The 72089-nt window shown below is 41.5% G+C and overlaps 1 long non-coding RNA gene across 1 annotated transcript; it reads left to right on the top strand.

Moving 5' to 3' along the window:
• The first annotated feature begins 38602 nt into the window (after window positions 1–38602).
• Window positions 38603–64137, top strand: LOC134297181 (uncharacterized). Its single transcript, XR_010003941.1, has 3 exons — window positions 38603–39818; window positions 51599–51736; window positions 63318–64137. It is a non-coding gene; the product is annotated as an uncharacterized LOC134297181 (long non-coding RNA).
• The last annotated feature ends 7952 nt before the right edge of the window (window positions 64138–72089 follow it).

The following is a 72089-nucleotide window of genomic DNA, read 5'->3' as shown; positions in this document are numbered from 1 at the left end:
GTGGTCAAAGGAACAGAACATAGTCACAGTAGTCGTAAGCAGGTCCGGAGTCAGGGCAGGAGAGGAACGTCAGGGTCGGTGTCACGACCCAGGCTGCAGAGCACCAATAACCATACACAGAGGCCAGAATCTATCTAATATCTTTATTGAAGGAATATATAAAGTTAATAAAAACAAGTGTAGAAAATAGTCCAGAATTAGACCTTTCAGGAAAGGTCAGAATTAGTCCAAAAAAGCAATGTCAAATAAGAAATATTAAGGTCCAAAGTTGTAATCCAATAACCGAAACACTCACTTTGCCAAGCAAAGTGAGGGGAGATGACAAGGTCCTTTAGTCCATGAAACTTGAGCGTGGCTAGGAAATAACTTGATACTTGAAGCAAGGCTTAAAACGTGGAACAAGGTAACTAGGAACAAGAACAAGGTCCGTGGAATAACTTGGTAAAATCCGTGGAACAAGGCAAGGATTGGTCCTGGGAAACAAGGCAAGGTCCGTAGATAAACAAAGGCTGGGAAGCAAGGCGAAGGCTGAATAGCAAGGCAAGGCTCGAGCAGGAGCGAGGCTTGAATCGGAGCGCGCTGTCCAGACACGACTCGCTCCGTAGGCTGACGAATTGACTCCGCGAAGTTACTACGCGGGCAAAACACCTAAATAGAGTCTAACTTTCCCGCCGAAGCAGTTCTCTGGGAAACAGAACCGAAAGCTAAACTCTGAGACCAGATGTGAGACTCCCCAAAGATTCTCACGAGAAGCAGTCTTAATTGGCCACATTCTTAGCTGCAATCCTCGCACTCCTGCGCGAAGCTGATTCCAAACTTCTCTGTTGTTTACAAAACTCCCGGCGCAAGAACACGGGAGAAGTAGACTCTGGGCTTGTTTGACATACTTCTGGGAGACAACTTTCCTGCAGGTGCAAGGTTCCCAGATCTGCCTGGGAAAGATCTGGCTGAGAGGAATCCAGTTCAGACTGGGAAGGTAAAAAACCCAAGTTTTCATCTTCATCAGAAATTACAATGTCCTGAGCAGGACTACAAGGCCCATGGGTCATCACACTATCCCCCTCCTCAAGGCCCCTCCCAAACTGGGGCCCTCTCCCCGAGGCGCGAGGTCGCGGTTTGGTGGGATAGGTCTGATGAAAGCGACGGGTTAGATCAGGAGCATGGACTGTGGAGGCGTCTTCCCAAGAGCGTTCCTCAGGGCCAAAACCCACCCAGTCAATGAGATATTGTAGGCGGCGGCGGTGAAAGCGAGAATCCAAAATGTCCTCAACCTCGAACTCCTCCTCCCCATCCATCAAAACAGGAGGGGGGGCCGGTTGGTCTGTATCAGGTCGCACACCATCCGCCGGAAGGAGCAGGGAACGGTGAAACACTGGGTGAATGCGCATTGAACGCGGAAGTTGGAGTTTGAAAGTCACGGGGTTTAATTGCGCCACCACTGGATAGGGGCCAATGAAACGGGCATCTAACTTCCGGCAAGGGCGGTGGGAGGGCAAAAAGCGAGTGGACAGGAAAACCCGATCTCCTACCTTGATTTCGGGGCCCGGCTGGCGATGTTTGTCAGCGTGGCGTTTATAGTCCTCCTTGGCTTGGTCCAGTTGCTGGAGCAAAAGTTGTTGCACCGCTGTGAGTTCCTGCAGCCAATCCTCTGCTGCGGGAACTTCTGAAGTTTCAATGACAGGGAGGAAGAAACGTGGATGGAAGCCGTAGTTTGCAAAGAACGGCGTTTCTTTTGTAGAAGCTTGAACTCCATTGTTGTAGGCAAACTCAGACAGTGGTAACAGAGAAGCCCAATTGTCCTGTTGATAGTTTACATAACAGCGAAGATACTGCTCCAAAGTGGCATTGGTGCGCTCCGTTTGCCCATCTGTTTGGGGATGATGAGCTGAAGATAAGCGAGAGTCTATGCCCAATAGTTTTTGTAGTGCCTTCCAAAAACGAGAGGTGAATTGAGATCCACGGTCTGTGACTAAACTCTTGGGCAATCCATGTAGTCTGAAAACATGTTGAAGAAATAGATCCGCAGTTTCTTTGGCCGTGGGGAGGCCTTCGCAGGGAATGAAATGGGCTAACTTGGTGAAAAGGTCCACCACCACTAGGATCGTGGTGAATCCACAGGAAGGTGGTAGGTCAGTGATGAAATCCGCGGAAATTATTTCCCATGGGCGAGATGGGGTAGGAAGGGGGTGTAAAAGCCCTGAGGGCTTCTCCCTTCGTATCTTGGAGCGCTGGCATACAGGGCAGGTGTTGACATATTTTTCCACATCCTTGCGGATCTTGGGCCACCAAAAATCCCTTAGGATCAAATGCATAGTTTTAAATAGTCCGAAGTGTCCTGCTGGTTTGCAGTCATGACACAGACGAAGCGCTTTTTCCCTGCCCGGTCCGGGTGGGATATAAACATGATTTCTATAGCAGAGCAGCCCATCTTTAAGCGAAAAGGGGAAATGCAGACCTTGGCGAAGTTGGTCCTGCGCCCAGGCATCTGCTTGCTGACTAGCCCTGATTTCTTGAGCACAGATGGGTCCTGGAGTAGGGGAAGTTGAACCAATGGGAATGGATTTGGTGTTCCCCACCGTGAGCGTGGCAAAGTTCTCGGGTTGTAGCAGTTGGGATTCAAAGGTCTCCTTGCGTCCTGCAGCGTATTCCGGTTTACGTGACAGGGCGTCTGCTTGCTTGGTTTGGGCTGGGGTCACATAATGGATCTGGAAGTTGAAACGTTCAAAGAATAAAGCCCAACGTTGCTGCCTCTGATTTAGTTTGCGGGCAGTTCTTAGATGTTCTAGATTACGATGATCAGTGTGGACTTCAATGGGAAATTTGGCCCCTTCTAGCCAATGTCTCCAAGTTTCAAAGGCTGCTTTAATGGCCAGTAGTTCTTTTTCCCAAATGGTGTAATTTCTCTCTGGTGTGGTTAGTTGACGAGAGTAAAAGGCACAGGGATGGAGGTGATCTCCCACCGGTTGTAAGAGTACAGCCCCAATTGCCACATCAGAGGCGTCCGCTTGCACAACAAAAGGGGTTCCAGGATTTGGGTGCTGTAGAATTGGCTGGGAGGTGAATAGTTTCTTTAGTTGCTGGAACCCTTTCTCTGCTTGATCAGTCCAGCGGAAAGGCTGCTTTCCACGGATGCAGCTAGTGATGGGGTCGGACCAGCGGGCAAAATCTGGAATGAACTTGCGGTAATAGTTCGCGAACCCCAAGAAACGCTGCACCTCTTTCTTGTTAGTTGGCGCCCGCCATTCCAATACTGCTGAAACCTTGGCTGGATCCATGGAAAGCCCTAGAGGCGAGATGCGGTAACCAAGGAAATCTACCTCTTGTAGATCAAAGGCGCATTTTTCCAGCTTGGCATAAAGTCCATGATCCCGCAATCGTTGTAACACCATTTTGACGTGGTTCTCATGTTCTGATTGTGATCTAGAAAACACCAAAAAATCGTCCAGGTAGATTATCAAGAACCTGTCTAGATAGTCCTGAAAAATGTCATTGACAAAATGCTGGAACGTTGCGGGAGCTCCGCATAAACCGAAATTCATAACTCGGGACTCGAATAATCCGAATTTGGTCTGGAAGGCGGTCTTCCACTCGTCCCCTTCCCTGATGCGAACTAAGTTGTAAGCCCCCCGAAGATCCAGCTTGGTGTAAACCTTGGCTCCTCGAAGCCGATCCAGTAGATCCGAGATTAAGGGCAGGGGATAGCTGTTCCGCTTGGTGATATTGTTCAATGCTCTGTAGTCCACCACCAAGCGTAGTTCCCCTGACTTCTTCTTCACAAACATCACTGGGGAGGCGGCTGGGGATTGAGAGGGTCTGATGAATCCCTTGCGAAGGTTTGTCTCTAGGAATTCCCTGAGAGCTTCTTGCTCTGGTTCAGTCAGGGAGTAGAGATGCCCTCGCGGAATCGGGGCCCCCTCCACCAAGTCAATGGCACAGTCATAAGGTCTATGTGGGGGTAATTTTTCGGCTTCTTTCTCATTGAATACATCCCAATACTCGGAGTACTTCTTTGGCAAGGTGATGATGGGCTCGGTGTCTGTGGCATGGCATACCTTGGCTACGAGGCAATGGTTTTGGCAGTACGGTGAAGCAAACTGCAGTTCTCTGTTGGACCAGGAGATGTTAGGGTCGTGGAGAGTCAGCCATGGAATTCCCAAAATCACAGGAAAATGGGGAACCTCGGTAACAAAGAAGGAAATCTCTTCCATATGTTCCCTTATCCACATCCTGGTGGGTTCCGACCACTGACTTACGGGGCCCGTCTTGAGGGGACGGCCGTCTATGGCTTGCACCACACGGGCATTCTTGAAATCATGATATTGTAATCCCAGAGAGTCGGCATACTCTCTATCGATGAAATTGTTGGTAGCTCCAGAGTCTATCATGGCGTGGATCATGACGGGTCCCCTTTTTGCTGACCATAATGTGACCACGAGAAGGAACAGGACCCCGGTTGGCGGCTCTTGGATGGATTTTTTGACCGGGTTGGCGAGCCTCTCTACACCCGGTCGTTGGCTTCCCCCGCCGGCTGTGTGCCAGTCGGCTCAGAGGCCTTCGTCTCCGTGGAGGACGCCGCCGCAAGACGGGCGGCAGGCTTCCCTTTGGCTGGGCACTCTCTGGCGAAGTGGCCCCCGTTCCCGCAGTACCAGCAGAGGTTTAAGCGTTGACGACGGGCCTTCTCGGCGGCATCTAGTCTGGGACGCACATTGCCCAACTGCATCGGCACCTCCTCGCCTCCTCTGGGGTATGGGGTTGGCGGTGGGGGTCTCCACACCGGACGTGGCTGAACGCTGGCGGGAGCGGGGGGTTTTGCCCCGGCTCTACTGCCCTGGCCTCGAACCCACTGTTTCCTGTTGGCAATCATGACTTCAGCCCGTAGACATTGATCAATGAGTGCCTCAAGGGTCTGGGGAGGATCCACCTTGGAGATTTCTTCCAGCATTTCAATGTTGAGACCCTCCCGGAATTGTCCCCTGAGGGCTACATCGTTCCAGCCGGTGTTGTGGGCCAGCACTCGGAACTCGGCTATATACTGAGACATAGGTCTGTCTCCTTGGAAAAGACGACGGAGTTTGTGACCGGCTGCCTCCAAATTGTCCTCGATTCCCCAAGTCTCCTTGAGGTGGTCCAAGAAGTGTTGTGCTGATCTTAGGTGTGGAGAGGTTTGGTCGAACAGGGCCGTCGCCCAGCTGGCCGCTGGCCCGTCTAGAAGACTGTAAACCCATGCCACTTTGATGTCTTCTTGGGGAAACTCGGCAGCACGGGCCTCTAGATAAGCTTGACATTGGCGACGGAAGACATGAACCTTAGAAGCTTCTCCAGTAAACTTGGTTGGCAACGCCATGGCCGGGAGACGAGCTCCGCGTTCCTTCAAACCCCTTATTTCTCCATCCTGTGCATTGAGCTTATCACGGATTCGGTCCACCTCTTCCTTGTCGATGGTGTAGGTAATCGGCTGGCCGCTCGGCCCAGGTACGACTCCGGTAGACATTCTGGCCGAGGTTAATTGGTGCTTAGGGTGGCGGAGTCAAACTGTCACGACCCAGGCTGCAGAGCACCAATAACCATACACAGAGGCCAGAATCTATCTAATATCTTTATTGAAGGAATATATAAAGTTAATAAAAACAAGTGTAGAAAATAGTCCAGAATTAGACCTTTCAGGAAAGGTCAGAATTAGTCCAAAAAAGCAATGTCAAATAAGAAATATTAAGGTCCAAAGTTGTAATCCAATAACCGAAACACTCACTTTGCCAAGCAAAGTGAGGGGAGATGACAAGGTCCTTTAGTCCATGAAACTTGAGCGTGGCTAGGAAATAACTTGATACTTGAAGCAAGGCTTAAAACGTGGAACAAGGTAACTAGGAACAAGAACAAGGTCCGTGGAATAACTTGGTAAAATCCGTGGAACAAGGCAAGGATTGGTCCTGGGAAACAAGGCAAGGTCCGTAGATAAACAAAGGCTGGGAAGCAAGGCGAAGGCTGAATAGCAAGGCAAGGCTCGAGCAGGAGCGAGGCTTGAATCGGAGCGCGCTGTCCAGACACGACTCGCTCCGTAGGCTGACGAATTGACTCCGCGAAGTTACTACGCGGGCAAAACACCTAAATAGAGTCTAACTTTCCCGCCGAAGCAGTTCTCTGGGAAACAGAACCGAAAGCTAAACTCTGAGACCAGATGTGAGACTCCCCAAAGATTCTCACGAGAAGCAGTCTTAATTGGCCACATTCTTAGCTGCAATCCTCGCACTCCTGCGCGAAGCTGATTCCAAACTTCTCTGTTGTTTACAAAACTCCCGGCGCAAGAACACGGGAGAAGTAGACTCTGGGCTTGTTTGACATACTTCTGGGAGACAACTTTCCTGCAGGTGCAAGGTTCCCAGATCTGCCTGGGAAAGATCTGGCTGAGAGGAATCCAGTTCAGACTGGGAAGGTAAAAAACCCAAGTTTTCATCTTCATCAGAAATTACAATGTCCTGAGCAGGACTACAAGGCCCATGGGTCATCACAGTCGGAGACAAAGCCAACGGTCAGCTCAGGAAGCAGCCACGGGGACGGGAATGACGCCAAGCCAAATTCGGGAGTGAAGAGATACACCAGGTCGTAGTCCAGTCCAGGGTCCAAGGAATGAAGTCGTCACAGTAAGGTCCACATCACGGGATAACACAAAGAGCCAAAATGACGGAGGTGAGCGGCAGATCGGTTGCAAAGTCCCAAGCCAGTCTTCAGAGTTATGTACAGGAAACCCAATGGCGCCCAACAACACCTTGCCACACGCAAGGAACAATGGCCAAAAATCCCCAATTTATTTAGGTTTCCTTGGGCGTCCAAACAACCAACGCCTTAGGATCAGGTGTCCCAAGCTCCTCATCAGAGTCCGAGCTCCAAACAGCCAATGCCTTAGGATCAGGCGTCCCAAGTTCCTCATCAGAGCCAGAATCTCCCTGCCCACGCCCAACCCTGTCCACACCTGCGGAATTGCCCTCATTCCTCCAGGCAGACCATGAGGGGTCTGCTTCTGAAGAACCCCAAGCTTCTCCGGCGTCCTCAGCATCCATGTGTCCAGTTTCCTCCCCAAGATCCTCCGGAGTCCGTGCCCAGTCTATGCCAACTCCTTTTGCCACCACCGGGTCCTCAACAGTCATTTTCATCTCAGGATCCCCTTCCAAATCCCCAAATGAATCCTCATCTGAGGATTCCTCAAGTATCTCCCTGACCCTTTTCCAATGAGCCATCCTCGCGAGGAGTCTTCCTTCCCCTCCTGATCCTACCATTGTCACTAACAGCCTCGGAAGACTCATTCACAACACTGCAGATGTTGAAAATCAACCTTCAAGGGTAAAACCAGTTGGCTGTCAATAATTTAATTAAGCCATAAGAAATAAATGGGCAGAACAGTTTGCCATGGAGGTATCTGTGGGATTTATTGTGTGTAACCACTACAAGAGCCTGGGTAATTCTGTGCTGACAATGACCAATAACAATTATGTCTTTCAGATGTTCATAGATTCTTCATCCCTGGTTTCAACCACCCACAGCTTGGAATGGTTAAAAAACAAAACATAAAGCAAACCTTGATTTTGTCATTCTATGTAAGAGATGCCATTTCACTATACCATTGTATAGAATGAGACTTGAATATTCATTGACCTATCAGCAGCATTCAAGTAGGACTCAATTGCTAGTCCAGTTTGCTCCTGTACTTGGAATAAGCGAAGTGGCCCTAGCCTAAAGTAGAAAAATGTCTTCATTCTCCTCTGTGTATGATTCGGGGATTGGGAAGCACTGCAGAAATGATATATCATACTCATATAGCCTGACTGATTCTTTATCTCTATGAGTACCTCAGCCCTTTGAAGGAAACAACTAGGACTATAGATGCCTGTGCAATCATGGCAGGTGCTATGGTATTAAACCCATTCAGTTAGAATGGATTTAATCACTTTTCTGTAACATAATCATAAAATGAAACTTTTTAGAAGGACTGAATAGGATGGCAATTTTCCTACATTATTTCTAGCTAAAGAAAACTATGTGGACAGTGTGAATAATGCTGAGATGATAATTACCTGCTTTGTGATACACATCTTGCTATTTTTAAAGGGTTTTTTCCTGGTAGTTGTAGTATAATTTCACTCTTCTTTAGGTGGAAAGCTGACCCAACACCCAGCTGTTGACAAAATATTGACAGAAAGCTTTACTGCTTGGATAAAATAAAATAAAAAACCTAGACAAGTATGGAACTTTAATTTTGTCCAAGGAAATGCACAAGCCACAGGATGGTTGTCATCCAGTACTGATACAACTGCATAGGAAACTACAACAAATCTAACCAGGCTTCAAAATACTGAGAACTAGATGACATTTCAGAACTGCTTCCTTAAGAATAAGTAAATACTATATTGTTGGATTTCTTTATGAAACATGCCATGATTTGTTTACAGCAGCCTATCTGGATAAAGATGCAATATAGTACTACTGTTTTAGGAAATAATCCTATGGGGGATTCTTAAAATTGCTTCCTAAGATTAACTGGGCCACTAATTTGACAGGGGATAATATTTCCCTAGGGGCCCCTGGTGGCACAGTGTTAAAGCGCTGAGCTGCTGAACTTGCGGACCAAAAGGTCCCAGGTTCAAATCCCGGGAGTGGAATGAGCGCCTGCTGTTAGCCCCAGCTCCTGCCAACCTGGAAGTTTGAAACATGCAAATGTGAGTAGATCAATAGGTACCGTTCCGGTGGGAAGGTAATGGCGCTCCATGCAATCATGCCGGCCACATGACCTTGGAGGTGTCTGTGGACAACGCTGGCTCTTCAGCTTAGAAATGGAGATGAGCACCAACCCCCAGAGTTGGTCATGACTGGACTTAACGTCAGGGGAAAACTTTTACCTTTTACTAATATTTCCCTTTTCTTTGCTGCCCCCACTGTTTTTGGTTGCTTCTTTTCAATCTCCTCTTCCTCTTCTCCCTCCTCTTCCGCTTCTTCCATATGCCACTCCAGTACTAAACTGAGGTGAAACTGTTGTAAGAGGAAGCAACGAGAACATGGAAGGCTTCCCATGTTCTCAATGAGAAGAATGTGGGGAAGCCAGGCGGTGATGCTTCCCCTCATGGGATAATGTAAGGAGACTTGCGGGGCGTAGGGCAACAGATTCCCCATGCCCCTGCTGGATTTGCCTTGATCCATGGCAAATCCCCCGTTATGGCCCAGCTTACTGACCTCAGTGTGATGAGATCCTTAGGGCCTCATCACAGAGGCCAGGAGAGACGTCTTGATTTGGCTGGTTTTGCTGAGAAAGGAGATGGCCACCAGGGCCAGCAGTCCCACGCCCTGCTCCCTCTTAGTGACGCTTTTCACATGGGGGAAACATTGCTTCCTAGTTCCATTGGAAGCTTCCCATGTTGTGGGGAAAGTTCCCGGTGATGCTTTCACCCCAGTTGGGGGTGGTGCCTCTGCCAGAAGTCACACGTTATGCTATGTCTTCCTCTGAAGCACTTTAATTTTCAATTCCTTAACTTAAATGGTTAAGAATAGCTTCCAAAAGTCCTATATTGTTTTGTTGTATATGACATCTGTCTTGTTTGCTAAAAATGACAGAATGGAAGCCTTGACTTGGAACAACAGTGGGTGGCTGGGTGAGTAAGGAAATGTATGAAACAAAAATGCCGTTTTACCTTCTCTTCATTCTTTCTAACAGCAGATTTCTATTCATTACCAAGAAACAGTGTGGGAGGCACAATGGCTAGTGTCTTTGAAACGTCAGCAAATATTTGCTTTACTTGTTTCCATGAAATTACAATCAAACAGAGGCTGCTGTGTTCTCTACATCCCACTGATTCAACAGAATTCTATAATGTTTAATGATACTCTGAGATTTTCTTTTCATTTAGAGGTCTAATTTAGAAATATTATGATGGCTAGAAAGGTTATCCTATCTAGGACATTCCAGGACTGAAAAGGAGCTCGTTGGCCATAGCAATCCTTAGACATATTTTCTTTAATCTGTTTCATTCTTCAATTTTCAAAGACATACTGATTCAGCATATTTATGCATGACTAGTTGACTTAGAATATGCATGTGGAAGGGCATCTGATGCGAATAAAATTGTGCATTCAGTTGAAACCTATGCCTGGGGACTGATGACTCTAACATGTGGATATGCAGTTCCTTTGTCTGCATAGTTTTTGATCCAGAGAAGGATATTTGCCTTCACTAAATGCTGCTGTGAATAGATTTCTTCTCTGGATCTGGCAGGTACTTTATTCAGCTATTTTTGCTCGTACCACTAAGAATTATACAAACCCAAGGACAGAATTCCTGGAAGTTCAATAAGGGGCTATTTTCACCCTTTTAAGAAGCTTTGATTTATTTATGAGTTTATTTGCCTCACATTAATAATTTAGAAAGTGCATATGGAGCTCCTTCTTTTACCATTACAATGACAGTGTAATTTAGTTTGTGTATTATAGGTGTATACTCCAGTATGGTAAGTTCCAAATGCCCTAAGGACACTAGGTCATCTCTGATCTTGAAAGCTAAGCAGGGTTAGCCCTGGTTAGTACTTGGACAGGAGACCATTGAATACCAAATGTTGTGGGCTATATTTCAGAATAAGGAATCAACAAAACTACCTCTGAGTATTCCTTGCCTATGGAAACCCAAGGAAATTAATGGGGTCACCATTGGCTGATGGATATTGAAGGCACATAAAAACACAGAACAATATAAAACATAAATTGAGGGGGAGGTTGTTGTTTTAGGGAGAATTATTAGGGAAGATGTTATGATATGGATTATATATATAAAGTTTCTGTACAAATTCTGGTATTCCTCGCAACCTCAATGAGTTTTCTCTTTGCAAATAGTCTAATCTTTGGAGTTGGTTTGAATCTCTTTGGAAATCCATTTGCATAATCTTTTGTGCCTCTTCAGTTATCTTTATTTTCTGTTTTTTATGTTCTTGCTGTTTCAAAATATCACTTAATGTATCTGCCATCAATTGCATACCGTTCCTCATCTCTTGTTGACCTTTATATACAGTAAATAATCTTCAGTTTGTGTAATTCTCTTGTCAAGCCTTACCCTCCACTTTTTTTTTCATTCCATCTTTAATGGTTCTTAATTGGGTCAAGATTCCGCTCACTGGATCTTCTTGTGGAAGAGATCTTCTTCTGGAAGTTTCTTTCTGGTCTTTCTTGGTCTTGCTGACATTGCAGTTATTTCTGTAGCCAAGCTGTCATCCCCCCCCCAGAGGTGGTTCAACCACCAGGCCACCTAGGCAGTTGCCTGTGGCGCCATCTTGTTGGGGGTGCAATCGAGGCAACTCCTGTCTCCTGCGGCCTGCCTCCGCAAAGTATTGAACTGTTTTTTCTGTTGATTTGTTGTAAAACATGATGTTTTAGTGCTTAATTTATAAAATCTTAATGTAATTTGATGTTTAATAGGCTTTTCCTTAATCCCTCCTTATTATCAAATATTTTCGCTTATCCAAGGCTTTTATTTTTCAGTGATTGGTTTGGGGGGGGGGGGGGTGCCAAAATTCTGTTCGCCTACACTTGAAAAATACCTAGGGCCGGCTCTGCCCCCCCTCCCCCCCCCCAAATCAGATGTCTAGTTTTGGAAGATTTGTTGTAGTGCCTCCTTTTGCCACTTTCATTTTAAGTATGCTGTTGCTTACAGCCCTGTTAGTTGTTTCCCTTTTTTCTGTATTTCAAACTGTATTTCAATCTGTATGTTTTTTTCTGTAATTTTCTCTGTGGCTTTATCATGTCTATGGTTCATCTTTATGGTTACTTCCTGTCTTATTTCTTGTTTGGAATCATTCCAGAATGTCATGGCTATCAAGTTATTAGATATGTTAAACAATTTTAATTCTCACTGTTCTTATAGCATAATCTTTAACAAATTAATTCACTCTCACCCTTTGCAGTTAGCCTCACCAAAAGGTATCATCTGACAGACTTAGAAAATTCTTGAAGAATAGTTCCACTAATTGGATTTTTAAAATCTATTTTTTAATCTCAACAATTTCCACTGGAGGAAAAAAGAATACGTTTCAGAGATGTTTTTGTCCATGAAGTTGGTAAGCTTACAGCAAATTTAAGGGCATCTTTTAGTTCTCTTTTTCAGACCTTGTGCACATATAGTATTTTAAGAAGTGAATTGGATCTGTTTCTGTCCACATTGCTTGCATGACAATGTTGCTGGGGTACGCAATGTCTCCCCTTCCTCTCTCTCCTTCTCCTGTTTCAGTGGGGAAGGTTAGATCCTTTGAGTCTTGAGGGGTATGCGTCTGTCTTTTTTTTTTCTGAAAAAGTATTTCTCAACTCCATATGGTTGATAAACCCCCAGTGACGTCTCAGTGCTCAGCCGGCTTGCTGAGACACGGCTCACAGCTCCATTTTCTTCACCAGGAGTCCAAAAAGTTGGAATTCTGTTCCAACTGCAAAATAACCACAATTCTCCCAAATTAATATTATCCATAATGTGAAATCTTAGTATTATTCCTGAACTAATCTATTATTAGCTCAGAGTGAATCAAATTCTACTTTGCTAGAATGCAAATTTAATTTCCAGATTGTGCTTTTATCGTTTGGGAAGCAAGTAGGTCACAACCTGGGGACAGTGATTATAATCTTTGGCAATTTGCGTATTTGTTCTAATTCTCTCTTTCCAAAGAGACTTTTGGAGTTTTCCCCGATACCCCTGAGTATTTCCAAACCCATCTAAACAAACCATATAGAGCCTAAACCCAACTGGTAATCTTAACTGAACTTGCATATTGGGCCCCATCAACATTGCCATATATTGCAGTTTCATAATGCAGTTTAACTGTTTTGAACTGCATTATATGAGTCTACACTGCCATATAATGCAGTTCAATGCAGTTAAACTACATAATGAAACTGCATTATATGGCAGTGTATATGGGGCCTTGGTTTACCAAGTTCCCATAGATTCAGCTAGGTTTATTTTAGCTGTGCCTAGCAATTAGATTTAGGATTAGAGTTTTCATGTCCTCATGATGTCAGAAAAGTTACACTGTTTAATCACTGCAAAGATGTAGGATATAACAGTTGTCAAATGACTTCCATCTTTCTTTGATCTGTTTTCTTAGACAGCCTAAGAAAAATTGTTCACATAATGAGGACACCTACTCATAATAATTTCTTTTCTTTACCTTTAATAAGCATTCTTTTCTTTCTCCCTAATGAATTACCTTAGATCAATATCTGATAGTTGAAGTACAGAAAAGCTTTTCAGCCAGACCCATCCTGCCATGTTATGGCCACTTACACATAATCCTCATATTCTTATCGACCGGATCTTTCAAGTACTCAGCTGAGTCAGGTGCCTTTGCTGTTTACATGGCTTTGCTGATCAGGTAGAAAGTAGGCTCTAGAGAGTGATAATGGGATAAAGAGTTTTTCTCCCCTCAAATACAACTCTTATTCATGGCAAGCAACTATATAGCCTGTGCTAGCAACAATTTTCCTGCGTAATAGCTAAGATAACATCATACCTTCCTGCATTTCATAGATGATAACTGGGGTGCATGTGGCCAGGCGGTATCAGAGGCAGAGTGGCAAAAGTTATTAAGGAGGAATAACATACAAGGTAGGAGAGGCCACAATAGTTTGTTTTTGCCTGGGCCTTCTGGAAACAGCAAGAGTCTGCATCTTCCATTTCAATGAATTCAATTTGTAGTAATTCAGGACAAAGGGAAGAAGTGAAAGAACATCAGAAACAGCTGTAAAAGTTGACAACAAACAATCAATCCAGATCCCCCCTGCCAAATCAGAACCACTGGAAGGTATGTAAGGTCAAAAGTGGTGCATCAGAGCTATTTCATAAAATGAGGTGTTTCTCTTCGAAAAAGAATGGGGCCTGTTACGAATCTTATATTTGTGTATTCAATCACATGTTTATGTCAATTGAGGTTTTTTGGGGCCAAACTATGGATTTTCATATAACCAATGGAGAAATCAAGGGACAATTGGGGGGTATGGAATAAGGCCACATGGCACACATTTTTCTCATCTGATTTATAGGGAACACTGGGAAAGTTTGTTTCAGAAAACATAGGACCATATATTCATATGAATCTGAAAATATATCTCAACCTTCTTTCCATTATTTCATTCCTTTGAGTTCATAATGTTATCATTTAAATGTGTTTTTATAGCACCCAACCAAAACAACCATGTCAGGTATTTAAAAAAGAAAACAAAAGTAGGCAACTGTCAAGGATTGCCTTTTCAATGGATCTTGGTAAGCTTCTACTTTTTGCTGTCCTGATTTTTTAAAAAATTTGGTGACATGTATTCTTTGCTAAAATGGCTTCCCATTAGGGTGATCAATTCAAGACTATCTTAGTTCCTGAGGCTCTCAAGCCCAAATGGAGACCTAGGGACAGCCCTTGGAGGTGACAAAAATTGTTATGCATTAAGTAACAACTTGTACACAGTTTGTCATGTGAATCCAAACATATCTATATCTATATCTATACACACACACACACAAATACACACACATACACACATATATAATGTAGAAATCTTGTCTAAAAGAGCTGTTTCTAAATCAGGGTGAAAAGGGATTGTTTGTTTGTTTGTTTGTTTACTACATTTATTTTCCGCCCTTCTTGCCCCAAAGGGGGATTCAGAGCTGCCTTACAAAAAGGCAGCAATTTGATGCCATATATATATATATATATATATATATATATATATACACAGTAGAGTCACACTTATCCAACATTCTTGATTATCCAACGCATTTTGTAGTCAATGTTTTCAATACATTGTGATATTTTGGTGCTAAATTCGTAAATACAGTAATTACTACATAGCATTACTGTGTATTGAACTACTTTTTCTGTTAAATTTGTTGTATAACATGATGTTTTGGTGCTTAATTTGTAAAATCATAATCTAATTTGATGTATAATAGGCTTTTCCTTAATCTCTCCTTATTATCCAACATATTCGCTTATCCAACATTCTGCAGGCCCGTTTACGTTGGATAAGCGAGACTCTACTTTATATATATACAGTAAAAAAATAAACATATACATTAAAACAATTATTAAAATCACGTCATCCAGAGTCAAGTCCAAGGCCATTCCATTAGTCATTACACCATCTCATATATTCATATTGCACTAACTTGCTAGTCAAAAACTTGGTCCCATAACCAAGTTTTTAATTTCTTCCTGAAGGTTCGGAAAGGTTAGGAAAATAAGGAACATTTGATCTAGCCTATGTGTATCTAGACAGAAGGTAGCTAGAGAGTAGAGCAGAGGGTAAACCCTGGTGCCATCATGATTGGGACAGATGGAGGAACCTAATGAAGTAAAAACATAGAAGTCCCTGGAGAATTTTCGCAAGTTGCAGCAATGAATCAATGAACTCTTGCAAATTATAGCAAATGTGTACTTTGCTAGGTGAGGTGGAAATTTGCTTCACATTCTCCATGAAAAGGGTGGGAGGGGGGAATTTATGGCAAATTCCAAAACCTTAAAAATGGTCCTGTCTGTGGTTCATGAGCCACACATTTTTCACTCCTGACCTAAAACTACAGAAAAGTCTGGCAGGCAGCTGACACCTTGCATAAATGTTTGCAAACAATGTTGGTCTGTTTTAGTGTCTTTGAGTTATCTTCCTAATCCTTAGTGCTTATTTTGTAAGTAACATTGGAATCATTTTTGTTTGTTTGAAGGGTGTCTGTATGTCACTGAAAATCATTTCCACTATTGCTCTATTTCAAAGAACCTTCTACTTGTCTGTGTAGTCATGTTTTAGTTATACTAATACTGACAAATCAATTCTCTTTTTTTCTTGAAGGTCACAAAAGTGCTGTGTAGTTAGGATATTCTATAGTTTGATGTATAATGCAATATACAGTATCTGAAAAGGTGTCAGGTTAGGCTACATCCATATATTTATGTGAAGAACTCAGCATTCATCTCAGTCTTTTAAGAGCTACTTCTTGCATGCAGATTGGTCACTTGTGGAGTGTGGCATCTCGTAATAACTTGTATGTATGAGTGAGCCATTGCCAGTGCCATTTTTAAATCACCTTATGTCAACTCAAGCGTAAAACATTTCAGTGGAGACTGTATCCATTATTTGCTGAGTCAACAACTGTTCAGTGATCAGGTGATGGGATGTAAGTGGTATCAACCTCTGGATTCATGGCTCACATTCTTCCAGGTCTGTTGGTTTTATAGTTGTTCTTAAAGGTTTCCTGATTGTGCTTACAGTCCAAATGAGTTGCTCAATTCTGTGTTTCAAACAGACACTGCGGACTATGATCACAAAAAGACTTGCTTGTTCTAAACCTGACCATTGGCAGGTGATAGATCACATATAATATGTTTTATTCCAGCACAAAATTCTATACCTTGTGATGTTTTGATGTTATAGTTTAATATTTTTATGGCTGCTTTTGTTTTTGTGTTACGATTTGTTGATCTGTGTTGTTTTGGTTGCTATTAATACTATGTTTATTGTGTTTTTGGTGTAAGCCACCCCAAGTCCCTTTTGGGAGAGTTGGCAGGATACAAATAAAGATTATTATTATTATTATTATTATTATTATTATTATTATTATTATTATTATTATATCACTGGGACAGCAAATCCAGTTTTAGTTTAAACATTGAAGAAGTCACACAAGGTGTTGAATTTGACCTTTGAAATACATTCAGCACCATGGATGGCTACTTTAGTTTGCAAAGAGAGAATCATTCCCATTGCTCCCATCTCCTCTTGCAACTGAGTTCTCAGACTGCCAATGTGTTATCAACCATGTGTGCCTTTCCTATCTGAAATTTCTACCTACCACTTAACAAACACCACATTGTAAGAATAGACATTTCCCAGTTTCTTTCATCTGTGTTACCTTTAACTTCGGGTGCATGTGTTTGAGACTATGCCTTGGTTGGTAAGTCTTGATATGCTATGAAAGACTATTTCCTCATAATTGCTACCACCAAGTGGCTAAAAGGTCAGTTGGATGCCTCCTCATTAAACAGAAACCATAGGGAATAAACCAAGGCCTGGGGCTATCTTGATTGATTCATCCAAGCCTGTCCTTGTTAATCTGTACATGAAAACCCTCCCTAGAAAATAACTCCAATACATCTAAACAAGCTTTTTGTGTAAAACTAGTGTCCTTTTAAGACAGTGAACAAACCAAGAAGCAGCAATCAGAAAGAGCAATTTAATGAGTAGAGGAAGAAGATCGTGAGCACCATGCAGGGCTTTTGGGTTTTTTTGTGTGTGTCAGGAGCGACTTGAGAAACCGCAAGTCGCTTCTGGTGTGAGAGAATTGGCCATCTGCAAGGATGTTGCCCAAGGGATGGTTTTGATGTTTTGATGTTTTTACCAACCTTGTGGGAGGCTTCTCTCATGTCCCGGCATGGAGCTGGAGCTGATAGAGGGAGCTCATCCGCACTCTCCTGGGATTGGATTAGAACCATCAACCTTCAGGTCAGTAACCCAACCTTCAAGTCATCAGTCCTGCCGGCACAAGGGATTAACCCACTGCGCCACTGGGGGCTTCTTTTGGGTTGTGCATGAACACATGAGAGGAGGCATAGGAGGGGGGGGTGAGGGGTTTAGGGGGGGGGGTGAGGGGTTTAGAAACTTTTTTTAGCGAATGAAGAGTAGTTCAGGCTCCATCGATAAACTTCGGTGGACACTCAAGACAGATAAACTCCAGTGGACACTCATGGGGATTTGGTTAACCAGTTAAAATTCATGAGTAAACCAGGTTTCTTTTTTGGGGAGGGTTGAATCCCTAATTCCCCCCCCCCCAACTTGGCTACAGCCCTGCTTGCATTACATGGAGCTTAGCTGTTGGTCTATTTTGACTGGTAACCTTTGCAGACTGGCCTTTTGAAGATTCAAAGAGCATTCCTCTCCTTGGCTTCCCTGAACCTTCTGTGTACAAAGAATGAGCTTCACTGCATAGCCATGAAGTCTGCCTTTGGCAAGTTTTTCTATTTCTCATCTCTCATCCTTTTGTTTGTTCTTTAGCAATGTACGTATGGGAATCTTATCCCAAGCAGGTATATCCCTTCATTTTAGCACACAAAAATTGTATTTTGTTAAAGTTTATATCTGAGAGAGAGAGGTGGGGGGGGGGGGGAGAGATCCTGGCTACCTGTGCTCAAGGGGGAAGGTATGAACTCACCATGCCCAGTAGAATCATGGAACCAATGAGCTTTCTGGTATGTATCTTACTTTGGACTGGGGCTACATGCAGTTTTAGTCCTACATAGAGTAAACTCATTGGACTGGACTAGACTTGTCTTCATATTTAACAAATTTTCAATGAGTCTACATTAAGTGTCCAGAGGAGGGCAACTAAAATGATCAAAGGTCTAGAGACCATGTCCTATGAGGAGCGGCTTAAAGAGCTGGGGATGTTTAGCCTGAAAAAGAGAAGGTTGAGAGGAGACATGTAGTCATGTTTAAATATTTGAAAGGATGTCATAAGGACAACTGAGCAGACTAGGACTTGGAATAGTGAGTTCAAATTACAGGAAAGGAGATTCCATCTGAACATTAGGAAGAACATCCTGACTGTAAGAGCTGTTCAACAGTGGAACCCTCTGCTTCAGAGTAGTGGAAGATCTTTCTTTGGAGGCTTTTAAACAGAGGCTGGATGGTCATCTTTCGGGGGTACTTTGTGTTTTTTCCTCCATGGCAGAATGGGGTTGGTCTAGATGGCCCATGTGGTCACTTCCAACTCTATGATTCTAAATAGCATTAATCTTGGATGTAAGGCTTGCTATTTTCGAGGTTGTATTCCATGGTAGGTTTAACTGAGGCTTTCCGTTATTGGGTCAAGTATTGTTCTAATTTAGGAAAAATGCTTTTCCAGTTTCCAATTCAGTTGTAGGCTCAGGCTCAGATTTGGTTTGATACAAGGAAAAGCTGGGGAACTTGTACCTACATGATTGGACCTAGTTAACCTGACCAATGATTGATAGAGAGTGTATGCAGTAGGAGCAAGGTATCAATGGCTTGGAGAAATTAGCTACAGCATGACCCCCATACCCACAGGACTGGTGCTTGTGGTTCCACTATCCTACATCCACAAATCATCTTAAGAATTTTCTAGGCAATTCTATGCTATGCTTCTATCGGAAGTCAACACAAAAGCAGATTGGAGCACTTAACAAATTCCTAAAGAAGATACTACTTTTGGATATTTTTTGGTCTTCCAGGATGTTTCTATGGTAATTTCTGATTGAAGTTGTTTATTTGAATAGGCTTTGTGTTTATCCACATTTTTCTGTAAATTCAGGAACATAGCACAACTTTTTTTCTGTGTCGGGAGCGATTTGCAAGTTGCTTCTGGTGTGAGAGAATTGGCGTTCTGCAAGGATGTTGCCCAGGGGACACCCCAATGTTTTTACCATCCTTGTGGGAGGCTTTTCTCATGTCCCCGCATGGAGCTGGAGCTGATAGCGGGAGCTCATCTGTGCTCTCCCCGGGTTGCATTCGAACCGGCAACTTTCAGATCAGCAACCCAGCCCTCAAGTCATCAGTCCTGCTGGCACAAGGGTTTAACCCACTGCGCCACCAGGGGCCTTATAGAGCTACTGATACTGGGCTCATATTGTAAAATCTTTATTATAGGAACTCCATTCTAAAATAGAAAAGTTATTTCTAGTATTGATCTAATTTAATTCCATTCTAGAGAATAGCTGAGAAATGACTTGCGGGAAGAGAAAAGGTGGAAAAACATTCCCAATAGTATCAGTTTATATTATAGAGGGTTTGGGATATGTAAACCAGAAAGGGTTACTCAAGCTTGCTAACCCTATTACTACTGCCCTCTCTGTCCTTCTTGACTTCTAAGTATGGTAAAGTATGATGGAAGTAGTAGTTCATCAACATCTGGAGGGCCAGGGGTTTCCAGCAATGTTATATATGCATGGAAATCTTCTGGGAAGGGCTTTATTGTAAGATTACTTTTTGATTCAGGTGTTATTTGTGATTTAGCTACTTAACCCCCCATTCCTCTTTTCCCCAAAGCTGCCTCACTTGAATTTATAATATCTATACCATTTTTATTTCCAAATTAAGGCCTTAATTTTCTTTATAATCAGTCTCTTTATCACTAATGTTATTCCTTTTATAAATCCATGTACCAAAAATATATATAGCCAGTAATTGCTAGTGGCAGCTGATCTGTCTGGCAATTATCGGTGAATATAAAATACAACTTGGGCTCTCATTATGATTATTTTATTTCTTCCACCAAAGATTTTGACCTTCCAATTTAGAATTAAAAGACAGTCCTTAAATGAGTGTTAAAGTTGCAGTAATCTAATAGTTGGTCTTTTGTGAGAATTTCCTCCTGCCCTTTCATGTTCCCTTGAGTGTCTTTCAAGATGTACAGCAAGAAGAGGAGGGTTAGCCTGGCTCCAGGATCCTTTGCAAATTCAAGGGAAATATTCCGTTGCTATTATTCCTCGGTCAAAAAGCAAGACATTTTGTAAAATCTGGACTTCTTGAAATGAATGATGAAGCTTCTCCTTGACCTTTCCCTTCTTTCATCGCATTTCATCTCTCTGCACTCATTGCAACATACTCTTATCCAGGGGCCTCTTTTCACTCTCCTTTTATGCTTTCATTTGCAAGAGAGAGAATATTTCCCCATCTGCTCCATTGTGGTTTCTCTAGTTTGCGTTTTGCTCAGTGGCAGAGCACATGATTTACAGGCAAATCATCCTACATTCAGTTGCTGACATTTCAAGTTAGAATAGGGCTGGGAAACACGAGGGCTTCCAGATGTTGAACTGCAGCTTCTTTCATACTTTATTACTGGCAGTTGTGGTTAGGGCTAATGGGATTTACAGTTCAGCTGGAGTTTCTAACCCTTGATTTAGAAAGATCAGGTCCCAATTACAGGAAACACCACTGCTTGGAAGCCTGGACAGTTGAGCAAATTGTGTAACATACTGGATGGGATCTCCTATTTTCCATTTGTGTCTGAATTGTAGGTTCATTGAAACATAATTAATTATTGCAGGTTTTTTTTGCAATTTTTATTTCTTTGTGTTTATGACTATCGTTTCTTCCTTGGGAATAGTTTGTATTATTTTTTAAACTACATCTCCCAGAATACCTCAGCCTACATCGACACTAATTAGGAGAGCCTGGAAAGTATAGTACAAAATGTAAACTTTCTTAGCCTATGCATGGAAGAATACAGGTTGAATATCCCTGATTTGGAATTCTGAATTAAGAAATATTCAAAAATCTCCAAATTGTTTGCATGGCTGAGTTAGTGATACTTTTGTTTTCTGATGGTTCAATACACAAACTTTGCTTTATGCAAAACATTGTTTAAAATATTGTGTATAAAATTAATTTCAGACTATGTTGATCAGTTATATATGAAACAATAAATAATTTTATGTTTAGACTTGGGTCTCATCTCGTAGATATCTCCTTACATATATGCAAGGATTCCAAAATTTGAAATGAAACCGATGTATGGAACACTTTTAGTGTTGGACGTTTTGGACAAGTGATACTCAATGTGGGTTGCTGGGAGTTTTCCGGGCTGTATGGCCATATTCCAGAAGCATTATCTCCAGTTGTTTTACCCACATCTATGGCAGGCATCCTCTGCCAGGCTATTCAATGCTAATCAAGGTGATCAGTTGCAACATTCACATTTGCCTCAAACAGACAAGAGTTCTTTCTCCCATCCTGGACCTTCCACAGATATATAAATCTCCCTTGTCTAGTTTCCAATATACATCACAACCTCTGAGGATGCCTGCCATAGAGGTGGGCAAAACATAAGGAGAGAATGTTTCTGGAACATTGCCATACAACTCAGAGAACTCACAGCAACCCAATAATTCCGGCCATGAAAGCCTTTGACAACAAATTGATACTCAGTCTGTATTAAGGAATGCAAAAAGACAAGAATGCATGAAAAGAAATGGATCCTGCAACTGAGTTTGCAACCACAGTTTCTTCAGTTTGGAAATAGGGAAAACCATGCATAGTGACCAATATTCCATTTTGATGTATATCTTCTTCTTTAGAAACAAGGCATTTATACTTCCAAAATCAATAACAATTTTTAACAAAACATCCCTGTTCCATCCCCCTCTCATATTTGGAATAGACTTATTCTTTTGCTCTAAAAGGTTTTTCAAACAACACTCATACCAAAATTTCACTGCACTGGAATGCCTTTGAAGATGAAACACGACAAATAGCAATTTAAGGACAGGTTATGCAGTTCATTCACATGGCTACAAATTTCAAGAGATGAAGGATCCTGGAGCATCAATGCATATGAGGACTAGCTGCTGTGAGTCATGCCGCTTTGCTCATTGTACAGCAGGTAGAAACTGTCTGGTGCTAAATTATTTAAGCTGGAATAATAAACCATGTCTACTCTTCAGTAGAAAATATTGTTACTCTGCTTAGCTTAGCTAACCAAAATACGACTTTAGTCCCATCATGACTAGTACTAGTCAAGAAAAGATAACGTCACACCTGTGCACAGCCATCACTCCTGGTGATAAACAGCTGGAAAGCCATCTACATCAAAGTGCATCCACAAAAAGTCTTACTGAAATGCGAAGGTTTATTAATTAATATCCATTAATGCCAGTGTGGTGTAGTGGTTTGAGTCTAATTCCCGCTGACTAAGTCATGGAAATACACTGGGTAAACTTGGGCAAGTCACTTTCAGCCTCAGCCTATCATGAGGTTTTCTTGGGCTAAGAGTTGGGCTCACCATAAGTTGATAAGAACAAATACAACAATGGTATAATTAATTTATTATCCACATCCCTTTGCAGCTCAAGGCAGGATACAACATAGTTAAAACAGAAAAATAACACTGTTAAAATACATATAACAAGATACACAAAAGTAAAATGCAGGTTAAGATTCACAAATCAAAACTGACAAGCAACTTGAAAATATATACATATGTACTACATAGATGCTCTTTCAATTTAAGTGGCCTTATAATTTACTTGATGGCAATGAAATGACTACATATAGTAAATTTGTTATTATTAGTAATTATTATATATTTGCCATTTATGAAGAATTTGGTGTTGGATCTGGAATTGGATTTTGGCCAGTAGAAAAATAAAAGAGTTGGAGTGAAAGGTTTGGTGTATTATGTATTGTCGAAGGCTTTAATGGCCAGAATCACTGGGTTGCTGTGAGTCTTTCAGGCTGTATGGCCATGTTCCAGAAGCTTTGGTGTACTAATTCCATGGTCTTCTTAAGTGTCACTTCAGACTGCATTTCTGTACACACAAGACTGCATTTTCTAGGAGGGCTATTAGAAAAGAAAACACTATTTGTAGGTCATAGATAAATTGAAACACAGAACATGGTACAGCCTAGTCAGAGGGTGGGCTTTCGTTCTTTAATCAGATCTTGTTCTAGCATTCGAAATAGAATACACTTTATGCAATTTGTGGATACAAAATAGGAATTAATAAATTATCAACAGCAAGATCATACATCAAGCACTGCATGTTATGAAGTGGAAATGGCTAATTATGTACATTACAGATTAGGCACATTACAAATTAGTTAAGGTTTCTCAAGGTTTCTCAAGAGGTTGAAAATGATGCTTATCAAAACAAATGAATATTCAGAGTTTATACATGTCAATATATTTATATGTTTATCTTTTTTAAAGGCTATCTTATTTTAGCTTTTGAGATCTTTTCTTCCATCTGAACATTACGAGTACAGTGCGCCTTCCATATGCATTGGTTCTGAATCCACAGATTCAACAAACCATGGCTTGAAATATTTGTGAGATAGGAAACAAAAAGCTAACCTTGATGAAGTTATGATCCACAGAAACAGCTCTTCATTGAGGATCCATACTATGGGAATGATGAAGATTTTGAAACAGTTTATCAGCAGTGTCTTAGATGTTGTAAAGCATTCTTGAAAAAAAAAAAACTCCATTAACATGATTGATAGTTTATAAAAGTAAATAATGTTTAGCCATTCTGCAAAGGTATTAATTTAAAATCACAATTGACATTAAATTGTAATATTTTACTTCTAAAATAGATTGCATTTGAACCTTTTGATTTGAAAAAAAAAAGCCAACCTTGATTTTAACACATGGTAAGTACTACAGTGATGTGGAGGCACACCCAGGCCCGGCCCAACATGGCACGCTGGCCACGCCCCCGCGTTGGGCGCCACCTTCCCAGGGGCGCTATTGAACCCCTGGGAGGCGGGGCCACACCTGGTGGAGGTGGGGCCATGTGACGTGGAGGCATGGCCAGCTCTGGCCCCGCCTCCCGCGGGGCACACCATGGTGCAGCCAGGCCAGGGCGCACCCCGCGGGAGGCGGGACCGGCCACACCTCCCATGGCGCGCGCCCGCTGCAGCGGGAGTCCTTTCAGGCTGCGGCCTGGAAGAACTCCTGCCGCAGCTTGGCTGCACCAGGGCGCGCCCCGCAGGAGGCGGGGCCACGTTTGACCCCGCCTCCAGTGCCGCGCACCCTGGCCCCGCCTCCCACGCCGCCCGCGCCGCGGGAGGCGTGGCCGCCCGGCGTTGGAGGTGGGGTTAGGGCGCGGGGGGCGGGGCCAGTCCTGGCCACGCCTCCTGCGGCACAGGGGAGGGGGCGCAAAAATTTTTTTGCGTACCCCTTCGAATTTCCTCGGGCCGGTCCTGGGCACACCTTGCTGTTTCACAGATCCTCAGTCTTTGTCAGACACTCATTTGAGTTGTTCCCCATTTTATCTAAGGGACACCATTTTACTATGCAAATGTATATAATAGGACTTGAGTATCCATGTATTTTGGTACCCACAGGTATCCTGGAACCAAATCCTAGTGGATACCAAAATCCTTAGTTTGAACTGCTAGTTTACAGAACAGTTACTTTTCTAACTGCTTTTGTTGAAGTATTTTGCAAGACCATTGTGGAAACGATGCCTCATAAATCTCTTACATATATTAACAGTGACGTCCTTCTCTGATGTATCACCCCAGTGAACTCTATTTTCTCCCCCCAAAGATTATTTGTCTAATGAAAAGGAAGAAAGGGCCTTCAAAAATGTACAGGTTTGTCAAATGCAGAAATCCATTATTGCTGGTAATTGCCGGAGTAATCTCAAACTTGTTGGCTTCCTACAAAGCCTTGCAGATTGACATCTCGGTAAATTGCAAGTTAAGTGTAGTATAAAAGCTATTAACAAAACTTGACTGTTTTGTATGGCGGCATTAGATTAATGGTTCGAATGATCTAGCTGCCACTTTACACCATCTGTGAAAAGCAGAACTGCTTCTTCATAAAAAAAAGTGAAATGATGTCCACTCTCTTTTCAGGGATGGGCTTTTCAGTTGGACTTATTTAATTGAGGGAGGAAATGACTGAGGGAGCAACACAATAGAAATAGTTATTACTGTGCAGAGAGAGTAGCATAGCCTCAAACTGTTCCAATTTAGCAGAGACAGTCCTGACAAATCCTTCATCATCCCACTTTTCAGCTACCTTTAAAATGTCCCAAGGTGCACCTACAGTGTAGAATTAATGTAGTTTGACACCACTGTACTATTCGTTTTAATTGGTGAATAGTTCTGTGTTTTTATTGATTAAAAATTGGGTTATGTGTTGTTTTATTTCAACTGATATTCTCAATGTTTAATATGTTTGATATAATTTTATCTTTAATTACGTGTTATGGAACTTGTATGCACTTCTTTAAGCTGCCCTGAGTCCGTCTGGGAGATGGTGGTGGGGGATAAATAAATAAAGCTGTTGTTGTTGTTGTTGTTGTTGTTGTTGTTGTTGTTGTTGTTGTTGTTGTTATTGACACAAAGACAGAGTATGACACAGCAAATGAAAGATATATGCTGGATTATTATTATTATTATTTTATTTTCAAAGTCCAGTGCTATGAGACAATGGGACTTTTAGTTTTACAAAATCTTTTTCTTCTCTACCAAACAGTGTTGGTATCTCATCAAAATTTGGGACTTCACAAACTGTCTGGAAGTGCCCTCATTTGCTGTTTCCAAAGAGCAAAGGTACAATATGGAATTGGCATAATGCAGCAACATGAATGACAACTTCAGGAATAGGTGTCATGTTTTTAACAGTTTTATTGTATTTATATGTTTTATTTGTTTTATTGTTTATGTGATTCATTGTATTGTATATTTGTTTTGAATATGTGGCATTGAATATTGCCAACTGTAAGCCGCTCTGAATCTTCTTCACGGTGAGAGAGAGCAGGATAGAAACATAATAAATTAAAAGTTCTCTTTGGGGGAGAAGAAAGGTGAGGAATGAGTGGAGATTAACAGCTGAAAACATGTGTTAAAAAGATGCACTTAAAACCCGATTTTGGCCGAAAATGTGCATATTCGCATGACTGTATATCCTTGCAATTAAGGAAAACATGTGACTTTGTTCCTATATGCTGGTGTGGACTGCTCCAGTGCATATCCACATTTTAAAATCCCCAAACAGTTGACCAGGGTTGTAAACAAATGGAGCCATGGACACACAGGTGTCTAAATGGAAGCACAATTGGACAGCAATTACAATGAGAACTCTCTGCAACCATTCCTTTGTTCTGATGTTTATGAAATTAAACAGACTTTGAATTTACAGCCTGGTGAAGAGAGATAATAAGACATCTGCACATTTAAATATTCACATCAGCACATATGAGGTCCAGCACATCTTGGAGAGTCAATTAAAAAATTAAAGTAAATTTCTGCCGGGTGTCTCCTGTCCATCTTGCGGATTTCTAAAATCCTCTACAAATGAAGGTGTCAGGATAGTGGGGGAGGATTTACTGGAACTGACAGCTCTGTGTTTGGACTTGCTGTCAGGTCTTGCTATTTTTTGCCCCACTTCTTTGACCCGGATAATGACGCTGTCTGGAATTACCCCTAGTTTGTGTGGTCTTCCTAATTAATAACTTTTGTCATCTTGACCACACTCTGATGTGATCTGCCCACAGGTGTCTTTCTTCATCTGTGGATTTTTAGAGCGTATGTCCTAGCCAGCATGTTGTAGAGGTTTGAGTGTTGGATCACAGCTGTGAAGAAATGGGTTTGAATCCTTGCTTAATCATGAGACCCACTTGGTGATCTTGGGCAAGTCATATATTCCTAGCATCACAAAATCTTAGGATTATCATGAATTCAAAACAATCTGAAGGTACACAACAAACAACCACCACTGACTAGCCAGCACAATTTTTCCAATCTCAGTTTTATAAAAAAAGCAAATTTAAAGATCATCCAGTGAAATTAACAGAATTTAAAAAAATTACTTGTTTTGCCGTACAAATCTTGAATATATTCTGGCTCTTCTCAAACTCTGAACTTCTCCTGAGAAAGGTTAGATTTGTGGCTTCTCTATTGTTTTGTCAACAACTGGTAACACTCAGCAAAATCCAGAGAGCTCTCAACACAAGAACTCACCCAATTTTACACCAGTTTGGAAGGACCTCTTAGGTTTTCAGAAACATAGTGCTAGACATGAGTGTTGATACTGTAGATAAATACAGAAAGGCAGTTTTGATTTACTTATGTTCTTTTTTTTCTCCTCCATTGCTCTAACATTGCAGTGCACAATATTTATATGATCACTTCCTCACTTGCTGTTGTGCTGTAATTGAAATGACTTTATTGTGTGTATGTGCAGGAGAAATTCCTTAGGATGCATCAACCCCAATGTTTTGGACTATAAGTCCCACAAATCAACCAGGAAGGTTGAGCTAATGGGAATTGTAGTCCATATCACCTGGAAAAGCAAAGATTTCCCATCTGTGTGGGACACCCAAAAGATACTGAACAATTTTGATTCAATTTCTGTAGTTATAGGGAAATAATCTTTCTCTACAATCTCACAGTTGGAGTGTCTGCAGTGAAACAATTGGATTCAATGTATTTTAATAAAGCCTGGTGTTCTGTTGAACATAGTCTGAAAGGTAGAAGCTGCAGTAGGTTTCCCCCTAAATTAGGGCAGCTGTCTTTCAATGTTTATACAATGACTTCTTATTTCATTATCTTGGTAGTTTGGGGATTTAGATACAATCATGGTATATTTCTAACATGTGCATAAATGGACATGAAATTTCAGAGCTGACAGGCATGCTAGAGACTTAGGCTGGAACTATTAGACACAGTAAAAGTGTCTAATCTCTTCATATTCACATCTAAAATCTTTTTAATACATCAGATTAATTTTATTGGCTATGATTTAATTCTTGCATGATTGGAGATTGTGTTACTATATAATTTTAGATATAAATGGTGAGAGTTTCATGTGATCATAACTACATAAGGGCTCAAAATATTACCTGCTTATTCAATAATCTTTTCAAAAATGGAGCTATCACAGCAACATTCAGTTTATGTCTACCCATAAGGAAGTCTCATTAAGTTCAGTGAGGCTTACTCTACCACCACCCCATCTTTTCATACCAGTGTTTCTCAAACTGTGCTCCTCCAGGTGTTTTGGACTTTAGTTCCCCAAAATCCCAGTTAGCTTTCCAGTTGAAGTCCAAAACATCTGGAGGAGCACAGTTTAAGAAACTCTGCTTTATACACATGAAAGGAGAGAAAAAAAAAACTAAACTTACCTGTAAAAGTCAGTGTTTAAGCTGGTTTATATACAAGACAATATCTTGCAGAAAAACAACAAACAGCTGTGAAAATCAGAATACATTCAAAATCATTTCTTCATCTAGTACTGAAAACATGACTATATGCCATCGGGACATATCCTGGTAGAGTATTACTTAGATGCCTTCTCAGTTATCAACTGCCTTGCCTGAGACAGTAAAGGAACTTCAACAAATAAAGTTGCAGCTAGGCACAGGGAACAAGTTTTCATACCGAAGTTGGTGCTCTGTGAAATTTTTCCAGGGCTACATCTTTGCATCTCATTTTTTTCTGGGCACTTTGCATCTCAATCAAGATAAAATCAGGATATAAATAAATAAATAAATAAATAAATATAATGATAATAATCTGGGAGCGGTTTTCCATGTAGTATAGTATTCCTAAGTACTGTTCTGAGAATATTCTCCCTCCCTCCAAGTAGACATACATGACCACACCAAATATGTTAGGCTAATTCCATTATAAATATACATAGGCCATGGACAACTTTGTTTATAGTGGAACTGGGCAAATGCAGTTCTCCAGAAGTTTTTGGACTGTATTTCCTATAATCTTTACCCATTGTCTGTTCTCACCAAGGCTGATAGGAGTTGTAGACCAAAGTGACCTGAGGTCCACAGTTACTCACTGTTGGTTTATACCATGCTCACAGAATAAACCACTATCCCTTGTGAAGGCATTCTTATGTCTATTGCAACAGGAATTAATTGCGTCTTTATACGTTTGTACTTATGGGCTTCATATTGTCAACAGATGTCAAAATTTGCATTTTATTTACTTTGAAGCTTTCTTTATGTCCTACTTTGTGTAATATAAAAATACAAATGAACAACAAAGCTATTGATTTAGACAGTAATACAAATTGTAGCACAGATACTAAGAATATGCACCCTCCCCACAAGACATTTAATATTCTAGGAAACTCTTCCATGTAGAGTCTTGCAACTATTTAGCATGGTATTGTCAAAACCAATGTTTCTGATGTGGGAAACCAGCTTACTTAGGCGATCCCTCGACGTTCGAGGACGATGGTCTTCCAACCTTGGTATCTTGGGCGTGTGTTCTTAGGTGACTGAAGAGACCGATTCTTGACCCGCATATTCTCCCGCAGTGAGGACATCGGTTTCCAGGTGGAAGGCGGTCCCGGTCGGGGTTAGCTTGACGCTCCTTCCTCTTGGCACGTTTCTCCCTTAAGCCCTCCGTTCGTGCCTCTTCAAACTCCGCAGCACTGCTGGTCACAGCTGACCTCCAATTAGAGCGCTCAAGGGCCAGGGCTTCCCAGTTCTCAGTGTCTATGCCACAGTTTTTAAGGTTGGCTTTGAGCCCATCTTTAAATCTCTTTTCCTGCCCTCCAACATTCCGTTTCCCATTCTTGAGTTCAGAGTAGAGGAGCTGCTTTGGGAGACGGTGATCGGGCATTCGGACAACGTGGCCAGTCCAACGGAGTTGATGGCGTAAGAGCATCGCTTCAATGCTGGTGGTCTTTGCTTCCTCAAGCACGCTGACATTTGTCCGCCTGTCTTCCCAAGAGATTTGCAGGATTTTCCTGAGACAACGCTGATGGAAACGCTCCAGGAGTTTGGTGTGACGTCTGTACACAGTCCACGTTTCGCAGGCATAGAGCAGGGTTGGGAGGACAATGGCTTTATAAACAAGCACCTTGGTCTCTCTACGGATGTCCCGGTCATCGAACACTCTCTGCTTCATACGGAAAAATGCTGCACTCGCAGAGCTCAGGCGGTGTTGTATTTCAGTGTCGATGTTGACTTTTGTGGAGAGGTGGCTACCAAGGTAGCGGAAATGGTCAACATTTTCTAATGTTGCACCGTTAAGCTGTATTCCTGGCTTTGCAGAGGGATTAGCTGGTGCCTGTTGGAAGAGCACTTTGGTTTTCTCGATGTTCAGTGAGAGGCCGAGCTTCTCGTATGCTTCTGCGAAGGTGTTTAGAGTGGCTTGTAGGTCTTCTTCTGAACGCGCACAGACTACGTTGTCATCAGCATATTGGAGTTCTATAACAGATGTTGTGGTGACCTTGGTTTTGGCTCTCAGTCTGCTGAGGTTAAATAGCTTGCCATCTGTCCGATAGATGATTTCCACTCCGGTGGGAAGCTTCCCATCAACAAGGTGAAGTATCATAGCGATGAAGATGGAAAATAAGGTGGGGGCAATAACACATCCCTGCTTGACACCTGATTCAACCTTAAATGGGTCACTTTGGGAGCCGTTGCTGTCCAAGACTGTTGCCATCATGTCATCATGGAGGAGCCGCAGGATGTTCACAAATTTGTCAGGGCACCCGATTTTTTGGAGGATGGTCCAGAGAGCGCTGCGATTCACTGTGTCGAATGCCTTTGCAAGGTCAATGAATGCCATGTACAGAGGTTGGTTTTGTTCCCTGCATTTTTCTTGGAGCTGTCGAGCAGTGAAGATCATGTCCACTGTTCCTCTGGAGGGGCGGAAGCCATTCTGGGATTCTGGGAGGGTGTCTTCTGAGACAGGGAGAAGGCGGTTTGCAAGGATTCTTGCGAGGATTTTCCCGGCGGAGGTTAGAAGGGAGATACCACGATAGTTCCCGCAGTCTGTTCTGTCCCCTTTCTTGAAAAGGGTGATGATGGTGGCATCCTTGAAGTCTGCTGGGATTTTCTCGGTCATCCACACCTTTTCAATAAGCTGGTGGAGTTGTTGCATCAGCTCAGGTCCACCCTCTTTGAAGATTTCAGCGGGAATCCCATCAGGTCCGCTAGCTTTGTTGTTTTTTTGTTGGCTGATGGCATTGCTGACTTCTTCCAAACTAGGCAGTGCTGCAAGCTCATCCCTGGTTTGTTGTTGCGGGATTTGTGAGAGGGTCTCTTCGGCCACATTGGAGCTGCGATTCAGCAGGTTCTGGTAGTGCTCTTTCCAACGTAGTGCAATTGATGTTTTGTCCTTCAGAATTTTGGTTCCATCTGATGAGCGTAGGGGCTGTATGCCATGGTTTCTTGGTCCATAAATGATCTTTGTGGCTTTGAAAAATCCCTGAGCGTCATGGGTATCTGCAAGGTGTTGGATTTCTTCAGCCTTCTTTGTCCACCAGATGTTCTTGAGTTCTCTGGTCCTTCTTTGGACCTCGGCTTTTGCACTGGCATAGATCTTTTTCTTGGCAGCACAGTTGGTGTCTCTCTGCCATGTTTGGAAGGCTTTCCTTTTGTTATCAATCAGCTGTTGGATCTCTTTGTCGTTATCATCAAACCAGTCTTGATGTTTCTTAGTTAGGTATCCAATGCTTTCTTCGCAGGCTGTGATGATGGAGGTCTTCAGTTTGTTCCAATGTTCCTCAACATTTTCGGGGTGTTCTGTGGGTAGATGATCTTTGAGTGTTGTTTGGAGAAGGGCTCGTTTGGAGGGCACCTGAAGGGCTTGGGTGTTCATTTTTCGCCTTGTTTTCCTTCCTTGGAGTCTGCGTTTGGGGACGATCTTGATAGCCATCGTGGATCGGATTAGCCTGTGGTCTGTCCAGCAGTCATCAGTACCTGTCATGGCTCTTGTGAGAAGCACATCGCGGCGGTCTCTGGCACGTGTGATAACATAGTCCAGGAGGTGCCAATGCTTTGACCGAGGGTGCTTCCATGATGTCTTGAGCTTGTTTTTCTGGCGGAAGAGCGTGTTGGTGATGACAAGGTTGTGCTCTCCGCATTTGGTGAGAAGCAAGATGCCATTCGAGTTGCTGTTTCCGACCCCGTCTTTTCCTATGATCCCTGGCCACAGGTCAGAGTCCCTTCCGACTCTTGCGTTAAAGTCCCCCAGGAGGATGATTTTGTCCTCCTTAGGTATCTCCGATAGGATGGTATCCAGCTGACAGTAAAATTTTTCCTTGATGTCTTCGTCAGCATCTAGAGTTGGTGCATAGGCGCATATGATGGTTGCCTGTTGGTTTTTGGCAAGGTTAATTCGGAGGGTTGAAAGTCGTTCGTTGATGCCAGTGGGTGCTTCAGTCAGGTGCTTCACCAGGTCGTTTCTGATAGCAAAGCCAACTCCGTGTATTCTTCTTCGCTCTTCTTCAGGTAGTCCCTTCCAGAAGAAGGTGTAGCCTCCCTTTTCTTCCTTCAGCTGCCCCTCTCCTGCTCTCCGGGTCTCCTGAAGGGCTGCTATGTCGATCTTGAAGCGTCCCAGCTCTCTTGCAATGAGAGCAGTCCTGCGTTCGGGGCGCTCGCTGTCAGTGTTATCTAACAATGTCCGTACGTTCCATGTTCCAAAGTTCATTTTTCTTTTTTGGCCGCAGAGTGGTGACCCCTCTGGACGCGGCAGTCCAGTCAGGGTAGGAGAGGCAGACTATGTTTAGGGCACCTTTTCTAGCCCCTTCCCCGTGTGGGGTGAGCAGAGCGGATCCTAAAAAGGGCTGCTCAGTCATGGATACAGCTGCCGGACTACTCAACTGCCTCGGTCCTTGAGGTAGAACGACTGAGTCCATATCCACCGCCCATGTGCCAGTCTGTGACTAGGGGCTTCCAGATTTCACAGTCCTGCCCCCGTCGCCACTCGCTGATCGCCATGGGACTTTTGTAGGTTTGTTTTTATTTTTGTTGGAAGACGCCTGTGCGTGATTTTTTTTAATGTGTGGAGGTCGGTGCACGGCCGGTCAACACACAGTCTTCACAGAGTGAGGTTCCAGCAGTGGTGTGGTTAACACAACGACAGTGGCTTCTCAGTCTGTTGCAGCCTTCTTCCGCCTTCACAGCCGTTGTAACATGTACCATGTTATCCTCCGCCTGCTCCGCCGTTGAGGTCTTTGGGTCTTCGGATTGTGCTTGGTCTGGAACCTCCCCTGCGGCCACTCCTGGGAGTGCATCACTCCAGTGCCCACAGGTTCATCGGAACACGCAAGCCCCCTCACCACGGCAAGGTGACAATCCATCGAGGGGGGGGGAAACCAGCAACATATTTATGGCAATTGAGTAAAATTTTATCTTTCTTTTTTAGAAACTCACAAATCAGGGATAGTTACCAGTTCAGGAACCACAACTTTGGGTAGCACTGGCTCTCTAGAGTTTACATAGAACTCTGCAGATGCCAGGGAATAAATCTGGGAATTTTTGTATATGGAACTGCTGCACCACTGAATTAAGACAATTCAATACTAAGATTTGTGTATTTCTTGCAGGAGTTCCCAAACTTCATATTAATAAGCTGCAGTCCTATGTACGTACATTTATCAGGGCAAAAGTCAATTTGAAGCCAGAGGGACTTACTTCTGAAAAGACGTGCATACAATTGAGTTGTACACCAAATTCTACATTTTAACTCCTTTGAAGTGTAAGAAATTTTTAGAGCTGATGATAAAGAATAAGTAATTGAGTATAATCTACCCACCCCATAATTTATTCACTCCAGGAGTGGTGTGAAAACCACTGTCTTAATTCATCCATCTCAGCCCAGTCTCTTTCTGCTATTTAAATCTTCTTATCTATGAGATCACGGATGCATACCAGAATGTATGATAATACTATAACATTTTCGCCCCTTGGCTGTCATAAACTAGTGATTAACTTGTGCACTCGCTAGGCTTAAAGGAAATGGGGCATACAGAAATAATGGAAGGACTCTTTAATGCCCACTAACATCCCGTAAATATTTCAGTGCTGAAAAATAATCCCCCTGATGTGTAGAATCAGGTTTTTGGAGCCACAGAAATGATGGGTTTACTACTGCGTTCCCATCAAAGCATATACTCTAGGTGACCATTTGTTCATCATTTCAGTATTGATTGCTGCAGGTAACAGTCAAAGAAAATGAAATCAAATCCCATCACAATATAGAGTATTGAGTAAGATTTTCAGGAAAGGAACTCTCCCAGGCGCTTCCTCATTGTCTTGAGTGAAAATTGTAAGGCTTCAGAAGATGTTAACTTTCCCTCTCACAACAGATAGTCCTGCCTCTTGGTGCTTTAGAGGACCTGTGGTTTCTATGCCCTCAGAACTATGCATAATAGCCTCTCCATTCAAAATTAATCACTGCTGTGGCATTTGTGAATAATTCAAGCAATTCAATTTAAAAATACATTAAGCAAGTATATGGTGGGGGATGGCCAAACAGTAATATGCTGTATTTTCATGATACTGCAGAAGGGTCATTCTCCAGTAAGACTGCTATTCAGGTGATCTGTTGTTAATACTAGGCTTCACCGTTATGCACTCGAAGCTTAAGGTAGAACATCCAGATCACCATAAGCTTTTTTTTTTTCGTGTCAGGAGCAACCGGAGTTGCTTCTGGAGTGAGAGAATTGGCTGTCTGCAAGGACGTTGCCCAGGGGACGCCCGGATGTTTTTGATGTTTTTTCCATCCTTGTGGGAGGCTTCTCTCATGTCCCTGCATGGAGCTGGAGCTGATAGAGGGAGCTCATCCGCACTCTCCCCAGGTGAGATTCGAACCTGGCAGCTTTCAGGTCAGCAACCCAACCTTCAAGTCACTTAGTCCACTACGGCATCTGGAGGCTCCTCCAGATGGCGTAGTGGACTAAGTGACTTGAAGGTTGGGTTGCTGACCTGAAAGCTGCCAGGTTTGAATCCCACCTGGGGAGAGTGTGGATGAGCTCCCTCTATCAGCTCCAGCTCCATGCGGGGACATGAGAGAAGCCTCCCACAAGGATGGAAAAAACATCAAAAAACATCCGGGCGTCCCCTGGGCAACATCCTTGCAGATGGCCAATTCTCTCACTCCAGAAGCAACTCCGGTTGCTCCTGACACGAAAACCCCCCCCCCCAAAAAAACCCCATAAAGCTGACAGAGTATCCTGGGGCAAATAAAAAATGTTCCATTTTAACTAACCATGTGGGATTGATGTTGGACAGTGTCATCTAAATAGATAAACATATAAAAATGGTGCCTTGATTTTGGAACAAACGTTCTTGACATTCTAATTGTAATTTATTGTCATTCCAATAGCAGACACAGTACAATACGTATCAAAACATTCCCATTATACCAGTTTGATGTCTTTTTAACTGTGGTGTCTCAATCCTGCAGAAGATCAGGATTTATAGTGAAGTATTATGATTTCTGAGACAGCTAGCAAGTGTCATGGTTTGAGTGTTGGACTACAACTTTGGAGACGAGAGTTCAAAAACCTGCTTGGCCACGGAAACCCATTGAGTGACCTTAGGAAAGTCAATTTCTCTCAACCTCAGGGGAAGGCAAAGGTGAACTCTTTATGAACAAATCATGTCACAACAATCCCATAAAAACCCACTTTAGAATAATAATAATTTGGGAAATGACTTGAAGGTACACAAAAACATTATTTATTTATTTATTTATTTATTTCCAGCATTTATATTCTGCCTTTCTCACCCTGAAGGGGACTCAGGGCGGAGCACAACATATATACAGCAACTTTTTTTAAATAATAGAACCTTGATAGTTCAAGAGAAATCAAACTACCTTTAATGTACAGAACAGTTATACTTCAAAAAATAAACTTCTCATACATGATAAATATAAATATAGTATCGTATTTATCTATATTGCTAGGTCTATCTTTATCTCTTGTCATAGTTAACATTAGCATTTGCAAGTTCTTTTTTCATGGATTTGTGTTTTATTTGTGTTGATCAAGCCACCCTGGTAAGATGTCATTGTTTTTGTTAAAGAATGTATACTTCTGAAACAGAGAAATAGGGAGCTGTTCTGCAGTGACAGCGAAACCAGAATCCATGGCTGAGGAACAGGTGCTTCCTAAGCTCAGCTGAGCCAGCACAGAAAAGGTATGGAGGACCATGGAGATCAGTTCATTTCTAGCTCTGGGGTTGGAGGCAGATGCTTTTCTGAACCAGCTTGTTCAGTATGAAACACAGAGTGCAAGAAGCCTTCAGGATTTTTTTCATAATGTTGTATATTGGTTACATGGCTCAGTATGCATACATTTGGGTTAAGTGAATGTAGGATTGTAGGATTATAGTTTGCACAACCCCCTTTAAATCCAGAAGGCACTCATCCTTTAAACGTTCAATAATACTAATATAATAATAATAATACTTCTGGACAGGCATGTAGTCTGGGGGGGGGGGGGCTTGAGGGGCTTCAGCCCCCCACCCAATTCTCAGGGTGGTCTGCAAGAAGGCCTTACATTTATTATTTAAACTGTTATGTGTATTCATATCATGATCTGATCACCATGCTCAATATATCCCATATGCATGGGGGTATTTGGATAATGATACAAAAGGTTTGCTAGGGTAGACCCTCTCCCGCTCAGACTCAGCCCCCTCCCCCCAAACCAAATCCCAGCCCCCCCTCCCCCGAATCAAAATCCTGGCTACGGGTCTGCTTCTGGAACATGGCCATACAGCCCAGAAAACTCACAGCAACCCAGTGATTCTGGCCATGAAAGCCTTCGACAACACAATAATATTTTATTTGTATGGTGCCCTATTTCCCCAAGGGGACTCAGAGTGGGGTGATAACTAGGTGGCCCTCCAGATGTTTTTGGACTATGACCTTCAGCAGCCCTAACAAGCATAGCAACAAGTGAAAGATACTTACAGTGCAGTTCAATTACATGGCATGCGATTTTCCTGCTTCTTGGCAGGGGGTTGGACTGGATGGCCCATGAGGCCTCTTCCAATTCTATGATTCTATAACATCATGATTTTCACACTTGCCTTAGACCAGTTTATCTTGCTGGACTAAATAGAGTTAGATCCTGGCAGAACCTGGCATTAAAAAAGACAGGCATGTTCTAGGGCAAACTCTGATTATCAGAGGGTAAGTTTACGTCAAGCAGTGATGCCATTTCTGCTCAAGATTTCATATGACTTCACTTCAAATATAATACTTTTCAATATAGCCAGTTTCTATAACTACAAATCATCTGACCGGTAAGTCTTCAGGTGCTGAAATACCAAATGATACCTGCTTGTCCGTGGTTCTGCAATTTATTGGGCTGAATTGATTTTTTGTTTTTTGTTTAACTTTTTAGCTGAAAGAGCCTTCAACCATGTAGGAGCTTCTTTAGTGCAATAGAAGAGGCAATCATTGCCAATTCCCCTCTCTTTATGTAATCACCACTCACTCCGATGTCTGTTCCAGATGGAGGGTGGCAGAAAAAAAAAGAGAGGATGAATGAATATCACCACAATGAATGGGAGATTATATCACAAATTTGTGCATGTACCTTTCTCCTTGTAGATTCTATTGTGAAGTGGTCTTCTGACTATTTCAGAATTTTAGGTTTTCTATATTCTTGACCAAGACAGCTTTCAAAATTATCCAAGACATGATAATATACAGGGTCATGCAATATTACAGCATTGACATGAGAGACTGTTTGTGCCAAAATGCTCTGAAAAATTAACTGGAAGTAGTTATTATATTCTTTATATATTTGTCAGCCAAGAAGAATGTTTAGGACAGAATTTCAGCCAACTATAATGTATATTTAATGGAAGAAATATTGCAATTTTTTTTTACAAAAACCCTTCACAAAATGCCCTTGCACATTAATTTTGTCAGCAGCTTTTATTATGTCTCTTTTCACAATTCGCCACTTAAACTTTCCCATACATAATAGTAAAACACTCGTTATTGGTTCCTGTTATAAGGCATGGTGGACCATTTGATGCATTTAAAGACCATTTTGGTCCATGTTTTCCATCAACTCAGCTCTTTATGGGCTCTTAGCTGCAGTGACCGCATCTCCACTTCATTAGCAGTGTGAAGAGCCTTATCCATCAATGGGCACTTCCACCATCATATATCTCTGGTGTAAGACTTCCTCAATTTGAAGCTAGCAAATTATTTTTTTAAAAAAATAATTGCTGCTATTGCCAGGAGAATCAAAACTGGGGGGGGGGGGGGGGGAATGATTCCCAAATGATTCTGAGGTCATATAGCTCATCGGGAGTATCCAGAGAGTGTTGTTAAGACATTGCAATGCTGATTGTGACATGAATTCCTGCTTCCCGACTTGCAAGCTTTGGCTGTGTGAGGAATCTGTTCTTTCTCTCTGCTGCATTTGCAAGAAGCTGCATTTGGGTTGTGAGCCAGCAATGCTCCTGCCTCTTGGAGTGTGAGCTAAACCGGAAGTAACAGCATAAAAGGCCACCTAGAAATGTTGTTTTCTTTTTGGAGAGGGGAGGGGATAAGGCAGAGGTGTTGAAAAGTCAGTGAATTTGTGAGTGTGTCATTGCTTTGGATCCCTCAGCCTCACAAGACAGCTGGACACAGAGGGCTGATTCATAAAAGCATCAGCCACTGCTACTTTTTGTTCAAAAGGATCTGATGGATGCCTGCTATGTCAAGGGAACACAGTATTTTCTGTGAAGTAAGAAGGGAATGACTTTGGCTTGTTCTATTCTGCAGCTGCAGAGACCTTAGTGTGAGCGATGACTCTAAGGGTAGAGAGATGGATGCACTCATACATTTATACAGAATGTCCCAAAAATGTATACATCTTTTAACAGCTAATAGTATCCATGGTGATTATTTGAAAGCTAAGTAAATACATTTATATTGGAGAATAAATGTTATAATTCAATTTAGTCAGAATTACAAATTCCATCTTCAATTATAATTTTATTCAAGGTGTTCAAATTGTCACCGCTGTGTAGCAATGCACTGCTCGCAATGTTGAAGCACAGAGTAACAAACCTTACTTAAAATGTATCTCGTAATTTAATGACAGTTCTCTGTTATTGACATTTTTAATCTTGTTAATAGTGTAAACATTTTGGGGACACTCAGTATATAAGGAGGGAGGGAGAGAGAGAGGGCGGGGGAGAGAGAAGGTTAGTTCAATACATCTCAGCCTTCTAAGGTCAATTCTGTAAATTGATTGCCTCAAGAAGATGGTTTTGGATGCTATGTAACACTGGGCAATAATTCTTGCTCTTGTTGTGATGATGTTGGAGTATTGTGCATTCAGTAGTGAGTGAAGCTTCCTTCAAATAAATAACAAACTGGTTATTTGTTAAAACTTAGGAAGATTGATCCCAGTAAGGCCTGCATCCATCATCAATTGACTTGCTGGTGAAAATGAACTCCATCAGCCAGCCTTCTGTGACTATGTAGAATGGAAGACGTAGGATTCCAAGTGAATGGAGGACATTGCATGGGCCCCTTATCACTTTGGAGTGAGACCTGATGCCTGATGAATATAGGTATGTAATCAATAAATATACGTATATCACCAGAATATATGTGTGTATAGGTTCCTTGGCAACTTATGGTGACTCCATTAATTTCATAGGGTTTCCTGGAAATGAATATTGAGAGGTGGCTTTGCCAGTTCCTTCTCTGAAATATAGCCACCAACACCTGGTATTTCTTGGTGGTCTCCCTTCCAAGTACTAACCAGGACTGACCCTGGAAGGGGTTGTGCTGGACTTGGAAAGTTTAAACAAGAAGCCTTGGAGAGTGGTGGAAGCTTCTTCTTTGGAGGCTTTTAAACAGAGGCTGGATGGAAATCTGTCAGAGATACTTTGTGTTTTTTTTTTCCTGCATGGAAGAATGGGGTTGGATTAGATGGCCAATGTGGTTTCTTCTAGCTTTATAATTCTATAAGCCTGTCATGAATTGCATTTATTTATTTGTTTGTTTATTTAATATCCTTGGAGCAAAATAGTTGACAACAATTTAAAAGAAACTCCAACTAATATCTAATTTTACAAAGACTATAAAACTGAGTAAACAATTCATAGAATCATAGAGTTGGAAGAGACCTCATGGGCCATCCACTCCAGCCCACTGCCAAGAAGCAGGAAACCGCATTCAAAGCACCCCTGACAGATGGCCATCCAGCTTTTGCTTAAAAGCCTCCAAAGAAGGAGCCTCCACCACAATCCGGGGCAGAGAGTTCCACAGCTCTCACAGTGAGGAAGTTCTTCCCGATGTTCAGGTGGAATCTCCTTTCCTGTAGTTTAAAAGCCATTGTTCCATGTTTATTGAATTTAAATTCAATTTAAATATCAAATAGTTAAAACAATTTAAAGTTCATTTGAGACACAGTAATAACTAAACTACACATTTTAAAACAACACACAAGTTATGCAGCTAAACAAAGGACAAGAAGATGGGGCTGAAGCACCTGGGTAATCGAAAAAGGATGTAATGGTGCCCCTATCTTAAATAACCAGGGAGCAGGCTAGAGTGAAGTCTTGGTTTTATTTCTCTTGTAGTTTCCCAGGGTGTACCTAATTGAGCAGCCTTCCGCACTTTCTAGAACCATTAAAATCTGCAATCTGTTGGGAAAGAGAAAATCTTCAGCACCATGGAAGATTTGCATTCTGTCCATCAGCATGAATTGCAAACAGTGCTGTCAGCAAATTAGGAAGCCCAGTCCTTCTCATCTGGAAGTTTCTCATGTGATTTCTGCCATAGCTGCCAAAATAACTCGGATGATCATGGGTACCATATATCTTGACTTGGGGATGGGAACACCTTTTTTACTTCTGTTTCAGCCAAATGTCTTCAATTGGTGCTGTACCTCCGTACGTTTGCTATCTCTTCCCATTATGACTATTAAAAATTTTTGTGTGTCTGCATATACAATATATTGAACTGTTCACATGCAGCACATCACCACACTGGTTTTCTCCATGCCATTGTCAAGTTCCACTGTCCATCTTGGCCATTCATTATGGTTTTGGGGGTATGGCTGATTGATATGATAATAATGTCATTTATAGACAACTTACTTGAGGATCTTTTGCCACATTAGATTCTACTTTTAAAATAATGCTACCAAACTGGCCAATATATGCTAGAGTGGGGATTCATAACTGGCTGCTTCCAAATATGAGCATGGTAAAATGCCTTGAAATTATGGAAAAGAAAAGCTTGCTGTGGTATGTAATATCAATCCCTTAATATACCAGGGGAGCAGGAAGTGTGACCCTGCATGGGTTCCTTCCCCGGCTTCAGCCAAATATCTCTCTCATAATTTCTCACTAATTTCATAAACTTCATTTATTCACCCTTCCACTACTAGCACTGAGGATAGAGTAAGCCGTGTAAGAATCCCCTTGGGCAAGGAAAAAGAGAGCCTTTTGTTCCTCCCTTCCTCTGACGTCCTTGCATATTGCTCTTTTTGTGCTGGGGGACAGACACATCAGCAGAAGGGATTGCACTCATTTCCAGTGAGAAAAGGGAATCATATGTCTAGTTAGGTGCATGACGACTTCTTCTTCTTCTTCTTCTTCTTCTTCTTCTTCTTCTTCTTCTTCTTCTTCTTCTTCTTGCGCCGTCCCGCAATCCGCTGGGTTCGAATGTCTCCACTTGAGGGTGGGTACCCGGGACAGTTTGGGGATTCTGCTAGTGTACCATCCACCCCGCGACACAGCAGTCTCCCTGCCTGAGCTTGCAGAGGTGGTCTCTAGCGTGGTGCTGGGTTCCCAGCGCCTCATGGTTCTGGGTGACTTCAACATCCATGCTGAGGCCACCTTGACAGGTGCAGCTCAGGACTTCATGGCCGCCATGACAACCATGGGACTGTCCCAAGTAATATCGGGTCCCACTCATCAAGCTGGACATACACTCGACCTGGTTTTTGTTGCGGGCGACAAGTTGGTCAGAGTGGAAGATCAAATTATTCTTCCATTGTCATGGTCTGACCACCATCTGATCAGTCTAAGACTCACCGCACCCTCAAACCTCCGCAGGGGTGGTGGACCGATTAAGATAGTCCGCCCCAGGAGGCTAATGGATCCCGAGGGATTCCTGTCGTCTCTTGGGGTTCTGTCTGCCATGGAGGCTGACGATTCTGTCGATGCCTTGGTCGCTCGCTACAACAGCGAGATGACTAGGGCAATAGACATGATAGCCCCCGAACGTCCCCTCTCACAGCGTGGAGTTACCCCGGCCCCCTGGTTTACTGGGGAGCTGGCGGAGATGAAACGTGCGAGAAGGAGACTAGAGTGCCGCTGGCGGAAAACTCAGGACAGCTCTGACCGAACACAGTCGAAGGCCGCTATTAGGTCCTATTCCGTGGCGTTGCGAGCAGCCAGGAAGGCTTTCTCAACTGCCCGCATCGCGTCTGCAAATAACAGACCCTCGGAGTTGTTTCGGGTTGTTGGGGAGCTCCTCCACCCTCCTGGGGGCGGGGGGCCACCCGACTTCTCGGCAACTTGGTGCAGCGAGTTCGCTCACCATTTTGCAGACAAAGTCGCTCAGATCCGTTCTGACTTGGACGCCGGCCTTGAAGCATTGCCAGGTGAGGTAACCGAGGCATCTGTCTGTTCGATCTTGTGGGATTCGTTTCAGCTTGTGCACCCTGATGATGTGGACAAGATCCTCGGGGCTGTGAGGGCGACCACCTGTGCCCTGGATCCTTGCCCATCTTGGCTTTTAAAACAGGCCAGTGGCGGGTTAGTTGATTGGTTTATGCCTATAATTAATGCTTCGTTATCACAGGGCAAATTTCCATCTAGCCTAAAGCAAGCTGTGGTTAGGCCTATCCTGAAGAAGGCCTCTCTGGATTCGACCAACCTAGGCAATTACAGACCAATCTCTAACCTTCCATTTTTGGGCAAGGTCTTGGAGCGGGTGGTTGCCTCGCAGCTACAGGGATTCTTGGAGGATGCGGATTTTCTGGACCTATCACAGTCTGGCTTCAGGCCTGGGTTCAGTACCGAGACGGCTTTGGTCGCCTTGGTGGATGACCTCCGCAGGGAACTGGACAGGGGGAGTGTGACCCTGCTGGTTCTCTTGGACATCTCAGCGGCTTTCGATACCATCAACCATGGTATCCTTCTGGGACGGCTCTCTGGGATGGGCCTTGGGGGTACTGCACTCCAGTGGCTCCAGTCCTTCCTGGAGGGGCGTTCCCAGATGGTGAAGCTGGGGGACACCTGCTCGGACCCCTGGCCTTTGACCTGTGGGGTCCCACAAGGTTCTATTTTGTCCCCCATGCTTTTTAACATCTACATGAAACCGCTGGGAGAGGTCATCCGGAGTTTTGGAGTGAGGTGCCATCTCTACGCGGATGACACCCAACTTTACTACTCTTTTCCACCTAAATCCAAGGAAGCCCCTCGGATTCTGGACCAGTGCCTGGCTGCTGTGTTGGCCTGGATGAGGGTGAACAAGCTGAGACTTAATCCTGACAAGACAGAGGTCCTCCAAGTCAGTCGTATGTCTGATCGGGGTATTGGGTGGCAACCTGTGCTTGATGGGGTTGCACTCCCCCTGAAGGCGCAGGTCCGCAGCTTGGGGGTCCTCCTGGATTCGGGGCTGACGCTTGAGGCCCAGGTGTCGGCTGTGGCCGGGAGGGCCTTTGCACAATTAAAACTTGTGCGCCAGCTGCGACCATACCTCGAGAAGTCTGATCTGACTACGGTGATCCACGCCTTAGTTACCTCTAGACTGGATTATTGCAATGCGCTCTACGTGGGGCTGCCTTTGAAGACGGCCCGGAAATTGCAATTAGTTCAGCGCTCGGCAGCCAGGCTTCTAACAGGAGCAAACTACAGGGCGCGTTCTACGCCTCTGTTTAAGGAGCTCCATTGGCTGCCGTTTGTTTTCTGGGCCCAATTCAAGGTTCAGGTTATCACCTACAAAGCCCTAAACAGTTTGGGACCCACCTACCTTAGAGACCGCATCTCCCCCTATGAACCTGCACGATCTCTTCGCTCTTCGGGGGAGGCCCTCCTCTCGCTCCCACCACCTTCGCAGTTGCGGCTGGTGGGGACGAGAGAGAGGGCCTTCTCCGCTGTGGCCCCCCGCCTCTGGAACTCACTCCCGAGGGAGATTAGACAGGCCCCCACCCTCCTTGCCTTTCGAAAAAGCCTTAAAACCTGGCTTTTCCAGAGGGCCTTCGACGACTAATTTTTGGGGGTTGATTTGTCTGCCCATTTAATTTAATTAGAGAGTGTTCTGCCATGATTATTGATACCTTGCTGAGTACTTCTGCCACGAAGCTACAGAAGCCCTCTATTTCAGCCTAGAACTGTTTTATCTCCTTGTTTTAACATGTGATGTATGTATTGATTGTATGACTGCTTTTCATGTTTGATTTTTACAATGTGTGATTTGTCACTGTTTTTATTATTGCTGTGAGCCGCCCCGAGTCCCCTCGGGGAGATGGGGCGGGATATAAGAATAAATTTATTATTATATTCTTCTTCTTCTTCTTCTTCTTCTTCTTCTTCTTCTTCTTCTTCTTCTTCTTCTTCTTCTTCTTCTTCTTCTTCTTCTTCTTCTTGTATTATTAAGTACAGCCACTGGGGCCGAAAGGGCCTTACATTTGTGTGGTACTGGAAATAAATCAATAGAACAGATAAAAAGGTTCCATGGAAATATTTCTGTTTTTTAAAAAAATAATTTAGTAAATTTTATCTATGTATTGGTTTACTGTTGTTATGCACCTTCCAATCAGCTCTGACTTATTCCTGAGTTTTCTTGGTAAGGTATATTCAGAGGAGGTTTGTCAGTATTTTCCTCTTAGGCAAATTCTTCCAAAGTTACCCATGTGGCTAAGTTAGGATTTGAACTTGTACTCTTGGTATCTTATTATTATTATTATTATTATTATTATTATTATTATTATTATTTCATTTATATCCCACTTTTCTCCCATGGGCATACAAAGTTTAAAAACACCAATACATATACATTGACACACAAATCCATAATGAACTAAAACATCATATGCTAATTAAACACATCATATAAGACAATAAATACTTACAACAGGTACCATTAAAAGGTACCTAACCCAACACTCAAGCCAATATACTACTCTGTCTCTGTTCTATTTCTACTTTTCAAGTAGTCATTTAAACTTGAATTTCCAAAAGATTTTTCACATGTACACTTTTGTTCATAGTCACTGTACTTTACAGTGAAAGCACTTTGTCATTTTTTGATGTCTATATTTCTGGTCACTGTCATACAGGGAAAAATGCATCCTGGCTGAATGAGAACCCCATCCTTCGTGTGCACTGCACACTTCTATAAGCTCATGCCTTTTTCAATTGTGTCTTTTGAGATTTTTAGAGTAATCCGTCCAAAGCCCTGAAGGAGAGGCTGTGCTCCTTTGCATGAATCTCCTCACACTTCCCCACTGGACTGCATGCTCTTGGCTCTGTGAACTGCTAAACGTTGGATGAGGTACAAAATCCAGGAAGAAACATGCCATTGGCATTCTTCCTGCTACTAGGACCAGGAAACAGATGTAAACTGGCACTAGCTATGACAAGGATTAAACAACTGAGTATTAAGCACAGTGCCTACCTAGAGAATGTTTACTCTGAAGTATAGGACCATCTAGCAAACACATACTCTGATATATATCCTACTGTGTTGAGCAAGGGCAGGCATCCCATACTAAACATGTTTAAGATTGCAGTGTTAAGCTTCTCTGATACAATTTTTGCTAACTCCCCGCTACACAATAGATCTATATATTTTGTAGGGTGCTGGAAATGAACTGAAATAACCTGGATTCTAGGCTCTATTCTGCAAGGTTCTTGGATGGTTTTGGACTATAGTGTGGGCATTCAGTTTCCTATCCCCTGATTTACCCCACAGGCCACAGGCAATGTGTGGTGAGATGGGATGCTTAAAATTTATTGCACAATTAAGACTGGGATGATGATAATGGGTCTGGAAATGAATCATTGTGTGGAACAGTTAAGTTGGAAATGGTTCACCTAGAGAAGGAAAGATTGATAGGTGATATGACAGCAATCTTCAAATATATGAAGGGGTGGCATATATAAGAGAGAACAAGTTTTTTTCTGCTGCTATAAAGGGAATGAATTGATCCGTTTATTTTGTATGGCAGGAGCAACTTGAGAAACTGCAAGTTGCTTCTAGTATGAGATAATTGGCCGTCTGCAAGGACCTTGCCAGAGGACGCCTGCATGTTTTATCACCCTGTGGGAAGCCTCTCTCATGTCCCCGCATGAGAAGCTGGAGCTGACAGAAGGGAGTTCACCCCGCTCCCTGGATTCAAACTGCCAACCTTTCTGTCACAGTTCTGTCGGCATAACCCATTGCGCCACTGAAGGTTCCATCTGTTGGGTTAGAATTACAAAAGAGTTTTAGATGAAACATAAAAAGGACTTTCTGATGACGAAAGATACTGGATTGTGGAATGGACTGCCTCAGTGAATACTGAGCTGGCTTTCAAATAGAAGCTGGCAATCTTACTGTCAGGGGTGCTGCAACTATAGTTTTCCTGTAGATGGTTGAACTAGGTGTCTATTGGGCTCCTTTTCAACATATGATTCAAGAAAATCTACTGAGCTCGGCAGAATTGACTTCCAGGTCAGTGTGTATAGGACTGCATCCAATACAATTGTAGTTCAAGGGATATACTTCTGAGTAAACATGCAGAGGGCAGTTGATGACCAGAGCTCTTGGAGATCTCTTGTTTAAAGCGTCATCCAGTTTGAGGTTGGCTTGATGGCAAATAGCAACAACAACTATTTTGAGAAGTTCAGGAGCACAAGTACACATTGAGATCATCCAGACTATCCAAAACGTAATGAAAACTTTAATGCATTGCAAAATTAAGTATCTCATTGGAGAAAGCTCATTAAAACTTATATATTAATTGAAGCAATCACTAAACATTTAGTACCTAATGGACTGCATCCAGCAGAGATGGATAGAGTTGGGTAAGAAAAATAACATGGAACTTTGAATAAGACCTCATTATCAACATGAATTTTTGACTTTTTAATTTTTTATTGAAAGATTTCAACCAGGCAGAAAAGGCCAATGTTAATAATGAGGAAGTCCCTCACTTGCTGGTCAGTCTCACAATATAAAAAGTTAAGACACGAGGGGATTGATGGGTTGGGGAACAGCAAATGTTGGCTAGTTTTTGTGACCAGCTGTAATGAAAAATATGTGAATGCCTAAGATAAATGTAAAGGTAATTAACGAAGAAGAAGTGAAAGGGAGGAGTCCTTCCCATTGACTCTAGCAAAAGCACACTACTTCAGCCTTTCCTGGCTTGTGTGTTGCTTCACATTAGCACCTTTTGCCATCTTGACTTCACATTGATATTGCTTGGCTGCATGAGTTCTGGTTTTCATCTCTGAAATGTCGGCAGGTATGGGATCACAGCATCCATCACTAGAAATACAATAGTCTTGGCACTGGAGTCAGGGTTCATATTCATGGGATATGACAGCCATCTGAAGAAACTAAAGGAGGTAAAGGAAGAGCAATTTCTTGCCAAGATCTTTTAGAAAATCTGTATTAGAGAAGAGCAATTACACAGAATGAGATTTGGTCAGGACACCTACTGCAACGCTCCTTTGCTTCTAATAAGCGTCTTGACACTCAGTGACCAGAAATAGCCATGGTGACTCAGGCTTTCACTTGGAACACATTTCTGACCTGCAATTCAGGCTTGGAGAGCAGAGACAGAAATAACCTTTAGCAGGTTTTTGTTTCTCAGTCTACAAAGCACAGTTGGTGTGCTGGGAATAGCAGCCAGCAGAGCTGGTAATCCTCAGACTTCTATTGTGTGCAACACACAAGTAATTGAGGAGCAGTGGGTGACATTTTGATGTTATTGTTTTACTGAAAAGAACAAAGGCAACTTTGAGATGCACTGATGTGCATGCAGGCTCTTATCAAGGCCTCACCCGGTTCTCCCAGCAGCCCTGGCCAGGCACTCTCTGCCTCCAGCTCGAGATGGGAAAATCTTCTAGTCTCCTTTTTGCTACATTTCTCAAAATCTCGCCAGGTTTCTCTCATTCAGAACTACTTCCATGTTGCATTTTGAGACTTTCCATTCTTTTTCTTTTTATAATTTAATCTAAAAAAATCCATGCCTATTTCAGGACGTCTTTCCTGCCAAATGTATTTTTTTTTTGCCTGCATTTTTCTTATGTGCTCTTTTTTGTTTGCATTTTTCATTGACTACAGCATACTGATCCTAGACTCGTTGTTGAGCCTGGAACCCCAGATCTCGGCGGTGGCTAGGGGAGCTTTTGCACAACTAAGACTTGTGTGCCAGTTGTGCCTGTACCTTGGGAAGTCTGATTTGGCCATGGTGGTCCATGCTCTGGTTACATCCTGAATAGATTACTGCAATGTGCTCTACATGGGGTTGCCTTTGAAGACTGTTTGGAAGCTGCAAATAGTCCAATGGGCAGCAGGCAGGTTGCTCACCAGAGCAGTGTACAGGGAACATACCACCCTCCTACTATGTCAGCTCCATTGGCTGCCTGCCTGCTACTGAGCACAATTCAAAGTGCTGGTTTTAGCCTATAAATCCCTAAACAGTTCTGGCTCAGCTTACCTGTCCAAATGTATGCCCCTCTACCGTGTTTCTTCCAAAATAAGACAGTGTCTTATATTAATTTTTGCTCTCAAAGATGCGCTAGGTCTTATTTTCAGGGGATGTCTTATTTTTCCATGAAAAATAATTCATATTTATTGTTGAACAAAAAATTGAACATTTATTATATACTGTAGAATAGCTATCATCACAAACAAGCATAACCAGACTGTGAATCCTATCAAGAATTTCTTGCTACTACCATTATTTCTATGTAAAACTATCTATGGTATGTACATTTACTGATCCTGCATGCTCTGGTGTTCCCTTCAGCAGGCATGCTTCCAAACAAAAACTTTGCTAGGTCTTATTTTCAGGGGATGTCTTATTTTTGGGAAACAGGGTATGAACCATCTGGGGGTTTAAGATCATCGTTGCAATTCCAGCAGCCTGTATGATAAATTTGCAAAACCAAGAGCAGATTGCATTGCTATTGGAGACCTCCACCAGTGGAAACTTCAGCAATTACAATGCGTCATAATCCTCTGCTTGGCCATCTTGGCAGGGCTCCTCCTCTCCAAGTATCCCTGCATATGCCTCTTTCAGATAGCCAATCAGGGGCAGACCGGAGGGAAGACTCCTTCCCTGTGATTTGCCTGCTGACTATTTAAGTCAGCACTGAGACTCCTCCAGCCTCCGAGTTTCCCCCCACCCCATCCTCAGTTTTGTTTTTGCTTCGTTGTTATTATGTCGTTACTGTTCTTTCATTTTATCTTTGTCACATTTTGGGGGTGGTTGGCATGAGCCTGGGATCTGGTATATCATTTCCCCCCCTCTCAATGAGGGGTCTGTCATGTGTCCACAAGGGCGCGTGGTGATGCAGGTGACCCAGTGTTGTATGGACAAGAGCTGGCACTGTACCCCCTATTGTCGTCCTTGATGCATTGGGCCAGCAGTGTGCTGTCCAATACCTCGATTCAGGACCCATGCATGGCTGCCAACCCTGATTTCAGTTGTACCCAGTAAACAAGCAGGCTTTGGCTATCCCAACTTCACTTGGGATTGTTTTTCATAGTTGGGTAAAGGGGGTGGTTACCCTTGTGCATGCAAATAGATTGAAAGCATAGAAGCCTGAGCAATTAAAAGCATTGGCAACCACTATTGGCAAGGGGTATCTTTTACATCCTTTTTTTCAACATTTCCAACTTTCCATCCCAGGTGAACTAATACAAAAAGTTAAAAAATTGCATGGAGACTTCGACACAACCAATTTTGCTGAAATATCATTTCCATTTATCAACTATATTAATTGTCATAGGGACACACTGAAACAAGATACATATAGTCTGAACAATACATTTGGATAAATGATAATTTTGGATGATACTATGTATTTTTATATTCAGTATTGCTGTATTGTTATTTATTGTTAATTTTTGTACTTTTACTTTTTGCTTGTTTTGTAAAAAACGTTTTCCAAGAAAATACTCCATGCTGCTCAATGGTAATAACAAGGATTGGCAATACTAACGAAGGCATTGTTTGAGCAACCTTAACCCTCCCATTCTTCCACTGAATTGAAAGGAAGTTACAATCAATTTTAAAGATCTCTACTGACATCTCTACTTCTAATTTGTTTCATGAAACACTTGAACATTCTTAATTTGTTCCAAGTGTCACCTACATGTATGCTGTGGGGTTAAGGAATGAATCTGAATCTATTTTTAAATGATTGATTGGTTGAATTAAATGCAAATGCAAGCCTACCAGAAAACCCCACAAGTGTTTTTCCTCCTGTTCATAGAGAATGCATTTCCCTACTGTCATTTTTCAGGGCAAAGGGTATAGAGTGGGGACCAATTCACTTGTTTTTATTTGCCCAAAGTGACAGTGTTGAAAAGAAAGATAAAGTAAGAGGCCACTGAATATCAAGAAAGAAAGAAAACCCAAGAGATTAAAATGACAATGAAATATAACCCAGCAAAAAAGCAAGTCTCAGATTTATAGAACTGTTTTATAGTTCTTTTTTCTCTCTGTATAATTTCTGGAAGTGTATTGTTTCCATTTTAAGCAGCATAACAGCTTCTTCCTCAAAACAGAATTGTTTCACTTATATACTGAACTACTAAAAATTGTCCAGTGATAGACAAATCCATGAGGAGGAAAGGGTCTGCATAACTCCTCTTAAATGCTATAGGTAAAAATCCCAACAGGCCTATATCCAGTAGTTTCTACTCTGCATTTCTTTCTAGAATTTAGGACAGTATGCATTTGCATTCACCAAATCATAGAATTGGAAGAGATCACATGAGCCCTCCAGAAATACATGATCAAAACACTTCCAACAGATAGCCATCTAACCTCTGGTTAAAAACCTTTTGAGAAGGAGACTCCACCATGCTCCAAGGAAGGTTATTCTATTAGCAAACAGCTGTAATGGTCAGTTCTTCATAATGTTCAAGTGAAATATCTTTTCTTGCAGTTTGAATGGATTTTTCTGTGTCCTTGTCTCAGGAGCAGGAGAAAAAACCTGCTCCATCTTCAGCATGACATCCTTTCAAATATTTAAACATTGTTATCATATCATATCTTAACCTCCTCTTCTCCAGGAAAAACATACCCAGCTCCCTAATTTGATCCTCATTTGGCATGGATTCCAGGTCTTTGAACAGGTGTTATTTCTTTTTTTGTTGGTTTTAGGCACAGCATCCATTTTTCTGCATAAATTAGTCTGAAGACAGTTTGCCTGCCTTCCATTTTGCAGCCTGCAGTTGTTTCATCCATCTCCGAAGAACACTTGTTTACGCAGCTTCTCATCATAGGAAGTAATGTGACTTCGTAAGTAAAACTTCTTTATATGTTTTTTTTTACAAAGACTACTAAGCCTGCTTTATCTTGGCACCAGATCCTGTCTGATCTTGGAAGCTAAGGATGGTCAGCTCTGGTTAATACTTGAAGTGGGAACTGTCAATATTAGTTGCTCTAGGCCAGGGGTCCCCAAACTTTTTAAGCAGAGGGCCGGTCCACAATCTTTCAGACTGTTGAGGGGCCAAATTATCATTTGGAAAAAAATACAAACAAATTCCTATGCATACTGCACATGTCTTATTTGTAGTGCAACAACAACAACAACGAAAGAACAATACAATATTTAAAAATGAAAACAATTTTAACCAACATAAACCTATTATGATTTCAATGGAAAGTGTGGGCCTGCTACTGGCCAATGAGATAGTCAAGTTAATTAGGATTGTTGTTGTTGTTGTTGTTGTTGTTGCTGTTGTGTGCCTTCAAGTCATGTCAGACTTTGGCCGAGCCTAAGTCTAAAATTAATTATTTATTTACTGCATTTATTTACTACATTTATATCCCACCCTTCTCACCCCGAAGGGGACTCAGAGCAGCTGTATGTACATACAATATATTATATTATTAGCATAACACAATATTAGCATTATATATTACTATATTGAACTATACCACTATACTATTATATAATATGTAATATATAACATATAATTAATATTATTATATGGTATTACTATTAGTATTATATTGTATAACACAAGATTATTATCAATATTATATGTATATACAATATATTATATTATTAAAACTGATATAAAATATTATATTATAAAACTGAGGGCGGGGGCCAGGTAAATGACCTTGGAGGGCCGCATCCGGCCCCCGGGCCTTAGTTTGAGGACCCTTGCTCTAGGCTATATTTCAGAGGAAGAAACTCACAAAACCACCTCTGGATATTCCTTGTCCTATGAAATCCATGGAGTAACCATAAGTCAACATGTAATTTGAAGGCACATGCACTCAGAGATCCTGTGGCTGGATGACAGCTGCATGGGATTGGTTGTTGCTCACCTTCTGCTTGCAAATACTAATGACTGTACTGTGAAATACACTGCCATCTCCCATATTTGCCATTAATAAGAAAGGAAGGATGGACTAATCACAGGCAATTCTTCCACTGCTTACTGAAATCTTTTCCCTTCCAAGAGTATGAAACAGGGTAGTGGAGATCATACTATATTCATTAGCTTCACAATGACATCCCAGACAAGTGTCAAATGGATAGATAGTACAGTGATAATGTTCAACATATTCCATTTTATAAACATTTCAGAGTGAGACTAAACAGCCTTTCCCAATCCTAATACTGCTAAATGTCTGTGTATTCAGCTATGAGAACACTGAATTGGGGTTACTATTCCCATGAAGACCCCTATCTTCAATACCACTGTGAAAGCACAAGATAACCCCTTTCACATTTCCAGTATATTTGATTTGGCCAGTGCAAAATGGGAGACAATTCCATTTCAATTCACTTAAAATTGTGAAATGTCTTCAGTTTCATTTAAAAAATCCAGGAAAAAGCAAAGCTGATGATCACCGCCTTACATCTGAAAAAACATATACAGAACTGTACTGCTTGGCTCCAGCTATAATAAACTAGGAGTAAGTCCAATTGAGCAAAATCCTTTTGCTCCTGACTAAATATTGGCAGGATTGTACTACTAGAAGTTCCTCAAAGGTATAGGACATTAATTCAACACTTCAAAGAGTGGTTTTATCTCTATTGATGTCACGATGGTCTATGTGTCATGACAAATACCATTAAGATTCTTCTACAAGAGGATTGTTATTGGTTTTAAGTGTTAGTAAATATTTTAGAGAGAGATCCAATATGGAGACAGATGCTATCTTAATGGGCACTCGGCATGAATGACAGTTTCAGATCAACAGATCATTATTTTTCACAGCAAGCCAAGAACAAAAATTATGATACAAAACTGTAACCTTTAGCTGTAGCTTTGCCTTTGAATCCGCCACATTTCTGCTAAACTACAATTTGATTCATCTTGGAAAGAAGAGAGACATTGTCTACAACCAAGTACTATACATCTGAAAGAATAAAATAAGTTTCCATACTTTAGAAGTCCAACACATAAGTATGTGCCATGTAGTTTACTGGAAACAAAGGTGACTTTCAAAAGAAGCAACTGATGATAATTATAGTTAAAATGCTTCCAAAGGTAGTCAGTATGAATTATATTTCAGAAATAACCATAGACTTTTCTTGGGGGGGGGGGGGTTCTTAAAAAAAGTTTCATTATTTACTTAAAAATATCTAAATGTTATAGCTACTGATCCATGGTGCAAATCACATTCTTCCACTAGAAGCATCATGTCAACAGCCACAACAAAGCATGAGATAGCAGCATAGGCACATAATCTAGAAGTTAAACTATGGGAAAAATTTTCCCCTGTACTGTTATGCAACATCATGTATCTAACAAATGTCTGGTCTCTTTCACACTACAGTTATAGCTGTAGTCTATGGAATCTGTTTTTTTTTTTGTGGTTTGTTTTTGTGTACCTTCCATTCATTGGGTGATTCCAATGACTGAAACTTATGCTGACTCCAATGAGAACCCAACTTGGGGTTTTTAAGAATTCTCAGCCAGAGAGCTCCTCTGGTATCTCTGACCAAACTTCAAACTCGTAGAGCCCATAGAATGAAGCTATATCTATTACTAGAATTGTGTGGCTCTTTTTTATGTTACAAAAGCATTAATGTTATCCCTCATTGAGTGCCGAAATATAATGTTATTATGCCTTCATTATTGGATAATGAAAATCATAAACAACTAGCCTATTTGTAGCTTCCAAGTACATAATATTTCTATCTTGCTGGGGGACAAACCATGCTTGTGATCCTGCTTTATAATTTTATGAATCCATAGCAATGTTTCAGAAACACAGTGGATTGGCATCAAATTGCAAAGGTATCAAGAGTGCTCACTGGGCACTTCTAATGCACTTTGAACATTTCTGATGCATATTTGGCATGTCTGATGCTCATCAGGTGCTCCTATTGTGATCTGACACTTTCAAATTGGTGTCCTGATGTGCATATGTGAATGCTGTGTATTGGGCCATGGCACAACAACCATTCCACTGGCTACCACTGCCTAGTGGATGCCTGTACATTGTAATGTCACAGCAGCCACTAGGTGAATATGTAAGGCTATTTTCAAAGACGTACACCCCAAGCAGAATGCCATTCTGGATGTGACAGTCTGTCCCAGATATAAATGTGCAGCAATCATTATAATAAATTAATTAAAATAAAAAGAGTCCACCCTCAATATCTGCCTTAGGAACAAAGGTGTTGTCTTATATCAAGTCACTGCACGTTATATGACCATTGTTTCCACTGGCTGATAGCAGAACCAGGTATGGGTGTGAAATTCCTGGCATTTGCACAGAATAGCACTTTACCTAATTTACAACCTCTGGAATTAAACACAGATCAGAACACAGTCTGGATGTGAATCATGCAATAAAAAGAGATCAATAAAGGTACACATTTTATTTGAGAAAACTTCACTGGTTATCTCACTCCTCAGAAAGAGAGTTAAAAGAACCCCCTTTAAACAAAAACAAAGCAGTAGATATACTATAGTTTTGTTGTTATGTGCTTTCAAATCAACACTGACCCTTGTTATTTGTGATCAAGTCAGTTTCAATATAAGGTGACACTAGACCTCCAAAAGCTCTGTTCGTCAAACAGAATTCTCAGGTTCCACGGATTTAGAGCTGTATCTTCTTCCTTGATTGTAATTGAGCTCTATATGCTTCGGGTCCAACCTATCTTTGAGACCGCATCTCCTTCTATGAACTGGTGTAGGCTCTGAGATCTGTTGGGGAGGCCCTCCTCTTGGTCCCACTACCATCCCAAGTACGGTTGGTGGAGACGATAGAGAGGACCTTCTTGGTGGTGGCGCCCCAGTTCAGGAATGCCCCCCCCCCCAGAGAGATTACATTAGCCCCCACTCTTCAAGCTTTTTGGTATAGTCTAAAAACATGGCTTTTTAGACAGGCCTTTGACCTTGAGTAGATTTTAATGGTTAGACTTGAGGACTTAGCGATTGCTTTACTTCGGCACTTGAATTGCTAATTTGAGACACCCAGTTTTATCTGCAGGCACCACTGCATTTTGTGATTTTTTTTTTTTAAAAAAAACTGTTATATGACATTTTATGTATGTTTGCTGTTGTAAATTTATGTTGTCATCATCTATATGCTTATATATTGTTTATTTTATGTTCAACACTTGTGCTTCTGTGAGCCACCCTGAGTCACTTTGGGGAGATGGTGGTGGGGAATAAATAAAGATTGTTGTTGTTGTTGTTGTTATTTATTATGACACAGCAAACAAGATAGATATGCTGGATTTTGTATCACAAAATCACAAGTTGAACACTTCCCAAGAGTCTAGGACTGTGTGATGTATTTTCAGATGATGTGTGCAGATCCCAGTAGGGTGGCCTTTTGCAGTTGGCAGATCGTGATTATTATTATTATTATTATTATTATTATTATTATTATTATTATTATTTGATTGACACAATCTACCTCTTTTCCTCTGGTCTGCCTCCTTTGCATAAAATTTTCTCAAGAAGATTTGTTCATATCAAGTTTCCCATTTTCTTCTTCTAGAACTACAAAAGTGTGACTTGCCCAAGATCAGTTAGTGGGTTTCCATGGTTTCCATTTGAGCCCTAATGCAACACTTTTAGAGCCTTAATGCAACACTCAAATTACTGTGCCACTATGGCTATTATAGTAATTTGTCATATAACTGATGACAACCCACCTCAAAATGATTTGTTAGAGTTTGCATACAATACCTTGAGATTAACCATAGATGCTATGACTTGAACATGCAGCCAATTTGGTTTCAGAATGTCCTTGTTTTTCTTCCATGTCCTTCCTAACAAAGAGAGAATGTGAAAGGTCAACTTTAAAATATTTTTTTAGCATCTGATAAAAGTATTAGCCAACTTGGTTTTTGGATGTTGCTCCTGGACGACCGAGCTGGCTTTCTTTAATTGTTTCCTATATTCCGATGCAAACTGCAATGCCTATGCATGTTAACTCATAGTTGGCATGGGGCAAATATTATAAAAGAATAAATAAAAAATATAGTCATGACAAGATTTGTTTAGTGGGTTTGTGTTTCCTACAACACTCTCTCTTGAAATTTGGTTTCTGAACATCAAGAAACATTGAATCAACAAGGATGGGAGCAGAGCTCTGTTTGTTTTTTTGATGGGCATATTTCTATATATTAAATAGCCAGAGAGAGTTTACAGCATGTTCTTTTTCCTTACTCATAAATATGCAAAGTAAGATATTCAGGGCAAGCATTGAGAATTGAAGTGCTACCCAGCCTTTTACATTTTGGGCTTTATTTTTGTTTCATTTCTTCAAGCAACTCCATTTCAAAGGCTATTGTGTTGTTCTTTCAGCTGACTTCAAACCAATTCTAGGACATGTAGCTTCTCTGGTGTGTATTGTAAGAAAAGGCTGGAGAAAAAGAGCTGTAATCTGTTACGAAGGAAAACCCCTTTGTGCTCGGTCCCTTTAGAAATCACTGTACCTGGTGAAACCTCAAACCTATATATTAAGAAAAGAGAAATACAAGAGCACACTTTGTAATGACCTAGATTGTTTGCAAATATCACATCAGTAATGTTATTTAGTCCAGTGAAATCTGTATTTCCTTTGAATATTTATAATGGAAGAAAAGCCGAACATTGCAGTGTGTTTTCATTGATTTCATAACTATAAGAAACTTACAGGAAATTCTTCCAAATCCACTTTCGTGAGACTTCTGTATATTGTAAAATTGTTAAAATATTCTGTTTAGTCAAAAGACCCTATATCTCTGAAATGAGCAAAACAAATAGAACCAATAGCACTTAACAGACAACTATTTGAGTAATGTAAACCTTTAAATAAAGTTCAGTGTGTAAAGTGATAAACTAGGATAGCAGATAGAAAGAATGGTTTCTTTTCTCTTTTTACTACCCTTTCACAGCACAGTTTTATCTTTCTTCTCTGTCATCTATACAGCCTTTTACAAGAAGCCACTCTTATTTATGTGTCACAGATGGACAATTGCAACTGAGAGAGAACAACACATCTATAGTAACCTAGAAAGCCTGTGTCTAGGTTAGAGATAAAGTTCAGGTTTTAAAGATTCAAACTCAGGATCAAAGAACTGTGTTTTTCTTGATAAAATCTACAAGGTGAGGAATACACTCACAAGAAACACAAGAGCAACAAGCAGGGTCCTGAAAGGAGAAAGGAAACTTGGCTTTCCAAAACTATAAATGAGGGCTGGGTGAATGCATGCTCTCCAACAGTCCCAATTAATCCTCTTCTTTGTCCACTTTTAGCTGCTTTTAAAATGGCCCAGTAATTTTCTCTTCCTCCAGTGTTTCTCCTTTGTCTTCAGTTTACCCCAATTGTTGTACATTGAGTTCAAACTGCAAAAGTTGTTTAACTCAATGGGGGAGACAAGGGAATGGGCATAAATTTTGCCCTCCCAATAGGTTCAGGAAAAAGGAAACTTCAGCAGATCTTCCTGACTTTTGCCATCTTCACCCCGCTCAGATGTTGACTTTCCACACATATCCCAGTTTTTAATTAGTGAAATGTTGGGTATGAAAATGCAGATCCCTTTTCAAGGCTGGTTTTGAGCTTCTGAAGTCCTCTATTTTTTTTTGAAAGTTTGTCTTTTTAAAAAGTAAATGTCATGTTTTTGAAACCTTAAATGGCCCCACTGCTGTGTTTCTTCCATCTCCATGTTTTAGCCCTAGGAGAAACATATTGAAGCTCAGAATCTGTTTACTATTCAGGCCATTGGTGGTTTGTCCAATGGTTGTTTTATACTGAGTTATGTTTTGGTTGTTTATACTGTTTTATGATGTTGTTTTATAAATTTTAATATGTTATATTTTAATTATTTTGATCTGGCTTGTCCCCATGTAAGCCGTCCGAGTCCCTTTTGGGAGATGGAGGCAGAATACAAAAATAAAGTTGTTGTTGTTGTTGTTGTTGTTGTTGTTGTTATTAGGAAGGAATCAGGAAGTTGAATTCTAGTTTTTTTCCTGCTTGAAAAAGTGAACTCCTATGTCAGTTTTTAGAAAGCCAAAATTATAATGAAATTGTCTCTAAGCCATCAACGGGACAGTTTTAATGCATACAAAAATACTCCCAAATGTTCTAAAAACATTTAAGAGGCACAGGATGCATGGGATGGTGCGTGATCTCCAGGGCCATATGGGCAGTGGACAATGTGACTCCCCCCCACCAAATTCTGCCAATTTCCCACCCCTGCCATAAATAATGAAGGATTTTCAGATAAAAGTCATATAATTAAACATGTAAATACAGTGTTCCCTCGCTACTTCGCAGTTCACTTTTCGCTCCCTTGCTGTTTCGGGGGTTTTAAATTAATATTAATGTACACATTTATTGCGGTATTTTCGCTGTTTTGTGGGCTTTTGCAGTGTGCAAAGGGTTTTGGAAAGGGGGGAGGGAGAAATAAGGGGAGATGGGGGGATAGGGAAGAGTTGGAAATAAAAAAGGGTTATTTAGCTTCCATTCCTCTTCTCTGCAGGTATACTGTACAATGTAACTGCTAAAATAAAGTACAGACTGCATTGTAGTAAGTGGTCTGTGGTTTGCTCTCCTCCACGCATAGAAGAAATATAGTGTCCTTACTTCGCGGATTTTCACTTATTGTGGGTGGTCCTGGAATGTAACCCCCGCAATAAGTGAGGGAACATTGTATCGGTAAAATAATCAAGAAAAACTTACCAAAGTTAAAATGCAGAAATATACGTCTACAGTGTCGAGTCCACATTTTCTGGCAGATAATCCAGTTTAGGACAGCCCTGGAATATGCATTTGTTCCAGTGCTTATTTGTCATAAAACTCTACAACTAAAATCCTCTTGGTACACTATGCTAGTGTGAGTAATAGGAGCTGGAAGAAAAAGGTAATTATAGTAACACATTGGAGAAACTGGCTGCTTGGATTCAGCAGGTTTTATTACTTTCCAACATCACCAGGGCACATGGCTGGAAAAGTGTAATGCACCATATTGGCCTGAAATTGACTTGAAAAGATAGATAGCAATCAGACTTGAGTCTTGCACTACTATCCAGTAGTGGGGGAAAGATGAAATCAGTGTAATTACTTTGTTCAAGAGTAAGACTCCACTTACAAATGCATCCAATGTACAAGTGGCCCTCCACATTGTGAGTTTAACTTATGCAGATCTGATTATTTGTGAATTTGAACAATATGACCATAAAGTCACACTGGAGGATCTAGAGCAGCCATGGGTAAACTCTGGCCCTCCAGGTGTTTTGGACTCCAACTCCCATCATTTCTAACAGTCTGCCAGCTGTTAGGAATTATGAAAGTTGAAATCCAAAACACTTGAAGGGCTGAAGTCTGCCCATGCCTGATTTAGAGATTCCTAGAGAAGTGCTTTTTTAATTTGTGGTTTTCCACTTTCATGGGGTCCTGTGCCCCTGATCCCTACAAATACTGGAGGCCCTATTGTTGTTCTTATGTTCCTACAAATTAATTCCAACTTATGGTTCATCTCTCCCAGGGTATCCCCCAAGAATTATTCAGAAAAGTGAGGTTTAAAGTGTTCAAGTCCTGCAGTGGGATGCCAAGGGTTGGCAGAAAAACAAACCCTGGTCTACTCTGGTTGGAGTTAAGTTTTAGAATTCAAAACTTAAGCCACTACATTATGCTGGACTGCTATTCAGTTTATACACAAATCTATAAGAAGGTAACCAGTAGTTACTCCATGCTAGTACAGAACCTGTTGTTATTATTATGTTGATGTCTTCTACATAACTCTGGAGCTTTTTAAAAATCAGAAATAGAGTACAAAACACTTAAAAATAAATAAACATGGAAACATTTGATTTGCAGCCAGTTTGGTATGTGTTACTGCTGTGCCATGAAAGAAAGCTGCACTAAAGTATATTTCATGTTGTGAGATCATAAAATACTAGTTGGAATTGTTTTTCTTGTTTCTGTTTTCCTCTATTCACTTTTTAGGAGGAATCAAAAGTCATCAATGAATTGGCTGGGTTATTATGCAGAAAGGTCACTCAGGAAAGAAGATTATCTATGATGTTATCCACTGAAGCGGAGATTATCCTGAGAAATTGACACTTAAAAAAACAGCATAGAGCATGAAGAGAAAGGATAAACGTTTATCTTGCTTGAAAGAAAGTCACCAAAGCTACTAGACGGATACATTTAGAAAGATTACAATGTCCTGAAATTGATAAGAACAGTGATTCCCTTTCCTCCTCGTTTCCTCTTTATTTTATACAAGGCCTATGATGTTGAATGTTAGGAGTGGGAATCTCAAAGCAGATCCATTGTTCTCCACAGAATACACAATTTCAGCATGACTGGTACAACACAGATGTCACACCAATTTGTATTGTGTTTTCTCAGAACCTATAGTCGGTTCCATATCGGGTTGAAATTCATTCCTTCCTTTTTTTTTCTTTCTCTGTGCAAGTTCATGTTGTGGATTTGTGCACCTGCTCTCCAAATTATATTTTGTATGCGGTTTTGCTAATGGGCTTACACATTTTCCAATTGACCAACAGAACTATATACACATTTTCCAAGCAAACATAATTTAGTGGTGCTCATTTTTCAAGATGCACATATGTTTACTTTCCTGAAATGATTTATAGATTTTTGAAGCAAATGAGCTACAGTATGTCCCATAGCTAGTCTTGCAAAATAGCTAGGTGCAAAATTCATCTTCCATGAGCTAGGAAGGGAAAGGAGTTCCTCAAACACTCTTGCAGAAGATGACTTTTATGATGGGAATGAACATGGAAAAAACACAGTTCATGGATTGTATTATGTACAACTCAACAAAGGTTGCATAGCATATGATGAGCATATACTGCATTTGTTTTTGTCTGCTCTTAAATTTTGGAACATTTTGTCTTCTGTAAGGCCAGGATGTATGTTTCCACAGATGGTAGTAAATAAAAGAGTGCTGCAAAATTTGTTTTGAGTTAAAACAACATGGGAAGATGTTTCATTGTTTATTTCATTTAGGATTCATTTACCTGTTTCAGAGGGGATTGATTAATGCTTGTTAGCCTGAGTCAGAAAACTGAATTTCCAGTCAATCATCCCTTTTTCTCTCTGTTCAGTTTCTTTAGCTGGGGTCATATTTTTGTGTGCTTGCAGTAACATTTAAGACCTAGTTTGCTTATAGTGGTGAGCCCAGATTTTCACTTATTTCAAACTCCATAACTCTTAGTCCTTCTAAAAGCCCGTCTCGGTATTGATCTGACAAACTGGTACACGGTTACGATGCGTGTTGCAATCAAGCAGAAAAAAGGTACATCTTGCTCCCACTCTTTGACCTATTACATAGGATACTGCAAGAGTGAAGGCATCACACTAAATAATGTTTGAGAATCTTTTGAGAGAAAGCACCATTGTCTCATCAGTAGCAGTGTATTCCTACTGCTGCCTTCCTGCCAAAGGAGAAATAGTTTCATTTCCCCCTGCAAAGGGAATAGCTTGTGCAGAGATTATCAGCACACATCAGCTTCTGTTCTGGTTGAGTGCATAGCAACATGCATTGATCTTATGGACAAGGATGCAATTTCCTCTCAACCTATAATGCGTTTGATCCCATTTGTTGTAGCTGGATGGAGTTTCTTATCAACCAATAAGCTGTTTGTTGTGCATAGGTAAAGGTAAAGGTTTCCCCTGACGTTAAGTCCAGTCATGTCTGAATCTGGGGGTTGGTGCTCATCTCCATTTCTAAGCCGAAGAGCCGGCATTGTCCATAGACACCTCCAAGGTCATGTGGCTGGCATGACTGCATGGAGCGCTGTTACCTTCCCGCTGGAGCAGTACCTATTGATCTACTCACATTTGCATGTTTTCGAACTGCTAGGTTGGCAGGAGCTGGGGCTAACAGCGGGCACTCAAGCCGCTCCTGGGATTTGAACCTGCGACCTTTCGGTCTGCAAGTTCAGCAGCTCAGCGCTTTAACTCACTTTGCCACCGGGGCTCCGTTTGTTGTGCATAACTTCATGGATTTAGGGACACCATTTTGAGGTATGGAGTTGGTCAGACTTACACTAGTCAGACTTACAGTAGACCTATGGGACTTCACATGATTTTAAGCATAAGTAAATCTGGGTCCTACCTATTGTATGGCATGCGATACAATAATATGACTTGGCTCATTGCACATCAATAAGCAGAATGAATTCCACAATATCACCTGATTTCCTGTGTAGTCCTCAACTCTGTATAATCTTACAAGAGCAAAGTGTACTCCACTTAAAGTCATGAGATTGCTAGTTCTAGCATTTCTTGAGCCTTCAACAGCATAAAGAGATCAAATTATAGATTTACATCTCTATTGTACCATTTGAACACAAGTGGATTGACCTTAAAGAAGATGAAGTTCATTGAAATTGTTTGAAAATATTGCATAATTCTCTTCTGCTCTTCTTTTCAGACAAGAAATCGTCCTTTCTTCCACTGTGAAAGAAGAGTGTGTTTTTTCCCCAGGAAATGGATTGAGATTCTTGGCTCCAGAAGTTAGATTCCGCATTGGTATGTATAGGCTTTAAGCGGCGTGCAAAGGTTAGAATAATATGAATTATGTATGTATTATTATATTATGTGTTTTTCTTTTTAATTTATATTTATATATACATTTTATGTAGCCCTTGAATAAGACCATATATATGTATGTAGATAGATAGATTGAGGCCATTGCTTTCTAAACCATAGAACAATGAGACCACAAACAAAATGGATTGAAATATGGACCACTTTAACCTATTACCTATAACAACAACAACAACAACAACAACTTTATTTTTTACCCTGCCTCCATCTCCCCGAAGGTACTCGGGGTGGCTAATATGGGGCCAAGCCTAGGCAATCACAATAAAACAAAACAAAATAAAATACATACATGGCAATTATCCCTTAAGATGTTCAAACAGGGGAGGGGGGGCAACCTAGTGTGCAAGCAACTCAGGCAGTTGGTCTCTCCCAGACTTTCTTCCCCTGGATAAAAACACCTAAGCTTTGAAATAAACACTTTCAAAATGTGCTTTGCTTCCAGGCTAGCCAACTTCTGCAAGGTCAACGCAAGGGGCCCTACCCTCAAGTCACATGCCTTCTTGTGAGGGCAAAACTTGGAGGCCCTCTTCAAAGATAGTCTATTTCCCATCTTTCTGCTCTCGTGATGCACAGGGGCAGTTCTAGAGTCCTAACCCTCATCAAATGCATGTCAAAGATGCTCACTGGATTCCTGATTTCACCCCCAATTACAACCTATTTAGGATGTCACTCTGGCCATTGGTCAAATCCTCTATTGACAGTGTAGGGTAGGAAAAACACCAGCACAAGGGATAAACATTCCTATCCAGTCCCGAAGGCGCCAGACAAGTTGCACTGTTTCAAAATCAGAATGGTGGGTTGAAGAATTCAGGATCAAGAGGGAGAGCAGGGGGCAACAGCCTTAAATAGGCTCTGCTGTGTTCTTTGCCACATCTCAGCATGTAGTGCCAGGACACATATTCTTTGTGGTCTCCTCCCATTGGAGGCTATCAAAGTCATCTCACCTGACCATGTTTCTCTGAATGTTGCTTCTTCTAAAATACAAATAGCCATCCACTGAGCACTTGGAGATATGTCTCCCCTTTGCCTCCTGTGGATTGTACTGTAATGTTTTAGATTTCAGCTCTAGGAAGTTCCTCCATCCTTCCGTCAGAATGGTTGATGGAAAGCAATCCAAAACAATGAAGAACATGCTGTTAGATATTTCAGGTTTATTTATCATGATTGCTGTGTATATATGCAATCCAATAATTATTGACTGATTTTTTTTGCATTTGATGGTGACAGGTCAGTTTTGGCTTTTGAAGATTAAGGTACGTATTTCATTTCTAGCATATAATTCATAAGCAAAGCAAAGAGAAGCTGAGGAAAAAAAATGTCTGACAAATCTTGCAGAAAAGGTCCAGTAGAGTGATTAATGACCTGCTATGGAACCGCCAGAGTGTAATATTGGACTGTGGAGCACTCCTTTCTTCTTTTGTACAGAATAGGCAAGTTTTGCAGTTGAAACATGTGGCAGTTTCTGCAGTCATCAAAAAATGTTTTGTTTTTTAAACGCTGAAGGTCAGATACCTTGTCTGGCTTAAGAGGATGCAAAAACTGTTCAGTTTGCAGAATGATGGACCGGATGCAGAGGCCCTTGAGTGATAGAAGAACATTTCCCAGTGACGTCCCTCTGGGGCAAGTCTGTCTCAAGCAGACCTGCTGACGCTAGAACTTTCAAAGGCAGCCCACTGATTTAAAAGCTGATCTTCCTACATGCTCTTATTTTTCCATCAAAGGGTCCTAAATAAACCAATAAGCAAAGAATCAATTCTTCCACCTTAAGTACATTGCAAGGACTTGGCTCCTCTGTAGAAGGGTGAAATGTAAAACACATGCTGCAAAACCAGAGCTCTTGATTAGATGAAATGGAATGCTTTGCAGTGCCCCTGTTATAACCCCTATGAAATATTGGTTTCGTCCAATGAGTGGGAAAACCCCAATGAAGGGGCTGCATTCATAATGAGCTAGATCTAGAAAGGAGCTGCAGCTGACAGAGCCAAAGGGTAGGCCCTTTTCACCTTGAATACAGGCTTTAAGGTTGCATCGAAAAATTGCAAAAATATTTGGCCCTCCAGATTGAATCATCCATGGGGCGAAAATATTTGTAAAGAACCTACTGTGGTTCCTACTGTGATTATGCTATTTTGTGTAAGGGCCATCATTTTCCTATGCCATTGTTTATAATGGGACTTGAGCATCCACAGATTTTTGTATCTGCGTGTGTCCTGGAGTCAAAGCCCAGCAAATGCAACAGGCCCACTGTACTATTGAGACAGAAGAGTCCTGCAATCAAATCCAACACTGGGACCTCATTGGATGCATGGACATTTTGGGACAGTTGAATGTGTGTAACATTTAATATATAATGTGTTGTAGACCATATATACTCATGTATAAGTTGAGGGCAGGTTTTGGGACTCATATATATATATATATATATATATATATATATATATATATATATATATATCCCATTGATAGTTGAAGGTTATTTTGCAGAGAGGTTAAAGCACCAATGCTGCCTCAAGGAGACAACCACCCCTAGCCACTGCCACCATTTCCCCTCCCAGGCATTCAGAAAAGCCAGAAGCAGTCCAACACAGATAGAGTAATGGAGGTCAGTGCTTTTTCTAGGTTATTCTGGGATGGATTAAGCTCTTGCTTTTCACTGCTTTACTCAAGAGAAAGAGAAGCTTCCTTTATTGATAGGAGGTAAGGTAGATAAGTCAACCCAGGTTTTTTTGGTTGACATTTTGACTAAAATTTCTAGATGTACAGTATATAGAGTACTTGCTATAATATATTTTGACTTAAACTGTGATTGTGTTTGCAATATTCAATTATACAAGTTACTCCCACAGAACCCAGAAAATGTTTCACCAGCTCCTTGTTATTTAATTTAGTGTGGTTTTAATAATTCATCCTGGAACTTTGAACAGCTTTCAATAAATAAATGGGAAACTTTAAGTGTTTCTTGAGATTGCTGTTCAATGCAATGTGAAGAAAAACTCCACTGTTTTCTAGCATACAATAGAAATCTACTGCATTGACCTTCCACCTCAATTAGTTCGTATCTGAACTATCCAAATGGCCTTGCAGAAATTTCAGCATCTTGAAGAAGTCTCACCCATCCTGCAATTAATAGCATTGACTTTTTTGTCAATTCTATTCGTGATCAGTTCCAAATCCCCTTTGTACATAGATCAAAGGTGATAACAAACTTATCAAGCTCCTTTTCCCAAGAGGCAGAAAAGAAATCACAAAGACCTCACACACATCAGTTAGTTCTATTTATATGGAAGCAAAGAAGTAGTTTAGGGTACAAAAAGCCATTATACATTCACAGAATTGGCATGGACTCTTTACAAGATTTATTTTGGAACCCGCTCTTCCTGCAATTGCTTCAGGCTGTACACTTATATCTGAAACAGATTTGGCACAGGGAGAACCTCTGCTTAACTTGGAGAAGCTGTAGGAGTAGCAAATGTAAAGCTAAGGATGGATTCACCACACCCACAGTAATTGTTCCACTGGCCATGCCCACATAAATGCCTGCATTTCTTTGTGGAAACAGTGCTCTTTCCTTGAATCCTCTATTCTTGCTAAGGGGATCCTTACCTAAGGGCCACATCACAAAGGCCAGGTGAAGCGTCCCGCTTTGCCTTGCATTGCAGCTAAAGGGGAAGCGGAGTGAAGCAAATCTGTCACCATGCATGCAACTCCCTCTCGGCGACACTTTCCCCATCACATGGGGGAAGTGTCACCCTCCCTTGTTGTGCGGAAAGCCTCCGGTGATATTCACCCTGGTTGGTTGATATTCACCCAAGACGAGGTGAAAGCATCTTAGGATGCTAAATTCCCCTGGTCTGATTAGGTTTTTTGACACTTCTTGTCTTGCTTGCTATAATTTATTTGGTGTGAGCCTGCCTGTGAATATTGTTTAGAAGGTATGGCTGGTTGCATTCAGTCCTCATATGGAAAAAATGCCTTGTGCTAGTTTTACCTCACTTTTTTTAGAACCTATCTTAACTTCCTGTTCATTTCCTGGCACAAGTCAAAGTGACAGCTTTAGTTTATACATCCCTTAAGAAACAGGGACATTGCTATCGAAAAGTTTGGTTTCCGCCAACTGAGTTCTGTCTTCTCACTTGGATTTCATCAAAGGCTGCAGTGTGAAGAAAATAAATGTGCATTTCCATTTTTGAAGACACACAATTAGCATATTGAGTATTAATCCAGTATATGGAGAATAGCGGGCAGAAGTAGAGGGTGGGGGAGAGGTATCCTTTTAAATACCTGGTGACTTCTAAGAGCCATTGGTCTAGCATACTGGGTATCTGCCTAACTCAGTTTCACAGTACATGCAGTCCCCAAATTACAAACAAGATAGGTTCTGTAGGTTTGGATTGGTGAGAAAACTTCCGTAGAGATCCCTTTACCCCAAGATAATTCTTTTTGTTGTTTATTCATTCAGTCACTTCCGACTCTTCATGACCTCATGGATCAACCCATGCCAGAGCTCCCTGTCAGCCATCGCCACCACCAGCTCCTTCAAGGTCAAGCCAATCACTTCAAGTATAACTCTTCCAGGAGTGAATTTCCTTTCCTAGAGGTAGATTTATCTCATTTCATTCTTAACTATGGGTTTTACAAGGAAACCCATGCTGGCACTGGTCATGTCTCTGAGGGGAAGGCATTTCAGAAGTAGGGCATAAGGTCCTCTCTTGTGTCCTCCTCATGTTGCCCCTATGTGGGAAGAGAACACACACAGAAGAGGACCTCTCTAGCTGATCCCAGTCCTCAGACAGAAGGATATGGAGAGAGCTGTTCCTTAAAGTATCAAGGTCCCAAGCCATTTAGAGTTTTGAAAATACTCGACAGTACCTTGCATTCAGAGCAAGAGCAAACAAGTGAAATGACTCACAAATATAGTACCATATTCTATTTTACTTGACATGGATTCCTGGTATTTGCAGTTTAAGAAGGGACACGGAGACATTCTCTAACAGACAACCTTAGTACCTCATCAACTAGAATTCCATACAACAGTAACATGTAATTAAAGTGAAATTATATTATTATAATTGTGTAATGTAATTGGTGTAGCCCTAAATCTGTAAAAGCAAAGTTACTGGAACTGTGGAATGGAGCACCACTGATGATGTCTTAGGCTGCAAGGATGTGTTTCCATGTTTCTTGAAGGCACAGACTGAAAAGGTCTTCTTATCACATTGGCCCACACCCATCTGACCCGCAGTGCATTTAGGATGAGTCTCCATAGAAGACTTTTGTTTTCCAGTCTTACGGCAGCATAATTGAATAATTGAATTGTTATAGGAATTGTAAAAACAAGTTCTTACCAGATCCCCTGCTCATTTAGTTTGGTTACATCAAGCATCAGGTGACGTTGAAATGGAAATATATATTTTTAATGCAGCACATATGCCCATTAGTTGTTAGTGAAAAAAGATAATCATGTACAGTATTGATAAATGGTGTACAAGAATTGGGACATGGCCAACATGCTCAAACACAGCAATAAGATAAAAGTAAAAGAAGAAAGACTGCAAAATACGTGATCTATTGTAAAGAAAAAAAATGTTTTATTAAAGTCATACCAGTAGCTTTGTTAGTCTTTAAAAAGCAGCATTTTTAAACAAAGGTTATCAAGATTGTAAGTTTGGTATGGTTGAAATATATCACAAGGTTTCTAAAATATCAGTGAGGGGCTCACAAGGCAATATGTGCATGTGTTGAAGTTGTCCAATGTCACATAAAGCCACCAGCAATGCAATGGGGAGAGGCTGGAATGAGGACTGATGGCTGCGTACACTTGGGCCAATTGTACCATTGTGAGCTAAATGATATATGGGGCATTGGTGTCAGGATGTGTGAGCCTTCTCATTGCACCCATTAAAGCAGCAACAGCTCAGAGTCCATAAGAAACTTCCTGTAGGCTACCAGTAATCTGGCTGTGTGTCTTTAGGTTAAACAAGCAAGACAAGGACCATGATAGGAATGAGAAATATCACCTGCCGGGAACAATTTCCTACTAGAACCCCCATCCCTGAGCTTTGGATTGGGGTTGCTCTATTAATTAGTTGGCTTTGCTGGGGTGTTATTCCCCCTCTCCATCCATGTGACTTGAGAGCTATTCCTTCCTATGATCTTTCTATTTCTTATCTGATCTCCTTTTTTCCTCCTCCCCTTCTCTTCATTTCAGAATGAAGGGCACATTGAAGCTTTCTTTCCCTCTGCAATGATGCCATTTTCATCTCAGTCCCCACCTCTCCCTGTTCTTTCATGCCCTGATCAGTTAAGCAGAAGGAATTAATCAGACCGATCACCAACACATTTTCTCCTCCCTTCGTGTTCCTATGAGTGTCTCTCTTCTTACATCTGTATAGGATAACTGCATTTCCCTCCAGGAACTGGCTTTGATTTGGGGACTTTGGCTCTTTCCCTTCCTAGCAACTTCACTTAATTATTTCTGTATACACTAAAAGTATTTGCTTTCCAGTTCTTATTTTGATCTGCTGCGCTTGGAAGACTAAAGCAAATAAATAAAGTTAGTACAAAAAGCAGAATGGAATTTTATATTTGTAGACTTAGAGTTGCTCTAGTGAAATCTGGAGAGGGCTATTTAATGGTTTTGTAGGAGAGGGAATTTCAGCAAACCTTGTTTGTTACCTGGTTGCATGACAAGCAGCAACAGCTAAAATCCCCACTCCTATACAACCATTAAAGAGACAGGAGCCCACTCCAGTTTTCACTCTGGAGATACTATATAAAAATAAGGAAAAATAGCTGTCATGCCAAGTGCAGAAGAGTTGGAGAGGAGTGAGTTACTGGTAATGTTTTTAAAATGTATTTTTGCTTTTGCTAGTGCACAAAGAAATATCTGAATACAGGTCTGAATCTTTCATTTTAGAAAGGCTGGATCAATAAATAGTTCAAAGCACCTAGTACACCAGCATATTAATTTTAGGCTAAATAGTATATTATTTCCTGTACCAGAGGCAGGAGTAGGTCTATCAGCTTGCCATATATATTTGTTCAGAAACACGAGTGTGGGTGGTTGCTTTTTATTGTTGAAAATAGTCAACTTTGTGATAGGGAAATAACATCTGTAAAGCTGCATTCGTATTTATGATTTTAGATAATCAATTAGATATGCAGTTTTGTCGTGCTTACTTCAAAGGACCAGTCTGAACGCAGATCAGAGATAGCTGCTCTCAAATCCAATCTTTATTGAAGAATACATGACTTTGGAAAAGTCGAGAATGACCTAATGTTTACATACACTCATTTTTTTCACCTCTGATGCAACGTAACACCACACGCAAATATCATCATCAAACCCCACCCCTTTGTCTCACATTTCTACTATTCCCACACACTATACCAATAATGATTGTTTATACTTTCAACCCTGAGTTCCCAGGCTCATTATATCTTCTCCCGCCAGGTGCTTTCAGGGTTATTTATGTTATGACTCCAAGTCCAGGGCTTGGAAATTCAGCCCTGGGACTTGGTTCCATGACATGGCGCCCTCTTTTTCTTCGTCCTCCTCTTCGGTTCTTCTTTCATCACAATCCTGAAATAAATCAAACAATAATTCTATGTGTCCATTTTGTCCAAAGTTCCCATATACTTTTTCAGTAAGCTGCGATGGAATACTGGGTGTATTTTCCCTAAACTTTTTGGCAATGCCAACTGGAAAGTTACTTCATTTATAACACCCTGTATTCTGAATGGTCCAATATATTTGGGGCCCAATTTTCTCGAAGGCAGCCCCAATTTGATGTTTTGGGTACTTAACCACACTAGATCTCCTTTCCCCAATTTATCGCCTTCCACCCTTTTTCTGTCTGCGAACGTTTTATACTTTTTGTGTGCTTCCTTTAAGGATGCAGTCACTTGACTCCAGCATTCTAGCATTTGAGTTTTCCATTTCCCTGCCCCTGTTTCTTCATTCTCTGTCCATCTTGGCAACTGGGGCAGAGGTTGTATTTCATACCCGTAAACTACTTCAAAGGGAGTTTTATTTGTTGCTGAATGTATAGTTGAATTAAAAGCTAGTTCCGCAAAAGCCAGCCACCTAGACCAGTCATTTTGTCTCATGTTAGAGTACATTCGAAGGAACTGCCCAAGCGTCTGTTGAGTACGTTCTACTGCCCCGTTTGTCATGGGGTGAAAAGCAGAACTTAGACTCCTTTCTGCTCCTAGCATTTCCAAGAATTTTTCCCAAAATTTTGCTGTGAATTGAACCCCTCTGTCACTGACCACTCTACTGGGACATCCATGAAGTTTGTAAATATGGTTTATGTATAATTCAGCTAGTTTCTCTGCCGATGGTAATTTCGTCAGTGCTATAAAGTGGGCCTGTTTAGAAAACAGGTCTAATACTGTCCAAATATAACGATGTCCTTTGCTAACCGGCAGTTCCCCCACAAAGTCCATAGCTACACATTCCCAAGGTCTGGTAGGTTCCGCTACTGTTTGTAATATCCCATTGGCTTCCCTCCTCTCGATTTATTTCTGGCACAATCATCACATTGAACAACATGATTCTTTATGTCCTTCCTCATTCCTGGCCACCAACAATGTT

Source organism: Anolis carolinensis, chromosome 2, assembly GCF_035594765.1.
Source record: "Anolis carolinensis isolate JA03-04 chromosome 2, rAnoCar3.1.pri, whole genome shotgun sequence".
Classification (NCBI taxonomy): Eukaryota; Metazoa; Chordata; class Lepidosauria; order Squamata; family Dactyloidae; genus Anolis; species Anolis carolinensis.
The sequence above is the reverse complement of the archived record's forward strand: the minus strand, read 5'-3'. Positions and strand labels throughout refer to the sequence as shown.